The 72,089-nt window shown below is 38.8% G+C and overlaps 3 protein-coding genes across 3 annotated transcripts; 1 reads left to right on the top strand and 2 right to left on the bottom strand.

The window, feature by feature from the left end:
• Positions 1–29,529: 29,529 nt before the first annotated feature.
• On the bottom strand, positions 29,530–30,024 carry LOC104111199 (berberine bridge enzyme-like 22). Its single transcript, XM_018775953.3, has one exon. It carries the CDS (start codon positions 30,022–30,024, stop codon positions 29,530–29,532), a length of 495 nt encoding a protein of 164 aa, XP_018631469.2.
• Positions 30,025–33,892: 3,868 nt separating this feature from the next.
• On the top strand, positions 33,893–35,961 carry LOC138899275 (uncharacterized). The gene is made up of 4 exons (XM_070185421.1): positions 33,893–34,471; positions 34,568–35,142; positions 35,251–35,410; positions 35,659–35,961. Exons 1-4 carry the CDS (start codon positions 33,893–33,895, stop codon positions 35,959–35,961), a joined length of 1,617 nt encoding a protein of 538 aa, XP_070041522.1.
• Positions 35,962–40,446: 4,485 nt separating this feature from the next.
• LOC108942800 (berberine bridge enzyme-like 28) lies at positions 40,447–40,794 on the bottom strand. The gene has a single exon (XM_018775954.3). It carries the CDS (start codon positions 40,792–40,794, stop codon positions 40,447–40,449), a length of 348 nt encoding a protein of 115 aa, XP_018631470.1.
• Between the last annotated feature and the right edge of the window lie 31,295 nt (positions 40,795–72,089).

The raw sequence follows: 72,089 nt of genomic DNA, 5'->3' as shown, positions 1-72,089 counted from the left end.
ATATGCAGATGATGCCAGTATGCAAGAACCAACCTTTGGGGAATGAGAATAAACAAAAGAAAAGAAAAAGAAAAAAGGTAACCAAGTCGGTAAGGGCTATTAAGAGGATATTTGTAGTATTATAAATTCGTGTCCTAATTTTGGGGACCTCATTGTGCTCGAGGTCGGCCTAAGCGACATATAGGTTTGGAGAAAATTGATGCAAATAATTGCCTCATTTCATTAATGTGATAAATGAACCAAATCTCTACTAAAACGACAATAATTATAAAGAGTTACTAATGGCATTTGCCTTATTACAATCAAAGTCTAAAACGAGTCTAGAAAGCAAATAACACATTATTCCTAATCTATTTGGTCCCAGAGGGACCTTCTCCATGCTTGGCCTTCTTAGCTCCATCAATCAGGTTCCCCAGGTCGCGCATGTCCAACAACAGATAAGCCCTTACTAGATGCCCTCATTCGTTGCCCTCTATATTCTGATAGTCTGAGATCCTTTTCCTCATCTTTCCCTCAAGCTCCATCAACCCTTTCTCTAAATATTCCATCCTCTCTGTTGATTTAGTAGCGATTCCTTTCCACTTGTTGATTGCTTCCATGTCCACTTTATGTTGTTCCAAATGCCTGGCTTCAGACTCGAAAATCCTTTAACGCAACATCCTGTATTTGACTTGTGCTTCAGCAGCGTTGTCTATGACCCTATTCTTCAAATTAATCCCTGGCTTGACATCTCCCGCTATATCATCTACCAACTATGATGGATATAAGTACACATGGACGGTGTGATACCGATCTGGCTCGATAGTATCTTTCTCCAAAATGATCGTTTGATGCTACATATGTTGTGCCTCGAACTTGAATGTAATGGTGTTCCCCTTGAAGTCTGCTTTGTACTGGACCATGTTGGAAAACCGAGGTATAACCTGCTTTCTCCTAGCTTGCCTCGTAAACCTTATAGGAGAATAAGGATAGATTCCTCTCAACCCGATTAGCACTAGATGAGGAGTCTCTCTTGACCTGATGATGAACTCGCTGCTAGGGAACCATTCGAACATCCAATGCACTCTTTCATCAGTCAAATTGCTGAAGAAATGTACCCAGCTCACAACATTTCCCAGTTGCGTAAACCTGTTTGGGATAAAAGTCATTCTCTTCGGATGATGATAGGCTATGTGGTCATTCCATGGTCATCGTGGAAGTTCTTGACGGTATTCACCTCTCTGAAAGTGTTCTAACTAACATACCTGCAGCAACAGATTGCAACCCTCAAAGTGCCTATACCCTTTTTTGTAACGGTCTAAAGCTCGGTACATCTCCGCCAAGATCATAGGGACAATGGTGTAAGTTTGCCCCTCAATTTCCTCTATTAAAGTCCTACCGATCATAGCTAGGTGAGTGTGGATCCTTTCTCCCTTCATCGGGAATATCAGCAATCCCAGAAAATAGAAAATGATACGAAAAACCTGCGGTGTGTCCAACCCAAAGAAGTAATGGCAATTTCATCATGGTAAACGCGATATGACCTGTTGTGCCCATAACTCTCATAAAGGAACTCAAATGGTATATAAGACTTCTTCAGACAGAGTAACTCATCATTTTTCTTGAAACCCATCATTTCCAAGAAACCTTGGGAAGTATGGTTTTCCGGTACCAACAAACCAGGGCTATCCCATGGGAGTCCAGCGAAGCCTCCTATTTCCTCTAAAAGAGGAGTCATTTCTATGTCGCCAAAACGGAAGACGACTCTCTTCTCATCCCAAAACATGGTGGCAGCCTCAATTAATGCATTGTTTGGCTGGATGTCTAATATAGATGGTAAATTCCCGAGGACTCTTTTTACATGGTTTTTGTCACTGGGTGAGAGAGTTTTCCACCAATCCAGCAACAAAGGTGGGATATTTTGAACCATGCCGAACATGGGGACTTCATGCCTCATTTCTGCAAAACAAATAAAGTTAGCCCTTTCCCCCTCCGAATTTGACTATTAACACATTAATGATTGGCATACGGGCATGTTTTCTCCAAATAATGCACATATCGTGATGGTATCCATTGGGATTACGGAAATCCCGACGGACTTTGGACAAGTCTTGCCTTAGCGAGTTATCACACGGACAGCGTTCTAACCCATACTAGGTTTGGACATGATGCATGTACAGTTAATATTAGAGTGGGGTTTCTAGAAAAGTTTAGACCGGTACCCTCAAGCGGACAACTTGAGAGGGAAAGACACAGAATCATCGACTGCAGCTCTGATAGACTAGTTTTATCGCAAATAATCCTTTCCAAATTTAAAGGGTGATTTCGGAAGAGCGCGGACACTCATCAAGCTCCGCTATGGTATTAATTGGGCACGATTAAAATATGATTTGTAGCATGCTTTATGCAAAGATGAACAACACGATGTCAAATATTTTGCATGATGAAAACAGCAAATGTGGTATTAAAATAAAATATCAAAGACATGAAAAGAAAGGAAAACAAGAAGAAGTTAGTTCGTGCAATGTGGAAATCGTAAAAAGTAAGCGAGGGAGTAAGGGTGGGGAGAAACATGGTGTAGCAATTTAGAAGTCGACTTGGAGCAAATAAGTACGACTAAAAAAAGAACACGCATGTTAGAGCCAAATAGAGCAAAGAAGGGAAAATAAGAGAAGGTATTTACATATTAATACAAATTCAAATAGAGGGAGAATAAGGAAAAGGGTGTGCATGCAGCAATAAAAAGGGAAACGGGAGCAGGATATTCATGTAGGAGCAAAATAATAAATGAATAAGGAAACACGTTTATCAGAGAAGACAAATTCATATAAACAAAGTTTGCTATGGTAAGAGCCTAAATATCCCCAGTAGAGTCGCCATGCTGTCGTGCCCCGTTTTCTCTCGAAAGAGGGCCTCGACGTATTACAACTCTTTTAAAGGAGGTATTAAAAGAGGACAGTCGCCATCTAACGGTTTTTAAGGTGCGTTAGGGCACTTATTTGCATATGACTCGGGTTTGACTAGTTTACATCACCAATGATCGGGTAAAGGGATCAAATTACCTCGAGGAGAAGGTGTTAGGCACTCTTCGAGGTCCACAACTGTGGGTCCCGACCGAACTTGAATTATATGAATTAGTTAGATAAACAAAGACAGAGAAAACAAGAAGTTTGGGAAGTTTGATTATCAAAGACTTTGAATAAATACAAACACTTGATTTAAAGGTAAGATAGGGGGTCCTATGTTTTTTAGCCTAAAGGATCACCCCGTGCAACATAAATAATACTTCGTAACTCCCTCAAGATGGGGTTTTACTCGTATTATTCAGCGGGCACATACTATCATCTCCTGCTACCCGATTACTATCTTTAAGTTATTACCTAAAGTGCACTTGTTGATTCTAAATCGTGCCTTATGCGTGCACTACCCATCCTATGCCTATGGTCCAGGAGGCATTTGGACCTCTATGTTTGGATGGTTCTAGACTTGACTTAGGATGCTCAAAAATGTTAAAACTAGGTGACAATTTAAAATAAATAGGACTGCAATTAGATCCAATTAAAGGATCACATTAGCCTCCGCAATTAGGAAAACAAATGCACGCAAACAGATTTTACATATTAGGCAGTTTTCAGAATTGAAGGGATTGCAATTGTTAAACTCTATAAGCATGATTTCTAGATGATCTGATTCAGATGTGCTAGCCATTTTTAAACCTAATGATTTCAAAATTACCAATTGGTAAATGCCAGATGCTGCTAAGTGGCTTATTGCAGATTATTAGTGGACACATCTATAGGCATGATTTCTAAGTGATTTATACAATAAGGGACAACAGAACTTATTGGAAATGCTCAAAATTATTACGCTTCCAAATAATCGCATGGATAAACAATAAAACATCATTTGAAAAGCAAGTAGTGATGTCCTATAGGCATGATTTCTAAAGCTTGACGATTGGAACTGATTCTCATACAATTAGCTCCTATAGGTAAGCTTTCTAGATGGACGATGAGATTGCAATAGAGAATTAATTAGTAAAACTCCTATGGCCATGATATCTACTGAGCAGATTAAGGAGTAGTCATTAGCAATTATTTCCTATAGGCATGTTGTCTAGAAACACATAGCAGTAGACAAAAGAATAGATAGAATACTCATGCATTGACAAAATACTAATTATGTGAGTGTGTGATCCCTTAATGACATAATTTCTAATGGTGCCCAAAGAGATTCACATATAACAAGTCGGATCAAATAGATCACATAAATCCTATAAACATGCTTTCTACCCTTTTTCATGCAAATATTAAGAGATACCCATTTCCCAATTTCACTATCACCCCAATTGTTATTATAGAATTATTACATGCCCAATAATGAATAAATTACAAAGTAGTACAAGCAATAATAGTAGGCCCAAGACATGCCCAAAATATACCCAGCACTGATAAGCCTTCAACATAAGCTCTTTCTCCACACAAATCTCAACATAGCCCAAAAACCATAGGAGAACTCGAACCAAACCCAACAGCAATGGTTTGATCATAGGATCCAGGAAACAATCACTTACACAAGTCAATTTGCACATTCAACAGGCAGAAAGAAGGATAGAACTCAGTAGTAAGAAAAATGGCCAAAGAACCTCAGGCCCTGGTGTGTAAGAGTTCACAAGGGTCTCAAAATGTACCCTGAGCAGTGCTCACACTAGGGAGGTTAATAGAGAAAGTTTTAGTGGCCTTGACTTTCAGCCGGCCAAGAGTTATAGGTTCAGAATAGGGTAAACAACCAATGAGAATAAAAACTGTAGTCAAATAGCAGAGTTTGAAGAAGTGCATTTGCATTTTAGGAACATGCATTGCAAGAGTGATCACACAATGAACATATCAACACAGAGGGTAAACAAACTCAAGAGATAGGTTAATATCATAAGTCCACACTTAACACATTGAGGCAAGGAACATTTGTAAGAAAGCAAGGGTGATTATGGCTTACGGGATTATGAAATTAATAAGCAAGTCATTATGCCAAATAGGACAAACAACAGAATATTAACTTAACAGGTTCAAGCCTAAGGGTCAAATTATGCTAAGCACCAGGGGTTGAACAGTGCAACTCACACCAATAGGGCAAACAAAATCAAATGTTATTGGGAACACAAGTTAAGAAGCTATTCTAAAAGGTTCCAACTAGTTGCTAAGGAGTACAGAGTTAGGCAAGGTAAGGACATACTAAGTGAATAAAATGATCATAGGAGCAAATCATAGCTAGAATGAGGGTCTTAGCATGGATTGGGGCATATCACAGATACAAATCAAGCACTATAGAAATCTAGGACAAGGCAAAAAATAAACTGATGTCATATAACCAATGTAAACACTCAAAGTACCAATACATTAAGCTAAACGAACTTCAAACAGCCTAAATTGCTCAAGTTAAATACAAATACATTTTAGAACTGACAATTTAGATATGAGAAAATGCTAGAGAGGTTCATATCATAAGCAGAGTTACACATAGAGATAGTCTAAAAACACATTAGGTTATGCAATTTCATAGGCATGTATATGCTAATAAGGAATATAAGAGAATGGACATTGCAAAGGCTAAAGAACTCCTCAGTTACTAATTAACACGTAGACAAACAATAAAAGAACAGAATCACTTTGAACGTCAACAAAGAAGTATAACCCAAGACCTTAGATGCGTTAAGTTCCCAAGGGCTTCAAGGAACCCAGGGCAATGCTCACACCCAAGGAAGGTCGAGAGAAATAGGAATTCCGGTGGCCTTAGCTTTCAGCCGGCCAAGAGACAAAGTAGAACAAGAGAATAAGTGAACAACAGAGTGAAAATCTTTAGGTTTTTAGTGGAAAAGGTTTGATCCCCCCCCCCCTCCCCGTCCAAAAGGGAATGGGGAAGGGGTTTATATAGCAGTCAAAATCAAGCAAACATATAAGGAAACAGAATAATTTAAGCAACAAACAAGGAAAAGAAACATGCAAATCGATTTGAAATCAATTTAAGAGAGAAAATCTGTAATCCCTAATTTTTTAGGGAAAGTGTAAATCAGCAGAATCCAAACAAAATCGAACTCACACACTATGGTATTGAACGTATATAGACGAAATAGTGCTCAAAATCAAATATTCGAACCACTTTGGTTTGATTTCGGAAGATATTGCTTGCCATGTTTAGGAAAATACCTAGGTAATACCACAAACGGACAACCAGTACCAAAAGGATTCGAATATGTCAAGAGAATGGTAGTCGAATCCCATTATCAGTGGGATTAGGAGAGGGGATTAAGGGGGAGGCGGCTAGGGTTCTCTAGAAGAGGGAATATGAGAGTTGAGCGTTTAGGGGTGGCGGGTTAAGGGGAAATTGGTAAGGTTCTGGGTTAGATTAATTTAAGAGGGGGAGTGGATGATGGCCATTGATCTTGAGAGATCAACAGCTAAGATCAAAAAATTGGACGGGCGGGTCGTTTAGAAGCGGGTCACGACCGGGTATTAGACATGGGCAGTTTTGGCTTTGGGCTGGGGTAAATGGGATAGGTATTTGAGTGTTTGGGCCATTCATTTGGTCCGAAATTGGTTTAAAAATTGGGTTGTTGTTTAAATACCCAAAATTTATCAAAATAATTTATAAAAGTAATTAATAAATAACAAAAAATATTATTTGTGAACTAAAATGATTAAAAATAATAACTTAACATTATAAAAATATAAAAAGCTACTTTGGCACAAATAATGTAATTATACATGAATATAAGCTATTATTGCAAAAATATGCAATAAGACTAAAAATGCAAATGCAATTATAGAAAAAATGAAGTAAAATATTATAAAACATACATGTTGGTGTAAATAATAAGTTTGGATGATTAAGTTATGACAAAATAATTTAATGGATAATTATTATATATTTATATAATAAAACTGTAGAAAGAAATTGATTTAGAGCTTTAACAATTATGGAAAATTATAGAAAATGCTTGTATAGGTTTGTAAACTAAATGATGATGCAAATATGCCATTTTGAAAGTATATATGCATTGTTAGAAAATATGAGGAAAACATTAGGTATCAACAGGGTTGTTACAGCACACGAATACGACCCGCGTAACTCAATCATCCCCCACAACAACCTACTTGGCACCACCGTGCCGCACCGTGTCCTTAAGGACAATCAAATGAGGATCATCATACTGTCGTTCTCTGATGTGCTCATACAAGGAAGACCGAGCGACTACGCAAGCTAGTACCCGACTGGACTCTGGAACATCTAACCTTACGACTTGATTAGCCAAAGTCTAAACATCTGTAGCTAACGGATTCTCACCAACCAGAATATACGCAAGGCTTCACATACTCACAGCCTTTCTACTCAAAGCATCGGCCACCACGTTGACGTTTCTGGGGTGATACAAAATGGTTATATCATAGTCTTTCAACAACTCCAACCATCTTATATGCCTCATATTGAGATCTTTCTGTTTGAACAAATACTGTAGACTATGATGATCAGTGAATACCTCACACGAAACACTGTAAAGGTAGTGCCTCCAAATCTTCAGCGCATGAACAATAACTGTCGATTCTAAGTCATGAATAGGGTAATTCTTCTCATGAACTTTCAATTTCCGCGATGCATAAGCAATCACCCTGCCATTATGCATTAATACTGCACCGAGCCTAATGCGGGATGCATCACAATACACCGTACAAGATCCTGAACCTGTGGGAAATACCAACACTGGCATCGTAGTCAAAGCACCCTTTCTAGGTCAATTTGGTCAATGTGGATGCTATGGATGAAAACTCCTCCACAAACCGGCGATAATAACCTGCCAAACCCAGGAAACTCCGGATCTCAGTAGCTGAAGTAGGTCTAGGCTAATTCTGAACTGCCTCAAGCTTCTTAGGATCCACTTTTATGCCTTTTACCAATACACCATGCCTCTAAAAGGCAACCAAATATAACTAAAATTCACATTTTGAAAATTTGGCATATAACTGATTATTTTTCAAAGTCTGAAGTACAAGCCGAACATGCTGCTCATGCTCCTCCCTACTGTTGGAGTAAATCAAGATATCATCAATGAATACAACCACAACAAAATCCAAATAGGGATTGAACACCCGGTTCATCAAATCCATAAATGTTGTTGGGGCATTTGTCAGCCCAAATGACATCACTAGGAATTCTTAATGCCCATACCGAGTCCGAAAAGCTGTCATAGGGACATTGATGCCCTAATCTTCAATTGATGGTAACCAGACCTCAAATCGATATTTGAAAACACCTTGGCACCCTGAAGCTGATCGAATAAGTCATCAATTCTTCCAAACGAATACTTGTTCTTGAAGTAGACTTGTTCCACTGTCGATAATCTATATACATCTGCATTGAACCATCTTTCTTCTTTACAAATAACACCGGTGCACCCTAGGGTGATACACTAGGTCAAATGAATCCCTAGTCAAGCAAGTCTTGTAACTGCTCCTTCAATTCCTTTAGCTCCGGCGGGGCCATACGGTATGGTGGAATAGAAATGTGCTTGGTTCCCGGAGCCAAATCAATACAGAAGTCAATATCTCTGTCGGGTGGCATCCCCGTCAAATTTGCAGGAAATACATCTAGAAACGCACGGACAATTGGGACTGAATCCATAGAAGGAACACCCCTTCTCGACCATACGTCGAGCTTTCACGTAAGAGATAACCCTGCTGGTGGAATGGCTAGGAGTTCCTTTCCACTCTATTCGAGGTAACCCCGACATGTCTAAGGTCACTATTTTGGCGTGACAATCCAATATAGCATGATAGGGTGACAACCAATCCATAACTAAGATGACATCAAAATCTACCATATCAAAAAGTAGAAGATCCACACTAGTCTCTAGACTCCCAATAGTAACCACACATGAATGATAGACATGATCTACAATGATAAATTCCCCCACCGGTGTGGACACGTGCATCGAAGCACTCAAAGAATCACGAGGCATAACAAAATATGAAGCAAAGTAGGAGGACACATAGGATCCTGGATCAAATAGAACTGAAGCATGTCTATGGCAAACTGGAACAATAACTGTGATCACGACATCGGATGACTCGGCCTCAGGCCTAGCTGGAAAAGCATAAAATCGAGGTTGCGCCCCACTACTCTAAACTACATCTCTGGGACAGGACCTAACTGGCTGGCGTCTACCTCTAACAGTCTGACCTCCACCTCTAGCAACCTAACCCCTGCCCCTAGCTGGCTGGGTGGGAGGTGGAGCAACCGGTGCCGGTATGATGGAACGAGAATCTTGCTGAGATCTGTTACTCGACAACCTAGGGTAATGCCTCCTTAAGTGACAAATGTTCCCAAACTCATAGCACCCATCCTGCTGCCGTAGCTGCTGAAGCTGAAGCTGACCCGGACGGGCCGGATAACCGTTGTAGTGACTCTGGAGTGGTGGTGCACTAATAGGAGCTAAATGTGCTATAAATGCTTGCTGCCCAGAGTAAGGCATACAAGGACCATGACTCCCTGAAGCACGGTGAGATGCCTGGAGTGTTGAATAAAATGGCCTGGGAGGATGACCCCTACCATAAGTAACCCTGCCTACAGATAGGGCACCTCTGAAATTACTTGAATGACGGAGCCTATTATCTGACACTGGCCCTCTCTCATGAGCACGAACTAACTCGATCCGCCTAGCTATATTCATGGTTGACTGGAAGGAAATATCACTCCATGTCTCCTTGGCCATCTGAAGCCTGATAGTATAAGTGAGTCCATCAATGAATATCCTCACTCTCTCCTTTCAGTAGGAAGCAAGACGATGGCATGATGTGCTAAGTCCACAAATCGGGTCTCATACTGGGTAACAGTCATACTACCCTGTTGGAGAATCAGTTGGTCTAGTAAGTACATAATCTCTCCACCACCTCTTGGCGGAACCAATCATCTAAAACACAGCAAAGTCGACCCCGTTGGTTTCAACTATTCCCATGTTCCGCAGCACCTCATGGCATCTATCAAGATAATCATGTGGGTCCTCAGAATGTGTACCACTGAAGTGAACTAGAAAGATCTTAGTAAACTTGTCCAATCTCAATAAGACCTCAAAAGACATGGCGGGCCAATAACTGGCCTGTGCCGCAACAACTGGATGAACTACCCTAACTGGCGGAACTGCTGGAGCGTGATACTAGGGAGCTATCTGCTACGGAGCAGGAGTAGTGGGAGTTTATGCTCCTCCCCCAGCTTGTGAGACGGCTGGTGCCACTAGAAATCTACCATTCTGGGTCACACCCTCTATTAGGCTCACCAAATGGACTAGAGCGTCCTCAAGTACTGGAGTAGCAATGAATCCTTCCAGGACCTGAACTGGTCCAACATGTACTGTCTGAGCTAGAACAACCTCTTCAAAATCTACCTGAGGCTCCACAACAGGTGTTGTTGCTCGAGCTCAAGGCTGGGATGTACCTCATCCTCTAGCGCGGACTCGGCCTCTGGAGCAACCTCGGCCTCGACCTCTGCCCCTAGTCGCAGCTTTCACTAGGGGCTCCGGCTCTTGTCCGACTATAGGCGTAGTGCATCTTCTCACCATCTGCGAGAGAATAAGAATAGAAGAGTTCAATCATCAATGATAGAATAAAAATCGCACGACAGAGAAGAATAGAAGTAAAATTGTTCCTAAACTCCATAGCCTCTAAGAGATAAGTAGAGACGTCTCTGTACCGATCCTTCAGACTCTACTAAGCTTGCTCGTGACTCGTGAGACCTAGGTAACTTAGTTCTCTGATTCCAACTTGTCACGACCCAAAATTCTGACCTTCGGGACCGTGATGGTGCCTAACATTTCACTTGCTAGGCAAGCCAACGTTAGAATAATTTTAACCATTTTTAATAATTCATTTTAATTAAATAGTAAAGAAACCAAATAACTGGAATAATGTCTGAATTAAAGTGAACAAACCAAAATAATAACGATGTTGAAATACCATTCCAGAACTGGTGTCACAAGTGCACGAGCTTCTAGAATAATACAAACAAGGGTCTGAATAAAAATAAAGTTGTCTGAAAGAAAGCACACAACTAAGATAAAGTAGAAGAAGTCTTCAGACCTGCGAACGTTGTGCAGCTATACCTCAAGTCTCCTCTGACAGCTGAATCCGAGCAAATCTACAGTACGCCACTGGGACCAACTCTGGTATCTGCACAAGAAGTGCATAGTTTAGTATGAGTACAACCGACCCATGTACTCTGTAAATGTTGAGCCTAACCTCGACGAAGTAGTGACGAGGCTAAGGCAGGTCACTTACAATAATAATAATAATAATAATAATAATAATAATAATAATAATAATATATAAATAATAATAATAATACTAATGATAATAATAATGATAATAATAATGATAATAATAATGATAATGATAATAATAATAATAATAGTAATAATAATAGTAATAATAATAATAATAATAATAGTAATAATAATAATAATAATAATAATAATAATAATAAATAATAATAATAATAATAATAATAATAATAATAATAATAACAGGAATAGAGGTAAGACAGGTAAATCATATCAATAATTGAAGTCAATTCAGCAGTCACAACTAATTATTTCTTTTATCATTTTGTTGCGGCATGTAACCCGTTCCCACAATATTATCCTTCAATTAAATTTTGTTGCTACGTGCAACCCGCTCCAACAATATAAACTTAAAATAAAATCCGTTGTGGCGTGCAACCCGATCAAACAATATAATCTTTCAAATAAATTCTGTTGTGGCGCACAACTCGATCCAACAATATAAATTAACAACACTTATATGTAAGACTACTTTAATAAATGCCACAATTAATAAGAAATTATTAGGCAACAAGGTATACAACAATTATAAATTATGTAGGAAACAAATAGGGTCAAGTAACAATTAAGTGCAAAATCAGGGAGGAGATATGCAATTTAACATATGATATGATAATTATCAAGTAACAATTATGGCACAAAAATCAAATAAGCAGGTAGCAATTAAGGCATGATATCAAGGCATAATATTTAGAAATAAAAATAAGAGAGTCAATTAATATAATAATTAATTCATGAAATAAGGTAATTAATGGAATACATAAAAACATGGAACAGGAAATTTGACGACGTATAGACACTCGTCACCTCGTCTATACTCTGCTACACATGAAATTCATGTAAAACATAATTCAAGGGTTCTATACCCTCATGTCAAAGTTTAACACGACACTTACCTTATTTTGTAATTCAAGTGATCACTCGACCACGACTACCTTTCGAATTAGTCTCCAAACCAATCAAAGCTAGCAATTTATTTATCAACAATTCAATTGGAGCTTTAGAAATTATTCACAATTCAAAAGAGACTTAATTTAAGTCATTTTCGGAAAAGACAACCGAAAGGCAACGTTTGGCCCACTTTTTGGAACCCGACAAAAATTTACGAAATCCAAACACTCATTCCGATACGAGTTCAACTATACAAAAATTATCGAATTTCGGCATCGGATCGCCTTTCAAATCTTCATTTTTTATTTTTGAAAGATTTAACAAAACCCCCATTTTCTTCAATTAAATTTATGGATTCATGATGCAAATAAATATGAAATCATAAAATATAAATGATTTAGGATAAAGAACACTTACCCAGTTCAAACTTGTAAAAAACCCCTCTGAAATCACCCAAAACCGAGGTCTAAAACTCTAAAAATGAATAAAAATGTCGAACTTCAAACTTATATATTCTGTCCAGGCAAGTCGCATGTGTGAAATGCGACTTGTCTCATTATTTCCAAGCAAACATTTACATTGGCAGCCTTTAGTAAATCGATCATACCTTTCTGTACAAATATCTAAATGATTAATGGTTTACCTTTTTGAAAACTAGATTCAAAGGGCTACAACTTTCATGTTTTTATCATCTCCAAATTCTTTACAGATTACGAGATATATGCTTCCAAAATCAGCTCTGTGCAGTTGAAATTTCTGCGATGCACATTACCAGTCCAAACAACTGCAGTACCAGGTTTCAGTTAGTTGATCATAACTTTAGGTACAAATGTCCAAATGATAAATGGTTTGCATTTCTGGCAATTAGATCAAAGGGCTACAACTTGCATTTTTGGATCATCTCCAATTTCCTTACAGATTACGAGATATAAGCTTCCAAAATCAGCCCTGTAGAGCAGAAATTTCTTCGATGCACATTGCCAGGCTAAACAACTACAGTACCACACTTCAGTTAATCGATCATAACTTTCTGTACAAATGTTCAAATGATGAAGGAATTATATTTGCAGAAACTAGACTCAAAGTGCTATAACTTTCAATCTTAGATCATCTCCAATTTCCTTACAGATTACGAGATATAAGCTTCCAAAATTATCCTTGTGCAGCAGACATTTCTGCGATGCATACTGCCGTAGCCAAAAACCAACAGTTAAAAATGGCCTAGAAATGGTCTGAAACCACTCCAAAACTCACCCGAACCCCTCGGGACCCCTTCCGAATATACCAACAAGTCTTAAAGTATATTACGGACCTACTCGAGGTCTCAAATCACACATAACAACGACGAAACTATAAATCGCTCGTCGATTTGGACTTATGAGTTTATGAAATTTTTAATTCTATAACTCGCACCGAAATATGTCAAATCAGTTCGGAATGAACTCAAATTTTGTGTACAAGTCCCAAATGACATAACGAAACTACTAAAATTTCCAAAACCATAATCCAAATCCGATATCATCAAAGTCAACTATCGGTCAAACTTATAAATTCAAGCTTTATAAAATCAAGCCTTTTATTATTATATTAGTATTGTATGTTGATGATATATTGCTCATAGGGAATGATATACCAGCATTGCAAAATACCAAGATTTGGCTATCTGAACAGTTCTCCATGAAAGACTTGGGAGAAACAGCTTATATATTGGGAATAAAGATCTATAAAGATAGATCGAGGAAGCTGCTTGGACTTTTCCAGTCTTTGTACATTGATACCATTTTGAAAAGGTATAACATGGATAATTCCAAAAGAGGCTATCTACCGATAGGCACTGGAATTACTCTCACTAGGGAGGATTGTCCTAAAACACCTGAAGAGAGAGAACACATAAGTAGGATCCCATACGCTAGTGCAGTGGGAGCTATCATGTATACCATGACATGTACACGTCCTGATGTAGCTTATGCACTTGGAGTGACTGGCCGATATCAGGCAAATCCTAGTGAGGAATATTGGAAGGTGGTGAAGACCATTCTTAAGTACTTAAGAAGGATTAAAGACCAATTCCTCATCTATGGAGATTCTAAGTTGAAACTTGAAGGTTATACTGATGCAAGTTTCTCTTCAGATAAAGATGATAGAAAATCTATTTCTGCTTATGTATTCACCTTAAATCGTGGCGTCGTAAGGTGGAAAAGTTCCAAACAAGCTACAGTAGCCGATTCAGTGACTGAAGCAGAATATATAACAGCTAGTGAAGTTGCTAAGGAAGTTGTATGGATGAAAAATATCTTAACTAAACTTGGTATGGTTCCTTCAATAGAACGTGCAGTTCCATTATTGTGTGACAATACTGGAGCCATTGCTCAAGCAAAAGAACAAAGATCACACCAAAAATCCAAACACGTTTTGCAAAGGTATCACTTGATAAGAGAGATCATTAAACGTGGAGATATCGAGATTCAAAAGGTTGATGGAAAGTAAAATGTCGTAGACTCATTCACTAAAGCTCTTGGCGCAAAGGAGTTTCACAAGCACATGTGAAAATTGGGAATGAAGTACAAGAGCGATTGGCTCTAGTGCAAGTGGGAGATTGTTAGGGATATAGTAGATATGCCCTAGATCAAATCTCATATTTGATAATTTGAACATATTTTTGTGAACGTTATTTGATATAAAAATATATGGCATTTGATATTCTTTTATCATAGTTATTATTAATTGCTTGATTAATTTAATAAGGTCCTTGATTAAATTTTGAGACTTGTCATCGTGATGAATATCATGATAATGAGAGTGAAGTTTCTTATAATTTAATCTAAATTTATTCTTGATCATAACATTATTAGTTTGGACATTAGTAATCTGGTTAGATCAATATTTATGTGATCGTCGTTATTGGATAAAGATTAGTTGATCTCATTAAATAAATCACATAGATAGATAATGCATATAGAGATGTGATCATTGAACCTACTCATTGGATAATTACTAATGGTTAGAATTACCATAAACTGTTAATAGGATATTCTCTTGAAGAATGTGATGTAAGATTTTCCTTTGACCTGAGATCATCATAGTAATTGACAAGTTATTTATTGTGCTTTGATACTAGATACCTATGGCCCTAGGGCGATAGTTGAAAGGATATTGGGTATGATTAAATGCTTTTAGAATTAGTGATTGATCAAGATGGAATCTGTCAACTCTTGGTAATGAGTTTAAGCTACATGTTGTCATGAATTATAAACGACCAAACTAAGACCTTGGCTAGGGCGATTGAATGAAAGAAGAAAAGAGTTTCTTAGGTCATTCAATAATCGATTATATTAGACATGAACGCATAGTTGGTCGCCTATTAGGATTTAACAGTTGAACCATATCCTAGGGTTACTCAGAGCTATAAGGACGAAAGAAAATACTACTTTATTCTTCTACTGGTTCTAGAGAGTAAATTGTATACTTCATTCTATCCGGTCGTTAAGGAGTGTTGCTAGACGCTTTACTGCCGGTTTAGTATTGAACCTATGGGGTCGCACACTAACGAGTGTTCTGATCTTTGCTAAAGGATTAATTACTTTGTTATTTTATAATTAAATTAAAGAATATAATTATTCAAACAAATAAATTCTTAGTCCAAATGGACTATTATTATGCTCTTTGCTAGCACAGGGACTATAATTAATATTGGGAACGAATTGAAATTTTCTATTTGAAATAGAAAATTAATTTATATCTCTTGTTTGAAATATATATGTGATATATATTTAGTATTCATACTTAATATTTATTTATATATAGGTCGTATATAAACATTAATAAAGACTACTTGTTAAGTCCAATTAGAATTGGACTAACGAAGAAAGTCCTAAAGGACGTCGCCAGTTTCTTACCTATATGGAATGGGATTGAAATTTTTCAATTGAAAATTATGGAAAGAAAAGTCCAATTCCATATTTGGTTAAGTCACGTCTTTCTCTTTGCCCAAACCAAATAGGAAAGAGTAGGCAACTGATATATGTATAAATATCACATTAAATAACGTGCTAAGGACTTCTTTTTGGAGAACCACAACGAGAGATATTTTTGACAAAGTAAATTACTTTCTTTGTCACGTAGTTGGATGAAAGTTTTAAGAAAATTTCAGCACTATATATTTCGTTGAATTTGTTCACGTGTTCCATTGATCAAAAAGTTGATAGCAAGGATCGATCTCAGTGTGGATACTGATATTTTATACTTCAATACCACACAACAGGGGGGTGATTTATGTGGTGCCTGATTTTCGCGTGCACTGGATTATCGAAGGACCTGGTTCTTCTATGCATTCCTTATACTACAGTTGCGGAATAAATAACACAGAGAGTAAAGAACACAAGGATTTTTACGTGAAAAACACCAGGCTCAAAAGGTAAAAAAAACAACGACCTACTACCGAGTAGGATTTTCTCCAAACACTTCACTACAATTCCGAGCCAACAACAAAGTTTACAAACTCTTGCAAACTTAAAGATTACCTCTAACCCTTGTAGCAACTAGCCACAGGCTGTTGCGACTGCTTCAAGTTAACTCTAACTTGAACAATACAACTAGAGTTTACAATCTCTTGCAAACCTAAGGATTTACTCTAACCCTTATAGCAACACGCCACAGGCTGTTGCAACTACTTCAAGTTAACTCTAACTTTAAAGATACAACTCAGGTACCTAGTATAATTTGCTTCTTAGAAAGCTGAAAGGTACAACTCAAAATGCCTACTACACTTTGAACTAGAAATAAAGAAAGACACATAAAACTCTTTATGGAGCTGGTTCTTCAATCTGCTTCAAGTTTCCAACAAAATCCGAAATTTAGCTCAAAAATCGGCTGTGTGGCCCATGTCTCAGAACCCGACAAAAGTTAAAAAAATCCGAAAGCCCATTCAACCACGAGTCTGACCATACTAATTTTACCAAAATCCGACCTCAACTCGACCTCCGAATCTTCAAATCTTATTTTCAAATCTCTAAGTTCAAATTCCCGATTTACACCTCAAAAACATGTAATCTAGTCGAATTATTCGATGATAATTCAATATTATGGAGTAGAAATGATCACAAGTGACTTACCTCAAGATTTCTCGTGATGTCTTGCTCAAAAATCGCCTCACCCCCTTTTGGAAATGTCAAAAATGACAAAATTTCTCGGATCCTTCTGTTTTGTACACTGCCCAGTGCTTTCGCACCTGCGGCTCATTAAGCCTCTTATGTGGTACATGCTTCTGCGACCAATCTGCCACTTCTGTGGAGCTTTTTCCGTATCTGCGGACACCCTTTTGCGAAGAAGTTGTCCGCTTATGCGGTCTTGCCCAGCCCCCTCACCTCTGCTTCTGCGACTTTTGAGTCACTTCTGCGGACTCAATTCTGCAAGTTTCCATCCGCTTCTGTGGACCTTGCGCACCTGTGATGCCGATAGCACTTCTGCCAGCTCGCACCTGCAAGCCAAGTTCCGCGGGTGCGATTGTACCAGAAGGTAGAAACTTCAGCTTTCTTCTAAGTTCGAATTTGATTTGTTAACCATCTGAAACTCACCCGAGGCCCCCGGGACCTTAACCATATATACCAACAAGTCCTAAAACATCATACGAACTTATTCGAGTCTTCAAATCATATCAAACAATACTAAAAATATGAATCACACATAGATTCAAGCTTAATGAACTTTGTAACTTCCAATTTCTACAAACGATGCTAGAACCTATCAAATCACATCGGATTGACCTCAAATTTTGCACACAAATCATAAATCATAAAACGGACCTATTCAAATTTTCAGAATCAGATTCCGACCCCGATATCAAAAAGTCAACCCCCCGGTCAAACTTCCCAAAAATTCGACTTTCGTCATTTCAAGCCTAATTCCACTACGGACCTCTAAAATATTTTTCTGACACGCTCCCATGTCAAAATATGAGGTTGTTTACACATAAGACAACATCCGATCATTATTTTAACCTAAGCTTTAAGCCTTGGAACTAAGTGTTCCAATTCATTCCAAAACCTCACCGGACCTGAACCAATCACCCCAGAGAGTCACATAACAACTATAAAGCATAAATGGAGTAGTAAATGGGGAAACGGGGTTGTAATACTCAAAATATTCGTTCGGGTCTTTATAATCGCACTCTTAAATCTCACAGGAATTGCTCACAAAATGCCTTGCTATGTTGCTCTAAAGTCGTGCTTAACTTCAGTATGTGTGCATCACATGTAGAAGAGAATACAACTGATATTTATAGAGTTAGTAGAATAAGGATTAACTAGAGTTCTAATACTTTACTCTTCCTTGGTGGAAGACTTTTAGTGATCTTCAACTTCTAACTCTTTCCTTATCTTAGATAGAGTTCTCTTCAAGTAAAGAGTCTTGCTTCTTATCAAATGTGCAACCTTTTCGTTCAGGGATTATTAGAAATAACCACTTATACTTATCCCTTTCACGTGTATACCTTTTGCTTGATTCTGTCTGTCACCTGTGTACACTGTCCATGGACCTGATTCATGCATGTGTTCCTTTGTCAATCATCAAAACTAAAACCGTTCAGGTCAACAAATTCCCCCTTTTTGTTGATGACAAACTCAGTGCGTTTCATAATCATGGAATCTGTTTCTACTCAACTCAACATCAACACAATGTTAGAACATTTTTCATTTAAAGTCACAAATCATTAAGGACCAGGTTCATTAGGTTATAAACATCACAATCCAAAGCAAAAGCACACCTTATCTTCCCCCTTTTGGCATCATCGAAAAGTTGCACAGTTAAGGTAAGTAATCAGATTTTAACAGATATCACTCATGGCCACTGGGGCTACTTCAAATGCAATCATGGATTCAATTTTCTCTTTTTCAATCTAAGAATATTAGCCATCTAAGAAATATGAACAAATAATTAGTGCAAAAGCAGTGAATTTCATTGATTGATAAGATCCTACCACAAGGCATAAGAAGAAATAAAAACATAGAACCATGAGCAAAAAAATAAAAAAACATCCCATTTGGGTTACTGGTTACAAACTAGGCTTAGGAAGGGTTTAAAACTAGGAAGTACTAGGTTCTTGGTTCTTGGCTTGAAGAAATTTCAACATATCTTGAAGAATACTATCATTATTCTCCTCTTACTTTGCTTACACTTGAGAGAGTTTCTCTCAGCCTCTATTTCAGCCAATCGTTTCTTCAGCCTTTCAATCTCAGCATCCTTAACCATTTTCTTCCACTATTTGAGCCTTCTTACTCCTTTTGGCAAACCTATTCTTTTAGACACAATTGAGCCTTCAGCTTCCGTTTCTCGAGAATTCTTTTGAGAACTCTTTATCTTTTTGGCACTAGGTGTGGGTACTTACACATCCTCATATTCATCTTCAAGAACCAGGTTCATCTCCTTAATTTGGATTACTCCACTTGGCTTACCGATTTTTTTTCTTTTTTCAAGCGACTTTCTTGGCAAGGCCCTTTTTATATTGGCCTCACTCTGCTTCTTCTGGGTCCTTGTAGTTATTCCTCTTGTGGGAGGAGTTTATACAGGGATAGAAGGAGCACTTTTTCTCTTAGTGCCACCCATGCCCTTTCCTGCAGTCTTTCCAAATTTGTTCTTTTTCTTTTGATTATAACTATTTGACACCTTTTGTAATAGATCGAGACTTTTGTCTATTTTAGGAAGAGAAGGAACTGGTTCATGAAACTGTTTCCTTAACCTAACCAGCCCATATGCTGCACTTCTATCACCAAAACCATCACCTATCTTCTGTGATTCTATACCCATACTTTCATTCATAATCTCCTCATTATCACTAATCTCATCACTTAATGCAATCATTGCTCCAGCTTCTTCAGTCAAACTAACAAGAGTGGGTGAAGGGGATCTAGCTACTCTTTATTCTCCCTTTCCCCTCACATCTACTTCAACACCCTCACTCTTTTTTTCTTTTTTATTTTTACCACCAATATTTTCAGACCCACCAGTTTCTACACCAGCAATCGAACCAACCAACATAAACCTATTTTCGAGACTCTCAGCAATTTCAGAAGCAACATCAGAAGCTTTTAACCTAGAGGTTACCAGTTCAATTTTAGATGAAACTGGTTCTTCCCCCTCAATCACAAACATGAAGGACTCATCAGATTTTTAGGGTTCTTCTACTTGACTGGCTTGTAGCACCTCACTCAATTTCTTAGCTTGTTCTCTACTGGTCACTATGTTGCGTACAATCATTTTGATATGCTTTTTCTTGGGGGTTTGGGTGGTTGAAAGTGTGGGTGAAGGTTCTTTGGATTGTGAGGAAGGTATTTCACAGTTTTTGGGATTCTCATGGGTGTTTTCCATTTGATCGGTTCAGAAACTTGAGAGAAATAGAGAGAATTTTGAGGTTTTGGATATTTTTAATCTTTCAAAAACAATTTTGAGATAAAAGGGTAAGGTCAGATCAATTTAAAGAGGGAAAGTTTGAGTGTATAACGGCACCTTTTGGAAGTCTAAAAGTCTAATCACATTGGAAGTTTCAGTTTGAAAAGACGTTCGACTCTTCCCCAAATATTTCGACAATTATGGTGCGTGGGACTCTTGGTGAAACTGGTTCATTTGTAACTAATTAGTTCAAAAGTATTTTGGGATAAAGTGGGACTCTTTTCAGTTCCTGATCCATATGCAGTTATTTTAAATTATGCGGAGTGTAGAATACATAACTTATAAGCTCGATGAATCAGGTTCTTCACTGAAAGTTCTCTTGTGTAAGACTGATTGTTTTCCAAGAAAATAAGGATAATATCATTAGACATCAGTGAGACATTTTAGCACATGGCACAAGACTATACCATTAAAAGCATGAGATAGAGTAATATCTAATCTAATTATTCATAAAATTCACAAATTATCTAACCAATCATTAAGTTAGAACCGATTTCTTTTAGGTGATCTTAATCATCCCTAATTCTAACATGTTCCTTTCAAAGTGATTCCTACTCAAAGCTTTTGTGAAGATGTCAGCAATTTCCTTATTAGTAGCACACATTCCACAGTGATCAACATCTCTCAAAAGTATCCCTTTGAAAACGATGCCCAACATCTATGTGCTTAGTTCTTTTGTGATGTACTGGGTTCTGGTCATACTAATTGCACTAGTGTTATCACAAATGATGGAGATACAACTCAGCTTCAGCAGTAGATAAAGCCACAGAGTTTTTGTTTTTTGGTGGCCCAAGACACAAGACATGAGCCAAGAAAGTGTGCCATACCCGAGGTGCTCTTTCTATCCACAAGAAAACCTACATAATTAGCATCAGCATATCCCACTAAGTTGAAATTACTACCTTTTGGATACCGTAGGCAAAGATCAGTGATGCATTTTAGATATCTCAAGATTCTCTTGACCACCTTCAAGTGAGACTCCTTTAGATTTTCCTGAAATCTAGCACGAAGGCCTACACTGGAAACAATGTCAGGTCTACTAGCAGTGAGATATAACAAAGAGCCAATCATTACTCTATACATCTACTGATCAACAGATGGACCATGTTCATCTAAATCGAATTTCGTGGATGTTGCAATATGAGTATTAATTTCTTTAGATGCTCCTTCCTTGTTTTGTTACTGAGGAATAGGTTCATGGACATGTTCCCTCGAGGTTTGAGGATAAGTTCCTCTCTAGTCAGTTCCCCCTGTCAAGTTGCCCTGGGTGGAATGACCTGTTCCATTACTTGTTCCTTCCTATGATACAGCTTCAGGCTGGAATGTTATTTCATTATTTGAATTTCTTATCAGCCCAATCTCTTCACCATCTTGTTCCTGCCTCTCAGAAAGAATGTTAGTTTCATCAAAAATAACATTTACACTTTCTTCTACACACATAGTTCTTTTATTATATATCTTATAAGCTTTACTATGTGAAGAATATCCCAAGAATACTCCCTCATCACTTCTGGGATAAAACGTACCTAGGGAGTCTTTTCCGTTATTTTACACAAAGCACTTGCATCCAAATTCCCTAAGGTGGGATGTATTTGGTTTTCTCCTTTTAAGTAACTCATAGGGAGTCTTCTCAACAAGAGGTCGAGTCATGCACCTATTTATAAAGTAGCATGCAGCGTTCACAGCTTCTACCTAGAAGCTATGGGGAAATTTACTAGCAAGTAGCATAGTCCTAGCCATTTTCTCAAATGTCCTATTCTTTTTTTCAACTACTCCATTTTGTTGTGGAGTTCTAGGAGCAGAAAAATTATGATCTATGCCATGCTCATCACAAAATGTAGCAAAATTAGCATTCTCAAATTTAGTACCATGATCAGACCCTATTGATGCAAGCCGATTACCTAGTTGTTTTTGAGTTTTTCTAACAAATGAAGTAAACATGTCAAATGCTTCATCTTTAGATGTTAAAAACAGTGTCCAAGTAAACCTAGAGTAATCATCAACAAGTACCATAACGTATTTCTTACCATCTCTGCTCATTTTCCTCATTGGTCCATACATATCCATTTGGACCAGTTCCATCGACCTGGTAGTACTCACCATTTTCTTACTTTTGAAAGAAGATCTTACCCCCTTCCCCCTTGCACAAGCCTCACAAACTATATCTTCCTTGGACTTAATGTTAGGCAGTCCTATCACCAAGTCCTTGGAGACTAGTTTATTGAGTTGACTTAGACTAGCATGTCCAAGTCTCTTACTGTCACGACCCAGAATTTCCACCTTCGGGACCGTGATGGTGCCTAACATTTCACTTGGTAGGCAAGCCAATGTTAGAGGATTCTTTAGACCAATTTTTAGTCAATTTCAATAACAGAATTAATTAAGCTAAACAGATGCTAAAACTAAAATGTGGAATAACATAAAGCCCATCATATTTGATACAATACAGATCTGGAGTCACAACTCACGATTTTCTAAAATTTACTACAAACAGAGTCAGAAAGAAAATACAATTGTCCTGAATGAAAAGAAACGGTAAAATAAGGAAACTAGGAAGGGACTCCAAGGTCTGCAGATGCCAGCAGATCTACCTTGAGTCTCCGATAAGCAAGTCCGGACTACCGAGTCTCACAATCAGCTAGGGCCGGTACCAAATTCTGCACAAGAAGTGCAGAGTATAGTATGAGTACAACCGACCCCATGTACTCGTAAGTGTCGAGCCTAACCTCGACAAAGTAGTGACGAGGCTATGACAAGACACCCACATAATAAATAAGTGCAGATACAAATATATGTACAAGAAAACAACTGTAACATCTAAACATGTACTACTGGGAGGGGGACATGCTAAAGGGGCACAAAATATAAGAGATACAACGGAAATGTTAACCAGAACAATCAACATGCTTTTAACCAATGAAAATAACTGAACGCAATGAAGAAAATTATACGGGATCATCCTTCGTTCTTTTACTCTCAACCTCACAATGAAACAATAATACTGCACGACATCACCCTTCGTGCCTTTAATCTCAGCCTCACAATATCAATCAATAGATACAGCACGGCATCACCCTTCGTGCATTAACCCTCATAACATGGCACATCATCACCCTTCGTGCATTAACACTCACAATATGGCACGGCATCACCCTTTGTGCATTAACACTCACATACGGTACGGCATCACCCTTCGTGCATTAACACCTTCCCTTACCCATAACAATGAACAAATAATAACAGGGAGATAGGATCAACAAGAACAAATTTGACTTCAACAATAGTTCCACAATACCAACCTCAACATTGGAATCAATACTCAATTATCACAAAGCCCATAAACACGGGAAGAATGATAAGTTTAATGAATAACTAGTCTAGGCATGGATAACATGATCAAAGTAAGCAATAATTGCAAGGAACAAGTCCCACTCGCATGCTTTAACCCGACAACAATGCATAAGTACTTGTCACCTCACACATACATTATACCCAACATCTAAACATGTAGCATATATACAAACAAGTCCTAATCCCTCAAGTCAAGGTTAACCACGATACTTACCTCGCTCCCAAGGTCCACTTCAAAGCTCAATCACAGTTTTGACTTCCAAACAAGCCTTCGAACCAATAGAATCTAGCAAATTACCAACCAAACAATTCAAATTAAGCCTTAGGAACTACCCACGATTGCAAAAGATTCAATTTAGGTCATTATTGAAAAGGTCAACAAAAGTCAACTCCCAGGCCCGCTTGGTCCAAACCCGAAATTCGGACCAAAACCTTATTACCCATTCACTCCCGAGCCCGGTTATACAATTTGTTTTGGAATCCGCCCTCAATTTGAGGTCAAAATCCGCATTTTACAAAAATCCCTAATTCTACCCAAAACCCCCAATTTCCACCATGAAAACACAAGATTTTTGGTTGAAATCTTAGGAAATATAGTGAAAGATTGAAAGAAACTAGTTTAGAATTGCTTATCAATGATTTGGGGAAGAAGGTTATTTGAAAAATTGCCTCTAGGGTTTCTTGTTTTGAAAATTTCAGAGAATGAACAATCCCATCTAAGTCCCATTTTGAACAGTTGTAGATGTCGCATTTGCGACCTGGGGTTCGCCTGCAAATGTGAAGAATCAATCGCAAAAGTGAAGTCCTCCCATCTCTGTTTTCATCGCATTTGCGATGACATGTTCGCAAATGCGAACATTGATCTTGCGCATTTGCGACCAAATTGATCGCAAATGCGACCAAGCCTGCCCCAGCCCCACTTTGCAAATGCGAAGTATTGTTCACAAATGCAAATTTGGCCTCCCCGAAATTGTGACCTCTTGATCGCAAATGCAAACTCATCTTGACCCAGGTACTCTTCGCAAATGCGAGCCTGTCAGCATTGGGGAATGTTCGCAAATGCGAACACTGATCTTGCAATTGCGAGATCAGACACCAGTTACCAGAAATTGTAGAACCAGCTGAGTTTTCTAAGTCCAAACCACTCTGTACCCTATCCGAAACTCACCCGAGCCCTCGGGGCTCTAAACCAACTATACACACAAGTCTAAAAACATCATACGAACTTGCTCGCGCGATCAAATCCCCAAAATAATACCTAGAACTACAAATTGAGCATCAAATCAAAGGAAACTTTCAAAAAAACTCATGAACTTCTAATCTCTCAACCAGACGTCCGAATCACGTCAAACCAACTATGTTTCTCACCAAATGTGACAGACAAGTCATAAATATAGTATTGGATCTATACCGGATTTCGGAACCAAAATACAAACCCGATATACAAAAAGTCAAATATTGGTCAAACATTTCAAAGTCATTAAGCCTTTAAGTTTCAAATTTCAACAAAAAGTGATAACGCGATCTAGGGACTTCCGAATTCGATTCCGGGCATAGCCCAAGTCCCAAATCATGATACGGACCCACCAAGACTGTCAAAACATGAATCCGGGTCCGTTTGCTCAAAACGTTGACCGAAGTCAACTCAAATGGATTTTAAGGCAAACATTTCATATATTTTTAGTTTTTAACATAAAAGCTTTCTGGGAAAAATACCCGGACTGCACATGCAAATCGAGGAAGGCTAAAATAAGGTATTTAAGGCTTCATAGCGCAGAACTAGGTTCTAAAACATAAGATGACCTATCACGTCATCACACTTATGCCAAATGAGGGGATCACTGTTTATGACACTCTAGCAAGTGAGTTCATTATCTGGGAGTGTGGACAGATCCACCATATATGTCTTTCACTCTTATTCCCTGCAAGACTTTCTTTTCATTTTGAAAGGAGACATTACCTCCTTTAAAGTCCACAAGTAAAAGGAACCTTTTCTTATTTCCTATCATGTGTTTTGAGAAACCTCTTTACATATATCATTTTTTGGATGCTCTCTCTCACTTGGACCTGCAAGGGAAAATTAGAGGTTAGTGTTAGGAACCCATGTTAGTTTGGGTCCCTTTCTATGGGCAATTGGATAAATTAAATTTTTCTTTGCCCAACCTGGCAGCCTATTCTTCCCTGGAAAAAAACTTTGTTCCTTAGACTTGCCTTTTCTTATGCTACACATTCACTCCTATAGTGTCCAGTATTACCACAGTGACTGCAAATCTTATTCTCAGAAAGTGTTAGGTACTTGCTTTTGGAATCCCATTTAGGTGCAGAGTTCCCAAAGCCATGTCCCTTTCTATTGCTACTACGGTGTTCTTGTAGACATGAAAGTGCATCGGAGGACCAATTCCATTTACATGTTCTATCAAGTTCATGCTTAACCTTAGTCAAGTCCTCATTCAAAGCTATTACTTGTTCATCCCTTTTGTATAGCTCATCTTTTACCTTTCCTAGATCTTCTTCTAGTGTGAGTTGTGTGACACTAGCTATTTCTTTACCTGATCCTAACTTCAATTTCAGATTTTTAGATCTAAGATCTAAGATCTAAGACAGCTATGTCAAATGCATGAACCTGGTTCTTCAAGGCATTATTTTCTTTTTCAGTTTCACAAGCCCTAATTTCCAGGTTTTTGCATTTTGCTTTTAAAAGGTTACACTCTTTTGACATTTGTTCTTTTTCAGAACTTATATTCTTAGATTCATCAATTAAAGTTAGCAACAATTATGATAGTCTATCTTTAGAAAGGAATTTAAATTTTTCTCTAAGGTCTAGAAAACTTATCTCAGATTCTTCATTAGGTTCATCTATAGATTCTCTAATTGCCATAAGAGCTCGTTCAACATTACCATCATCGTTGTCCTCATCTGAACTCTCTTTCCAAGTAGCAACCATTGCTTTGGATGGCCTTTTGTTGTAGTTCTTCTTATCATGAACCTGTTCCTTCTTCCGGATCCTTCTTTCAGATCTCTCCTCTTTCCCCTCGACTTCCCATATAGAACAATTCTTAATCATTTGGTCTTGTTTACAACATTTGAAGCATCCATCAATCATCTCCAAGTGATATTGATCATTGGATAGTGGTGGCCAAGTGAATTGCTTTTTATAGTTTCCAGGTAGTGCACTCACTTTGATCTTTTCCTAAGGTGTTAGCCTCTTCAAGGATAGCCCGCTCTGATACCAATTGTTGTTTTATACTTCAATACCATATAAGAGGGGGGAGGGTGATTTGTGTGGTGCTTGATTTTCGCGTGCACTGGATTATCGAAGGACCTGGTTCTTTTATGTGTTCCTTACACTACAGTACGCAGAAAGTAAAGAACACAAGGATTTTTACGTGAAAAACACCTGGCTCAAAAGGTGAAAAATACCACGACCTACTACCCAGTAGGATTTTCTCCAAACACTTCACTACAATTCTGAGCCAACAACAAAGTTTACAAACTCTTGCAAACCTAAGGATTACCTCTAACCCTTGTAGCAACCAACCTCTGGTTGTTGCGACTGCTTCAAGTTAACTCTAACTTGAACAATACAACTAGAGTTTACAACCTCTTGCAAACCTAAGGATTAACTCTAACCTTTATAGCAACACGCCACAGACTGTTGTAACTACTTCAAATTAACTCTAACTTGAAAGATACAACTCAGGTACCTAGTAAAATTTGCTTCTTAGAAAGCTGAAAGGTACAACTCAAAACGCCTACTACACTTTGAACTAGAAATAAAGAAAGACACATAAAACTCTTTATGGAGTTGGTTCTTCAATCTGGTTCGTGTAGCTTCAGGATCGCACTCTTAAATCTCACAGGAATTGCTCACAAAATGCCTTGCTATTTTGCTCTCAATTCATGCTTAACTTCAGTATATGTGCATCACATGTAGAAGAGAATACAACTGATATTTATAGAGTTAGTAGAAAAAGGATTAACTAGAGTTCTAATGCTTTACTCTTCCTTGGTGGAAGAGTTCTAGTTATCTTCAACTTTTAACTTTTTTCTTATCTTGGATAGAGTTCTCTTCAAGTAAGGAGTCATGCTCCGTATCAAATATGCAATATTTTCGTTCAAGGATTATTAAAAATAACCACTTATACTTATTCCTTTCACGTGCATGCCTTTTACTTGATTCTGCCCGTCACCTGTGTACACTGTCCATGGACCTGGTTCATGCATGTATTTCTTTGTCAATCATCAAAACCAAAACTGCTCAGGTCAATAGATACGTATAGAGTCTTCGCACTATCGAAGAAATTTTGAAACGAGACTATCTTCACCAAGTACGTCTTAGATTCGATCTTTGACATGTAAATAAATTTTCAACACGAATTGGTCTGTCTAGGATTGTTATGTCTTATATTGCGTGTTACGAACATCTATATGTAATCTTGCATGTTATTGTTATAAACAATGTTCGTCTTGGTAAATTTTCTTTGCCTCTTCCTCTGTAAGCGTCAATTAGTTACTCACTCATTCAACCACACCCTAGTTTGTCATCTCCTTTTTCTAAATATCATGTACAGGCTCTCTGATTGTTAGAGCTCCAATTATTGTTATTTTTGTTTGAGTGGTTATAAAACTAATTGTAACACTTGTCTCCACCGATATATATTCTCTAAATAAGACATGAGTAGAAGGGAACCTTTGGATATCTTCCTTTTGGGTCAAAAGGCATTCAAAAACATAAGTGGATCATACTATCTCAATCAAGAATTGTGCACCTTTGTTTGGATATACTTCTTTTGGAACAAAAGATTCCAACTATATTTGAACCTCATTTCCAACGTTTCTATTTAATTATCTACTAGCACACTAATTCTATTTGGCAAGGAATTATTTCAAGATTTTGAACGAAAGTTATAAGGAAATGATATCCTTGCCACTTATAGTTTAAATCGTAAAAATGATCCTACAAGTATTTCTTACGTTTAATTTACATATCTCCTATAAAAAAAGTCATATAACTACAATAGTATTTGTAAATGGACTACACAAACAAATCTCCCTATTTGTTTTTGCCTTTCTGCAACAAAACATCTTTAAATTGATGGTTTACGCTACGTAAATTAGGTTAGGGAGGGAAAGAAATAGTAGAAAGAGAGAGAGAAGTAACAACATCAATAAGTAGAGTAGAGAAGTGTGAGGAAATGAACTCATATAACCAGTTACAATTTGAATAGAAGAAAATGACCCTACAAAGATCTCTCGTGTAATATTTGTCGACCACTTGTGTCTTATTTTGTTGATCTCCTACGAAAAGAGCATAATGAAAAAGAACATCTGTAATGGTCGATATAATCGATCTCCCAAGAAGTGTAGTTACGTGGAAAGCTTGAAGTGATTTGTACTTCATTTACCTATCTTTTAAATTGATACTCTAAAAGGTGGAATACTCTGTTTGTATCTAAAAATATTGCCAGGATCCACTTTGCTCTTCACCTTAGCAAACCTCTCAAAGTTTTGAAATACTTTGCACCCCAAACTTTAGCCTTTGAATAGCTATATACTCCATCATTAGGCCCAAAACCAAGATCCCTATAATTGAGATAAGCAGTTCTAGGACAATGTGACAAAAATGGCTTTATTTTCTCATAAAGCTCCCTTAACCATTTAATCTTCTTGATAGATATACTTTCACTATTATCACCCCAATTCACCATATACTGAATATTGAACAAATTTCCCTTCGTATGAGGGAATGAATGTTCAAACTCTGAAATTTCTTCCAATTTTCCACCCAATGGATCCAATATTATCATAGGTCTTTCTTCTTCCAAAAACATGTCTTTTATCATTTCCCATACTTCTTCTTGCATTGGAGTTTTCACAACATCAGACGTCGCCTTTTGGTAATTCTTGGTTTGTGACACAGTATTATTCACTAAAAATTCAATTGAATCGTTCGTTCTCTTAGATGCAAAATGCAACATTGATCGAATCCAGGGTACAAGCATTCTTTCTTTATGCAGGGCAATTCACTGCAGTTCCCCACTGGATCTTGAAAGCAATCTTTGGGTCTAACCCGAATTCAGGGAACGTTTGATTCAATAAAGGGGTTAACTCACTCGCTCTCCCAATAAATAAGCCTTGAAAAGAAACTTGGACTATTTTTCCATTTCCAAATCCCATATCTTGAATCAAAACCCTCATAAACAAATCTTTAGAAAATTTATGTGACACATTTTGCCATTGATATTTGGCTGTAATTATATATTATTAGTGCATTACTTACCTTACATTTTGGGGCTTTAATGCTAAACTATACTATATTTGTGCTAAATTAAGTTTGTTTTATGTGTAGGTACGTTGAAGACGAAATTGAGAGCAAAGTAGAGATTTTATATTTATTTTATACACTACAAGAATGGAGTTATGATTATTTAATTAGTTGATATATAAGGATTAAAGTTTAACATTATTTAATCGAAGCAGCATCAGGCGTAGCGAGCTACTTTGCTCGCGTTAGAGCAAGCGAGGCGAGGATTAAAGCGTGCGACAGAGCTTGCGTCGCACAGGCTACAGCGAGATGAAGGTCGTATTTTGCCTCGCGCCGCGAGGCCTGTAGCGAGGGTGTTCCGGGTTTTAAAGCCTATTTTATCTCCTTTTTGATTTTGGACTTGGTTATTTCGTTTTGTTCTTTTTCCTACACATATAAATAATTATTAAATACCATTTTTCGGGATTTTGTTTTGCGACCGGAGGCAAGAACATCACGTAGAACAACTTTTGGAGAAAAAAATCATCGAGTTCTTCATTCCTTTATCTTTTCTTTATAATTTATTTTTTGCAAAATACTTGGAAAATTGTTACTACGAATATGAGTGGCTAAGCACTCTAGTTCTAGGGTTGTGGTTGACATGATTATTAACGTTTATTAATTATATCTTCGTTAATTAGGATTATCATCTTGTGGTTGTTTCTTTAATTCTAGTTTTAACTTGTGAATTGCTGTAGCTACCAATTCACCCTGCTATCTATGCTATGCGTGTAAAAGCCGTATTTATATTAGAGTAGTATTAGAGAGAGCTTGTTTCTGAACCCGTGGCTCGGAGGAAGATTTCGCGGTTAGGATAGGAATATACCTAACATTTTTGCTTAACTGAATATCGTATATATTCGTTCATGATAGACTCAATACCATAGGAATATGAGGTTGATATATTGTGGGCAGGCGAGTAGTATTGTGGGAACATGCTATTCATATAAATGATCTGGTTAATTAGCAACCATAGATAATCAGGATTAATGAGTGTGATTATTGAACTTAATAGGATTGATAAACCAACCACAACCCTGGAATTTTCACCTCCTCTGAATTAAAATCTCATCATACACATTTGCATTCTTAATATATTAGCTGTTACTTGTTTAATTTCCGCAATAGTAGATTAATAGAAAAATATCACTCTTAAATATCTTGGACAATTAATTGAGTTTAGTTTGCTTAGTTTACAATTGATCTAAGTCTCTGTGGGTTCGACATCCGACTTTCGAGCCACTTTATTACTTGACGGCCAAGTATACTTGCGTGTACATGGGAAACCAAAACATTTTTTGCGTCATTGCCGGGGACTTAGTTATTGATTGTTTAGTTAAGTTAAGCTTTTATTGGTTCAAGTTTTAATTTTTAGTTTGCTTTATTTATTATAACGCATGCTCTTCTCTTGAATGCGGAGGAGTAGAAGCGTAAACAATCTCCTTCCTCTTGATCCTGAAATCGAACGAACACTTCATAGAGTGAGGAGGGAAGTCGAAGCTAGAACTAGAATTGAAAGAGAATTGAACATCGTAGTTCAACCACAGCCAATAGAGATGGTGGGTAATGAAGAGCGTCCGGTGATAGAGGCTGCAAGGCCCAATCTGGCTCTTATGACTCAGGCGATTGTGAAGCATGATATCACGGGTCACTTTGAACTCAAATAGTACATGGTACAACTGATTCAATCCATAGGGCAATATGTGGGTCTATCTCATGAAGACCCGCAGAGGCACATTAAAAACTTCCTGGAAATTACAGACACTTACAATTATCCGAACGTTTTCAAGGACTATATCAGACTAACATTGTTTCCCTTTTCACTGATGGGGGAAGCTAAGGAATGGTTACAAAAGGAGCCCACGAACTCACTCCACAATTGGGATGATCTAGCAAGTAAATTCTTAATCATGTATTTTCCACGAAGACGACAAAGTCGCTGAGGAGCCAGATTCTTGGGTTTTAACAACGAGATGGTGAGACTCTTCGACAAGCTTGGGAAAGAAATAAGAAGCTACTCAGAGTCTGCCCACACCATTGTCAGGCTGATGGGGTGTTGGGTCACACTTTCGTTGATGGGTTGGACGAGGCATCAAAGATGAATCTTGACTCAGCATGTGGGGGTAGTTGCATGGCAAGACCGTATAGTGAGATCTAGATCCTTCTAAACAATTTCACTGCTAATGATAATAATTGGCAAGGAGATGGGGAGCCACGAAGAGCACTTAAACAAAAGTCAACATGTGTGATCGAGCTTGATGATTTCTCTGCAATGAGGGAAGATATAGCGAGATTAGTGAATCAGATGAATAAAATGACAATGCACCACGCACAACAGATGCAACATGTGTAACAAATGTCTACTTGCTGCGAGTTATGTGGTGAAGGTCAGACAAGTGACATATGTCCCGTGAATCCTGAATCAATCTACTACATGGGCAACAAGCTAGAGGGCCGATAAATCAACATGCTCAATATGGTAACACATAAAATCCGAACTGTAGGAATCATCCTAACTTCTCTTGGGGTGGAAATTAGAATATTAGACCTCAAGTGAATTACAATCATCCACCTCAACCTCCACAACAAGCAGAGGAGAGTTTGACTGACATGATGAAAAAGCTCTTGATAGACAATCAGAAAGTTATGGCTGAGAATCAACAAGTCAGGGCTGAGAATCAACAATTGCACACATAATTCAGAAATCTAGAGAGGCAGTTTGGGCAAATGGCTAACAATCAGGATACTAGACCTACTGGAGCTCTTCCAAGAAATACAGAGAAAAATCCTCAAGTCAATGCAGTGACACTGAGAAATGTGAGAGAGGGAGTTGGAAGAAGTTCCTAAGAAAAAAAGGAGCAATCTGGGCTCGAAAAAGAAAGAGTGCCAAAACCTGTAGAGGTGGATGAGAGAAACAAAACATAGCCTGGGCAAATATCAGAGAGGGTGCCACCACCATTTCCTCAAATATTGAGAAAGAAGAATGAAGACCACATGTTTCATAAATTCTAGATATGCTGACGCAGATACACTTGAACATCCGTTTGGTGGACATGCTCTGTGAGGTCCCAAAATATGCAAAATATATTAAGGACATAGTGGCAAATAAAAGAAGGTTAAGTGAGTTTGAGACCATAGAACTTACTGAGGAGTGCACTTCCAGGATTCAACATAAGCTTCCACAAAAACTTAAGGATCTCGGTAGTTTTACCATAACCGTAAGGATTGGTGAATTTGACGTGGGTAGAGCCTTGTGTGATTTGGGTGCAAGTATCAATCTGATGACATTGTCAGTATTCAAATAATTGGGCTTAGGAGTCCCGTCACCCACCACGGTGATGCTACAGTTAGCTGATATATCTTATATTTATCCTGAGGGGGTAATTGAGGACGTCTTGCTGGACATTGGGAAGTTTATTTTTCCTGCAGATTTTATCATCCTAGATTACGTGGTTGATGAGTTAGTTCTTATCATCTTGGGATGACCTCTTTTGGCCACTGGAGATGCAATTATCAAAGTCCGAGAAGGTAATATGATCCTCATGGTGGACAATGAAGAAGCAGTCTTCAATGTATATCGAGCCATTCAGTTGCCTCGTCATTACGAGGACCTAGCCATGATTTCGGTGGTGGAGATAAATGAACTAGCCGTAGAGCCAAGTGCGTTTAAAGAAGATGCACTAGAAAAGGCATTTATGTTGTTCAATCACTTAGAACTTGAAGAAGAGATTGAAAAGATGTTGCAAATTCTGGATGCATCGTGCGAATACATACGAGAAAGAACCCAATTTGAGCCTCTGGATAGGCCAATCTGCCCGCCTCCTAAACCCTCAGTTGAGGAGGCCCCAAAATTAGAACTTAAACCCTTACCATCTCATCTTCATTATGCATATTTGGGAAATTCTAACACTTTACCTGTGATTGTTTCTTCTCATTTGTCTGAATTGCAGGAAGAAAAGCTCTTAAGGGTGCTGAGGGAGCACAAACATGCCGTTGGTTGGAAAATGTCTGACATAAAAGGTATTAGCCCTGCATTCTGCATGCACAAAATACTCATGAAGGAAGGACACAAGCCTAGTGTGGAGCATCAACGCTGCCTAAATCCAATCATGAAAGAGGTGGTAAGAAAAGAAGTAATTAAGTGGCTCGACGCAGGTATAGTATTTCCTATGTCCGATAGCAAGTAGGTAAGCCTTGTTCAATGTGTACCTAAAAAGGAGGGTATGACTGTTGTAGTAAATGAACAAAATGAATTAATCCCAAGTAGGACTGTGACTGGTTGGCGAATATGCATAGACTATAGGAAGTTGAATAATGCTACACGAAAAGATCACTTCCCTAGCCCCTTCATTGATCAAATGCTTGACAAGTTAGCCAGACAGGAATACTATTGTTTCCTTGACAGCTATTCGGGGTATAATCAGATTGTTATTTCCCTAGAAGATCAAGAAAAGACCACTTTTACATGCCCTTATGGCACTTATGCATTTAAGAGAATGCCATTCGGGTTGCGTAATGCACCTGCGACCTTTCAAAGGTGTATGATGGCTATTTTCACCGATATGGTGGAACGGTTTGTGGAGGAATTTATGGATGATTTTTTTGTGTTTAGTCCTTCTTTGGATGAATGCTTGACCAATCTTGCTAAAGTGCTTGCAAGGTGTGAGGAGACTAATCTGGTACTGAATTGGGAAAAGTGCTATTTTATGGTACGTGAAGGTATAGTGCTGGGACACAAGGTGTCCAAAGATGGACTGGAAGTTGACAAGGCTATGGTGGAAGCATTTGAAAAGTTGCCACCACCGATTTCAATGAAAGGAGTTTGGAGTTTTCTGGGACATGCAGATTTTTATCGTTGATTTATAAAGGACTTCTAAAAATTTTCATCTCCTTTGTGCAGGTTGTTAGAGAAGGATGTGCTGTTCAACTTTGACGATGCTTGTCTGAAAGCATTCGAGGAGCTGAAAAAGAAGTTAGTGAGTGCACCAATCATAGTGGCTCCTAACTGGAATGAGCCATTTGAGCTGATGTGTGACGCTAGTGATGGTGCAATTAGGGCCGTATTGGGCCAGAGGAGGAGAAAAATATTTCACTCCATTTACTATGCAAGCAAGACTCTCACTCCCACTCAAATAAATTATACTGACAGAAAAAGAGATGCTTGATGTAGTGTGGGCGTTCGATAAATTTTGGGCCTATTTTGGTTGTCACCAAAGTCATCGTCTACACATACTAGGTAACCATCAGGTATTTGTTTGAAAAGAAAGATGCCAAACCAAGGCTAATCTGTTGGGTTTTACTTTTGCAGGAATTTGATTTGGAGATCCGAGACCGTAAAGGAATAGAGAATCAAGTGGTTGATCACTTACCCAGGTTAAATACTCGCAATCATGTAGCTGAGGGAGATGTCATCAAGGAAACATCTCCGGATGAGCAATTGTTGGCCATTACTGCTGGGGAGGTGCCATGGTATGCAAATTTTGTGAACTATCTGGCAAGTGGAAAGATGCCGCCTGATCTTGAACCTTATGCTAAAAAGAATTTCTTGCCATATGTGAGGTCATATGTGTGGGATGAGCCATTTCTGTTCAAATCTAGTATTGATCAGTAAATGAGAAGATGTGTTCCTGAATCTGAAATAAATGCTATCTTACATGAATGCCATGCATCGCCTTATGGTGGTCATCGTGCGGGTGACAAAACAGTAGCTAAGGTGTTAAAATCGGGTTTCTATTGGCCTAGGGTGTTTAAATACGCCCATGAGTTCATGAGGAGGTGTGATAGGTTCCAAAGAATAGGAACAATCACGAAAAGGCATGAGATGCCATTGCACGGTATTATGGAGGTTGAAATTTTTGAAATGTGGGGAATTGATTTTATAGGTCTATTTCCCTCATCCGGTGGGTGTAACTAAATTTTGGTGGCCGTTGACTATGTGTCGAAGTGGGTGGAGGCCATAGCTCTTCCTACCAATGATGCCAAGGTTGTGGTCAAGTTTGTGAAAACGCATATCTTTACAAAGTTTAGCACTCCTAGAGTGATGATAAGTGATTGGGGCACCCATTTTTGTAACAAGCTCTTGGACAATGTCTTAGCGCAATATGGGGTCAAACATAAGGTTTCAACCACTTACCATCCTCAGACTAGTGGGAAAGTCGAAGTCTCAAATAGAGAGATAAAGTAGATCCTGGAGAAGACGGTTAGTGCAAGTAGGAAAGATTGGGCTGCAAACCTTGATGATACTCTATGGGCATACCGGACCGCCTACAAACCTCCAATCGGAACCTCCCCTTACAAGCTAGTTTATGGGAAAGCATGCCATTCACCGGTGGAACTTGAGCACAAGGCCTATTGGGCAATAAAGAAGCTGAACTTTGATGCAGACTTAGCGGGTAGAAAGTGGGTGATGCGATTGAATGAGCTTGATGAGTTTTGCTTGCATGCGTATGAGAATGCCAAGTTATATAAAGAAAAGACCAAGTGCTGGCATGATAAGCATATCCACCATCGTGAGTTCGAACCAGGCCAATTGGTTCTCTTGTTCAATTTGAGGTTAAGACTCTTTCAGGGGAAGCTCAAATCGAGATGGTCGGGCCCATTTGAGGTAATGAGAGTCACTCCACATTGTGAAATTGAGCTGCGCATCTTAGGTGACGAGAAAACGTTCTTAGTGAACAGACAAAGAGTAAAGCACTATTATGGGGGTGACTTTGATCGTCAGAAGTCAGAGGTGTTACTTGCCAACTATTAGACGCGATTCTGTGCCGTGCCACGACGTTAACTCAGGCGCTTGTTGGGATGCAACCCAAATTTACTGCTTTTTTTTTTAATCTTATTATTGATGTATTGTTTGTTTTTGTTTTGCAGGATTATAAGCATAGGAAGCAAAGCCATTAGAAGTGTGCAAAAATGAGTTAGATGGTGAGAACTAAGTGTGGGGTACTCACACAAAGGACCATGCCTGGGGGAAGTCTGAGTACCCCGTGAGCCGCTATTGCTTCGGCCTTTGACCTTTCTAGGAGTTTCTTGTCCACCCTTGTTATTGTTTTGCCTTATTTGTGCATTGGGGACACAACACTCTTTTAAGTGTGGGGTGGGAGAATTCTCTAGCTAATTACTAGTAGGATGTTAGAAAAATATTAATTTCTTATTTTTATTTTTGTAGTGTTGTAGTATTTTAGTAGCTTAATTTTTTTTTTTTAAATCGAAAAAAAAGGTAGAAAAATTGGACTATTCTCGACGATGTATCTCCTAGACAGTTTTCTTGAGGGAGTTAAGTCTAAAGAAAAAGGATAAAAAGATTTTCTTTGTATGTAGTGTAGTAATTCCCCCTTGGTTTTTCTTTGTGCCGCGGTTCTTTTCCAAGGGTTTTGTTTAAACCGGGTGTAGTTAGTTTTATTTTTTTAGGAGTAGGAGCCATTGTGAGATGAATTGAATTGAAGCAATATCTCTTGACTTTGTTATGCCTTGAGAATAGTGAGTACTTTGGTTGTGACACTTAGGCTCAGTTTTTGACTCTTGTATAAGTACCTTAAATTGTATGATCTTAAATTTTCTTAACTACTTTGACTAGAGTGTCTTGATGAGTCCGATACTGAGTGAGTTATGTGCCATGTGTGTGTGAGGTTTGTGTGTTATTCTGTGCATTGCATTTGATGTCTAGAACTTTTTCAGTGTGTTTGCAAAGTGAAATAGTAGTGTTGTTCAGTCTTGGAAGTGATATAGGCATTTCTTTGTTGAGCCAGATATATATAGTTTACCCGTCTAATTGTTATGTAACGTAGTTAACCCCTTTGAGCCTGTAATCATATTTCTTTGGCAATCACATTTAAGACTTACCCATTTGTTTGAATTAACCATCTATTTGTACCTTTTAACCTCTCATGAGCACTTGAATTGTTATGAACTTTGTAAAAGTTAAAGTGTGGGGTGGTTAGTTTGGCTTTTGAGTGGAACTAATGAACTAAGGAGAAAGGTGCACTATTTTAAAAAAGTAAGAGCCACTTGAATTGAAAAAGAAAAGAAAAATATAATTGTATTACTGTGAAAAATATTCCCTAATAGTGGTGACTCTTGATGTAATTGTGCTTAAAGAAGTATGGAGTTAATATACATTGATGTGAAGGTAGAGTTATGGTTTGACACAAGTATGGGGTTAAATGTTAAAGTGTATGTATTAAAGTGCTTAGGGAGGTGTAGTCACTCTTATATCCAAATGTATCCTACCCGACCCGCAGCCTACATTACAACCAATTAAAGTCATACTTGATCCTAGACTGAATGAGCTCGATTAGTAGTGTAGTACGATACGGGCAAGCCTATGGTGCATCTTTTGTGGCATATGAATGTTATTTCTGAGAGTGAGTGAATTCTTTCTATCTTGAGTTCCTAATTGTTCTTAAATTTTATTGTGTGTGGAACTAATCTCTTTTGTTGTGTGAGGGCACTTGATTCATGAAGGAAAGGTAATGCCATTGACCTCTATTTTAGCATAAGTGAGTGAGTTGTGAATAATGCATGGTACTTGCGAGTCAAATCTTGAGGTGAAGATGTTACACCCTTGTGCTTAGTCTATTTTAAAGATTCTTGGTGTGATGAGTTAGGAGAAATGTTTAAAAGGTTGTGCCTATATAAAGTGTAGTTTGATTGCTCGAGGACGAGCAGCGTTTAAGTGTGGGATAGTGATATTTGGCTATAATTATATATTTTTAGTGGATTACTTAACTTATATTTTGGGGCTTTAATGCTAAACTATACTATATTTGTGCTTAATTGAGTTTATTTTATGTGTAGGTACGTCGAAGACGAAATTGGGAGAAAAGTAGAGATTTTATGTGTATTTTATATACTACAAGAATGGAGTTATGATTATTTAATTAGTAGATATATAAGGATTAAAGTTTAACATTACAAAGGAAGATAAAAGAGACAAATCAAAAGAAGACAAAAAGAACAATTGAAAAAAGAAACAAAAACGTGAATTGGAAATGTTAGGCAACAAAATTGAATCGAAGCAGCAGCAGGCGTAGCGAGCTACCTTGCTCGCGTTAGAGCAGGCGAGGCGAGGATTAAAGCACACGATAGAGCTTGCGTCGCACGGGCTAGAGCGAGATGAAGCTCGCGATTTGCCTCGCTCCGCGAGGCCTATAGCGAGGGTGTTCCGGGTTTTAAAGCCTATTTTGTCTCCTTTTTTAGTTTTGGACTTGGTTATTTCGTTTGGGTCTTTTCCCTACACATATAAATAGTCATTAAACATCATTTTTTGGGAGTTATTTTTGCGACCGAAGGCAAGAACATCACGTGGAACAACTTTTGGAGAAGAAAATCATCGAGTTCTTCATTCCTTTATCTTTTCTTTGTAATTTGTTTATGCAAAATACTTGGAAAATTGTTACTACGAACATGAGTGGCTAAGCACTCTAGTTCTAGGGTTGTGGTTGACATGATTATTAACGTTTAATAGTTACATCTTCGTTAATTTGGATTCTCATCTTGTGGTTGTTTCTTTAATTCTAGTTTTAACTTATGAATTGTTGTAGCTACCAATTCACCCTACTATCTATGTTATGCTTGGGAAAGTCGTGTTTAGATTAGAGTAGAATTAGAGAGAGCTTGTTTCTGAACCCGTGGCTCGGGGGAAGATTTCGCGGTTAGGATAGGAATATACCTAACAATCTTGCTTAATTGAATATAGTATTAAATCCATTCATGATAGACTCAATACCATAAGAGTATAGGATTGATATATTGTGGGTAGGCGAGTAGTATTGTGGGAACATGCTATTCATATAAACGGTCTGGTTAATTAGCAACCATAGATAATCTGGATTAACGAGTGTGATTATTGAACTTACTAGGATTGATAAACCAACCACAATCCTGGAATTATCACCTCCTCTGAATTAAAATCTCATCATACACATTTGCATTCTTGATAAATTAGTTGTTACTTGTTTAATTTCCGCAATAGTAGATTAATAAAAAAAACATCACTCTTAAATATCTTGTTTTGGAGTAAATTTATAGTGTTACCTTCCAATTTTCTACGAACCGTAAAAGCAGTAACCTTAGGTGGAATACGTACCAATTTTATTTTTCAAGCTAAAATAACACCAAAACTTGATCCTCTTCCTCCTCTTATAGCCCAAAACAAGTCTTCTCCCATTGATGTTTTGTCAAGAATTCTTCCATTGACATCCATAACACGAGCATCGATAATATTATCCGCTGATAGGCCAAATTTCCTCATTAAAGTTCCAATTCCACCACCACTACTAAGCCCACCACTACCAACACTAGGATATAATCCTCCTGGAAATGCAAGAATTTCACTTTTCTTGGCAATTTCATAATAAAGTTGCCCTAATGTCGCACCTGTTTGAATCCAGGACGTTTCTTCGTTTTTGTCAATTTTGATATCATCAAGATTGATTAAATCAAGCATAACGAATTGGGTATTGGTAAAAGAGCGAAAAGAGAGACCTTCATAGTCATGTGCACCACTTTTGACTCTAATTTGTAGGCCAAATTTCAGGCTATAAAGAATAATAAATTGGATTTCTGACTCGTTTTTAGGGGCGATAATGAAAATTGGATGTGCAGATAAGGAATTTAGCCACCTGTGATTTTTCTGGGCATATTCTAGAAGAGATGAATGTTATGAATAATAATGTTGACAAGGATGCCACAAGGGATGAGAACATGGTGCCACGTAAGGGCTCTAGAAAGATCATTCCTCCAAAAAGACTTGAGGACTACGTGTAACGACTCAACCGGTCGTTTTGAGCTCCAGCACGTCATTCGGCGGTTTGAGGCCTTGAGTAGCTTCACTTCTGGTATTATGACTTGTGCGCGTGGTTGGAATTGAATTTCGGGAAGTTCGGAGTTGATTTGGAAAGAAAATTCTAATTTCGGAAGCCTTAAGTTGGAAGAATTGACTAAGGTTTGATTTTTAAGTAAACGACCTCGGAATCGGGATTGGAAGGTTCCAACTGGTTCGTATGATGATTTTGAACTTGGGTATATATCCGGATCGGATTTTGGATGATCTGGGAGCATTTCTGCGCCTATTGTGGAAGTTGGCATTTTGGAAGGACTTCGTAAATTTAGGTTGGAGTGCATTTCAATGCTATCGATGTCCGTTTGGGATTCTGAGTCTGGGAATAGCTCTGTATGGTGATTCTGGTACTGGAAGCGCATCGGGAAGTGGATTTGGAGGTCCGTAGGTCATTTCGGGGTCATTTGGTGAAAGTTACAAATTTGAAAGTTTTTGGAGAGTTTGACCTGGAGTGGACTTTTTGATATTGGGGTCGGATTCCGATTCCGAAAGTTGGAGTAGGTCCGTAATGTCAATTATGACTTGTGTGAAAATTTGAGGTCAATCGGACGTGATTTGATAGGTTTCGGCATCGAAGGTAGAAGTTTGAAGCTTCAAAGTTTATTAGGTTTGAATTGGAGGGTGATTCGTAGTTTCGATGTTATTTGATATGATTTGAAGGCTCGCCTGAGTTCGTAATGTGTTTTGGGACGTGTTGGTATACTTGGTTGAGGTCCCGAGGGCCTCGGGTGAATTTCGGAGGGTTAACAAATTGAATTTGGCCTTATGAAGGTGCTGAGGCTGCTGTCTTCTGGTGTAAGCGCACTTGCGAGGTTAGGGCCGTAGGTGCGGAGCCGCAGAAGCGTCCATGAGGGTCGCATAAGAGGCTTAAGCTGGGGAAGGCTGGGACCGCAGATGCGGTCGAGTTTCGCAGAAGCTGGACCGCACCTGCGCACATGGAGCCGCAGGAGCGAAGGTGCAGAAGCGGATGGGGGCCGTGGATGCGGAGTTGAGGGGTATGAAGAAGGACCGCAGAAGCGATAATGTGGCCGGATCTACGGAACCGCAGAAGCGGTCAAGGGACCGCAGGTGCGAGAGGTCGCTGGGCAGATTGTTTTAAAGAGTGAGATTTGGCTCTTCTTCTCTCATTTTTCACTTGGTTGAGGCGATTTTGGAGAGCTTCAAGGAGGGATTTTCATCAAGCATCATAAGGTAAGTGATCTCCATCTATTTCAAGTTAAATACATGATTTGTATAAGGATTTAAGCATGAAAATTGGTAGAAATTGTGGAATTTTTGGTAGAAAATCTAGAAATTATATTTTTGGATTTTGACCATAAAATTGGACGTGGAACTTGGAATAAATTATTTATTTGAGCTTATGGTGATATGGGTAAGGTTTATCTTCGAAAAGTTTCGGAATCCGGGTACGTGGGCCCGAGGGTGGTTTTTATCGACTTTTCAAACGAAATTGGGAATTGTTATAAATAGATTTATAATGAGTATTTGAGTATATATTTATGGAATTTCCTAATTGTTTACTAGTTTCGGAGTGTTGGGCGTCGGTTTTAGTTGTCGGAAGGCCTTGGGATATTGAATTCCGAAGTGAGGTAAGTCTCTTTTCTAACCTTGTAAGAGGGAAATAACCCCATAGGTAAAATAATACGATATGTGCTTCTATTTATGGGGGCTACGTACGCACAAGGTAACGAGAGTCCATGTGTAGCTACTATTATGCTAAGTCTGGGTAGTCTAGGACAAAATCATGCTATACTTGCGATATATGCAACCTTATTGTTAATTTAAATTGCTTAAATCATATTGAACTTGGTAAATGAATTTTTAAAAGGCTAAACTTCATTTTTCTTGACCGTTAAATGAGAATTGACATTTTCTTTGATAATTACTCCTTAAAGAATTTTTGATTGACTGTTGAATGTGTTTATCTTTTGTGGAGCGGGCGGAATGCCTCGGCAGATTAAATAGATGCATCTATGGTTTGCTCCGTTCGACCCTCGACAGTGCATAGTTTAAATATTTATGTTGGAGCGGACCATACGACCTCGGCATGATTTGCGCATGATTGAATTGATTGCTTTGAAATTTACAATAAATGATATTGCCTCCTTGGCCTGAGATAAATTGTTAAATAATGGGAAATAAATTTGGAGATTTCTTAATTATAAAAGAACTACTTACCTACTTCAAAATATTGAGCTTACAACCGTTTTATATAATCCATACTTAATTATATCATTGATATCCTATGTATAGCCAATAGTAAGTGTCGAAGTCGACCCCTCGTCACTACTTGTTCGAGGTTAGGCGGGATACTTACTGAGTACGCATTGATTTACGTACTCATACTACACGTGCTGTACATTTTTGTGCAGGTACATATATGTTTAGTGGCCTTGTTGGCGCAGAGGCGCGGTTATGGCGGGGACTTAGGTGAGCTGCATTCTATACTACGATCCGCAGCCAGCAGAGTCTCCTTCAGAGTACTTACATTTTTTCTGTCCAATTTGTATTCCGGACAGCTGTTGTATTTTATTTTATACTCCTAGTTAATGCTCATGCACTTGTGACACCGGGTTTTTGGATGATTATGGATAGTTCTGTATTGAATTTGTTAAAAATATTATTATTTACTATGTAAATCCCAATTCTTTACTATTTAAATTGAAGGAAAATATGATTTCAAAAGTAACAAAATGAGAACCCAACTAAGTATTTATTGTTGGCTTGACTTACAGTGGTGTCTTATGGATTTTGGGTCGTGATGGCAAGGAGGAAGATCACGTAATTAATAGGCAGAGTTAGTTAGCAAAAACAGTATAAAGAAGAGCGTCGTGGGCAGAGCAAAGGTAGGAAAAGGTTGTTATGAGTATTGTCAATGTTCTCTTCTCCTTCTTCTAGTTCCTCACCCCTTCTGTTAGCCTATCCTATTTTAGTTTCCTGTTTTCTGTATTTCCATTGCTAGCTGCAACTTGAGAGTTGTTCCTACAATTTGGTGATTGTAATTGAGTTCAAGTTCTATTAATACTATTGAGATTTCGATACTGTTGCATTGGTGCTTTCATCCAGACGTCTTCCATGGATGACCAAAAACTCAAGTCTCTAGTGGATGAATCTGTTAAGGTGGCAACATGCTCTTTTGCTAAAGATCTGGAAGACATACGTTCGTTGTTAATGGAGGTGATGGAACGGTGAGCTGACCTCTCTAATGACCATGGTGCAGTTGCTCCTACCCTTCGTCATAAGCCGGCGTCGGTGGAGATAGGTCGTTTCCATGATGAGAATCCTGAGGCTTGAATATTTCAGGCAGAGAGGTATTTCGATTTTTACAAAATAGCAGAAAATCAACGATTATCAATTACATCGTTCTACCTTGATGGTGATGCCTTGGAGTGGTACCGGTGGTTATTTCACAACAAGCAACTCGTGGATGCTGAGCACTTTGCTGGGAAGGTGTGAACCTGCTACTATCGGAAGGGATTAGAGTCTGCAGAGGGTCGCCTTGCTAAGCTCCATCATCGCTGATTTTAAAGCGAGGTTTGAAACACTTGCTAATGAGAGCGATGACATGACTGATAGCAGAATTGTACGTCTCTTTATTTATGGGCTTCATGAGGATATTAAGAAGAGGAATTAACGAAGACTACCTATAAAAACTAAAATAATTACTTGTTTTTACCTACATTGAATCTATTTACATGTTATACCCATGCGATCTAACTTAATTACCCGACTACCTATTTCCCCTTGACCCATATGTTTTTCATCAGTCTCATCGTGTTGAATTTGTCCTCTTCTAATTAAAGTCCTCTTCTTAGTTTGTTTTTGGGTATTTTTGAGTTGAAACCGTAGAGCAAACTTTTGAGAAGTAATAATTAAAATGATCAAACTCAATATTCCTTTAACTTGCAAATATACAATCACTTTTACTATGTGGAGACATGATGAGGAACATTTTATCTAGTCACGATAAATCCTCTAAAAAAAATTATTATTATTTTGAACTTTCAAATTTAAAATTTAATTGAAATAGCGTATAAGTGATATGAATTGCAAAAGGATTGTCCTAAATTTTTGTCCAATTGTTGTCCACATTTTTAATAAATAAATAATAGTATTTATTAATTAATAATATTTAATAACATTAATGGAATTCCATGGAGGTATTATTCAATGCATAAGCTCTCTTTGAGTTAATTAGATTACGTGACAACTGATATTATTTCAGTTTAATAATTGAATTTAAAATAAAAAATTAAACTCTTTGCGTACAATTGTATACCCTGTTGGTATAGCTATATGCTATACTGGTATCATATGTTACTTGGAACATTTTTGGTTGTATTAGCTACATTTAATTGATACACTATTTAATTTTTCTTTAGTAATAGTAGGATAGTACAGTATCTTTAATTGTTTTAATTTTCCTTTATGCATGTGTATTATGTAATCATTTTGATTTTTTCTTTATGTGTTTGTTTTATATAATAGTATTATAGTACAATATCTTGAAATACATTCTTGTATTAATATGTGGTACACTATTTTTTGATTTTTCTCTGTATGCATGTGTATTATGTAATAGTAGTATAGTCATATATAGTTGCCTGGATTAATTAGTAGAACTGTATAACCTATTGGTATAATTATATGTCATATTGGTATAATATGGTAGTTGGAATATATTTTGGTTATTTTAGCTGCATTTTTAAGTGAATTCTATTCTGAAATGATTTATATGATCATGTTTTGCTGTGTTGGATTTTCTTGTACATATGGACATAGATTTTGTGTATTATGTAATAGTTTTTATAGTTATATACAGTTGTTGGAACGACCCCATACAACTATATACCTTATTAGTATAGTTATATACTATATTTGTATCATATGCTAGTTGAATCATGTTTTGGTTATATTAACTATATTTAATTGGTACACTATTTGATTTTCTTTTAATAATAGTAATATAGTATAATATATTAAAATACTTTATTATATTAATATGTGGTACACTATTTTTTATTTTTTTCTTTATGCATGTATGTTAGGTAATAAGTCATACAATTTTCGGAAATTAACCAATAAAGTTGTATACCATGTTGGTATAGTTATATGCCATATTGGTATCATATGGTAGTTTGAACATTATTTTGTTTGTTTTAGCTGCATTTTTAAGTGATTACTATTCTGAAATTATTTATATGAACATGATTTGCAGTGCTGGAATTTTTTTGTGCTGATGAACATAGATTATATGTATTATGTAATAGTTTTTATAGTTATAGGTAATTGTTCGAACGACCCCATACAACTATATGCCCTATTAGTATATGGAATGAGCAAGTTGCTTTGCGAATATTTAGCTTGCAATGCGAGCATATAATTTTCTCATACTTTTATTGTATTCTTTAATATTTTGGTACAATAGTATAGTCGCAGATAGCTGTAGCAATATTCTAGGGCAATCATATACTCTGTTGGTATACATGTATACCATATTGGTATCATACGGTACTAGAAGTCTTTTTTGCTACTTATACTTTTATTGCATTTTCTAATATTTTATTATATTTCTATTCTAACTAGTATATAAGGAGATTTGGTGGCCATAGATTATGTTTTCTTGCTCCATAACTGGTTCTGATACTGCTAATGGTCGAGTGTGTACTGATATTTATAGGGAAGGAGATCAAGGTTTGCATGGCAATCACGTGTTGATTCTTAAATTCTGATTATATAATTTATGGTGCTCAGCACCAGTCAATGTGATATTCAGTAAATTAGATCAAGTGACAACTGATATTATTTTAGTTTAATAATTGAATTTTAAAAATGAGAAAAAAAGATAAAAGGTATATTATACTAGTTATATTAAAAAAAAAGTGAACAAATATTTACTATATCAGTTTTTTTTCTTATTGTATAAAAAAAATAGTGAAAACAGTAAATGAAATTAGATTATGAAGAGAAAAAAAATATAACAAATTAAGTTAAATGAAATTAGAAAAGGAAAAAATAAAAAATTAAGAAGAAAACGGGAAAAAAGAAAAGGTGTAAAGAAAGAAAAAAAGGAAGAAAAAAAAAGAAGCATAGAAATAAAAAAGTATTGGAGAAAAAAGAGAAAATTCCCCACAAAAATAACTATGGGTAGGAAATGTAATTAGTTCGATGAATAAAAAAACAAATGGGTATGCAAGGGTAAATAGTTTTATTTTTGTAGGTAAATGTGTCATTCTCCCATCAAATTTAGTTTTGGTCCATAAGCCCAAAAGTTATGAAGAAACTGTTGACTTGGCCCATATCCACGAACGGCGGATCCAGGCTGAAAAGGGACCGATTCGACCCGCTTTTGCTAAAATCCCACCCTTGTTGCCAACACCTAATTCAGCTCCTCTGCAGCAGAATCCATCTTCATCGACAAATCCTAACACCACCTCTCATCATACCTCGACTCGTCCTCCTCTCAAACGATTGACCAATGTAGAGATCCAAAGTCGCCGAGAGCGTGGTTTGTGTTTTTACTGTGATGAAACGTTTACCCCAGGACATAAATGTTAACCCCCCCCCCCCCCCCACACACACACACAACTTCTCTTGCTCACTTGATGATTCCGATATTGAACCTCATATGTCGGAACCCTTCGTTTCTGACGAATTCCTAGCTGAGAAGATGTAGTGCCTAGAATTGGAGGAGCATTCCACGATTTCGTATCATGCATTGGCCCGCAGAATTTCTCCATCCACTCTGAGATTTACTGGCCAGCTCAGTGGAGCTCCAATACAAATTGTGGTTGACAGGGGAAGTACACATAATTTTGTCCAACCAAGAGCTGCTAAGCATCTTTAACTAGTTATTGAGTCGGTCCCCAAATTTGCAGTTATGGTAGGGAGTGGCCAGAAACTACCATGTGAAGCAGTATCTCGACAAGTCACTTTGCTAATTCAAGGAAGTACCCTGGTGGAGGATTTATACATTTTGCCATTTCAAGGGGCAGATATCATTCTCGGGGTAGTGTGGTTGGCTACTCTAGGGCCCGTACTCACTGATTATGCGACCCGAGTGTTTGAATTTACATTGAACGGGTCTCGGGTATCGTGGCAAGGGGATTGTCCCACTGATGCTCAACCAATTCAATTGTACAGTTGTAACGACCCGGCCGGTCATTTTGAGAGTTATAGCCCTGTTTCCCCCATTTCTACTTCTTTTGTGCTTTACAACTATATTATGTCTTACCGGGTTAGTTGGTTTAAGTCCGGAGTGGTTTTGGAGTTAATTGAGATACTTAGTCTCTTAATTGGAAGCTTAATTGGAAAAGTCGACCCAATGTCGAATTGTGGGAAAATGACTTTGGATTTGAATTTTTATGGTTCTGTTAGCTCCGTTAGGTGATTTTGGACTTAGGAGCGTGTCCGAAATGTGATTTGGAGGTTCGTAGTAGAATTAGGCTTGAATTGCCAAAAGTTAGAATTTTGCGAGTTTGGACCGCAGGTGCGATGTAGTTCCCGCACTTCGAGCTTTTTCACCATTTTCATCATTTTTAGCTCGGAGTTTGGGGATTTTGAGAGAGATTTCGGAGTAATCACTAAGGTAAGTTTGTTGTGCCTATTTATCTTCAATAATGGTGTTTTCCCACTGATTTTACACCTAGTTGTTGAGTGTTTGAGGTGTGATTTTGGGCGATTAGGGCTTGGGAATTAGAGAGTGAATTTTGGGGTTTTGGAGGGGCAATTGAGGTCGGATTTTGATAAATTTAGTATAGTTAGACTCGTAAGTGAATGAGCTTTCAGTTTTTGCGACTTTCATTGGGTTTCATGACGTGGGCCCAGGGGGCCGGGTTGAGCCGATTTCGGATTTTGGACTATATTTTATTAGCTTTCTTGTGGAATTAATCCTTTTAGCCAATATTGATTATCTCGTATTGTTTATGGCTAGATTCGGGGCATTTGGAGGCCGATTCGTGAGGCAAAGGCATTTCGGAGTAGGATTCTGCGCGGTTGAGGTAAGTAACAGTCTTAAATCTGGTTTAGAGGGTATGAAACCCCGAGAATTGGTATGATGTGAATATTTGGAGGTAACGCACATGCTAGGTGACGGGCGTGCGAGCGTGTACCATGAGGGATTGTGATATGGTCCGTCCCGTGAGACTATAAAGTCGAATAGCCATTGGTATTACTTGTTTTTCCTTGTATTTGAGTAATTGACTGCCTTTCATGTTGGAAACCATGCTTAGGCCATGTGATATCACTGTTGGGACCCGCAGCGGTTGTATACTTGTTGAATTGACGGCTAATTGATTTCTTGTACTCAGTCACAGTCTTACTTGTGTGTTATATCTCCGTTCCCTCTCATTTCTTGTTGATATTTGTTGTATTATCTGTTGGGCTAATTATTATGATATTCTGAGAGCCCGAGGGACTGGAGAGGTTAGTGACTGAGATAGGGCCTGAGTGTCGAGCTACGATCTGTGAGGTATATGGATCACATTACACGCCGCAACAAGCCTTCGGGCTATATATATATATATATATATATATATATATATATTATTGGATCGGGTTACACGCCACAATAATATTGGATCGGGTTGCACGCCGCAACAATATTGGATCGGGCTGCGCGCCGAAGCAATATAGCGCTTGGGCTGAAGGAGCCCCTTCAGAGTTTGTACACCTCCAGTGAGCGCAGGTACCTATTGAGAGTGTGTATTGAGGGCTGAGAGCCCAGAGTATGAGCTGTTGAGATGAGTTGAGTGACTGCTGCCTTGAGAGGTTGTACTTGCTTTTATTTCTTGTTGCATTTAGTTGTTATCTGTTGTTGTTGTGAAATTTTTGGAAGATTCATATCTGTTTTACTTGAGCTCGAACTGATTTGACTTATACCACCGGATTTGAAAGCATGTTCACTCTTTACTGAAAACTTTGGAAATGATCTGTATTTTTATAGTTCGCCACAGCTTCTCAATTCCTTATTTAATTATGTTACTTGCTGAGTTGGTTGTACTCATGCTACACCCTACACTTCATATGCAGATCTAGGTGTGTACGATTCTGGCGATCGCTGAGTTCGTGCGCGGGCTGATTATCGGAGACTTACGAGGTAGCTGCCGGCGTCCGCAGTCCTTGTTTCTCCTTTCTTATTATCTTTTCTCTCTTGTATTGGCATTTGGCACAGACTGTAGTAGACTCTATTTCTTCTAGATTGGTTGTTAGATGCTCATGACTTAGTGACACCCCGATGTCGGACTATCATTTCGCACTTGTGTTTTGGGTTTTTACCCCGTTATTATGTAAACCTTCAGTTAGTTTAATTGCTTTAGCTCACTTCTGTTGTATATTGAAAGTATATTGAGAATTTCGGCTTGCCTAGTTCCATGATAGACGCCATCACGACTGGTTAGATATATGGGTCATGACAACAACTTAAGGCGATTGGCCGCTAATGATGCCATTGCCTCTTTCTTTTGTTTGGAAATGGTTACTGATAAACATGGAGGAACCGGGAACACATCTGCAGATTCGGCGGCAGAGCTTTTGAAGTCTTATGAGGATGTATTCCAAAAACCAGCTGGCTTACCTCCTTCCCATGCTCAGGATCATGCAATTTACCTCAATCCTGGAGCCCAACCAGTGAATATAAATCCCTACAGGTATCCTTATTTTCAGAAACAAATTATGGAGCAACTTGTGACTGATATGCTTAAGGAGGGAGTGATCAGACCTAGCACCAGTTCCTTATCCTTACCGGTGTTATTAGTGCGTAAGAAGGACGGCACGTGGAGATTTTGTGTTGAATACTGTGCACTCAATGCCATCACTATTAGGGATCGTTTTCCGATTCTACTATTGATGAATTGTTTGATGAACTCCATGGTGCGCATTATTTTTTAAAAAATTGGACTTGCTTTCCGAGTATCATCAGATTCGAGTAAGACCTGAGTTTGTGGCCAAGACTGCGTTCCGAACTCATGATGGACATTACGAGTTTCTCGTAATGCCGTTTGGCTTGACTAACGCTCCTTCAACCTTTCAGGCCACAAAGAATAAAGTTTGCATGCCACTCTTACGTCGCTTTGTATTGGTTTTCTTCGATGATATACTAGTGTATAGTCCAACTTGGAGCGAGCACTTGAAACACTTGGTTGCAGTTTTGCAATTGTTGCGCCATCACAAATTAGTTGCTAAGCAGTCCAAATGTTTATATGGGCAGCTTTCGGTTGATTACCTGGGACATATAATTTCAGCACAAGGCCTTGCGGTGGACCCTAACAAGATTATCACCATCCAACAATGGCCTCCACCCCGTTCAGTGAAGGAAGTTCGGAGTTTTCCTGTGTTAGCTGGCTACTACCGGTGCTTCATACATCACTATGCTACTATAGCTAGTCCTCTCTCTAATTTGTTGCGTAAGGATTCCTTTAAATGGTTAGAGGTTGAACAGTGTGCCTTTGACGCTTTGAAGGCGAAGTTGGGATGCACCCCACTCTTAGCATTGCCAAAATTTAGCCAAGAATTTCAAGTATAAACTGATGCATCGGGGTTGGGCATTGGCGCAATACTCTCACAACAGGGCCATCCCATTACTTATTCCAGCCAGAAATTAAGCCCACGGATGCAAAGCGCTTCGACTTACCATAGGGAAATGTTTGCCATCACTTAAGTTGTGAGTCGATGGCGGCAATATTTGTTGGGGAGGCAATTCATGATATTCACTGACCAACAGTCATTGAGAAATTTAACCACGTAGAATATTCAAACCCCAGAGCAACAAAAATGGCTCACAAAGTTAGTGGGCTATGACTTCCGCATTGTTTACAGGCCTGGTAGGCATAATCGTGCAGCAGACGCACTCTCGCATACTCCAGAGGCAGTTCTTATGGAAATTTCAGCCCATTCTTTTGCTCTGGAACATGAGTTGAAGCACTTGAACCTTTCCCACCCAGAACTCTTAAAAGTGCAGCAAGGGTTGAGTGAAGGGGATGGAGCTTATGATGATTATCAGTTCAAGGAAGGTCTTTTGTTTTATAAGGGAAAGTTGGTGATACCCTCAGATTCTCCTCTACGCCAAAAGCTGATGTACGAACTTCATGACATGGCCATAGGGGGCCATGCTGGAATCGCACAGACTTACCATCGTTTGACTTCCAATTTTTTTTGGAAACAGATGCGTAAGGATATTCAAACTTCTATTGCTGCATGCCAAACGTGCCAACAAATGAAGGACTCTAATTTACACACTGCTGGGTTATTACTACCCATACCCATTCCAGACCAAGTGTTTGAAGATATTGCTATGGACTTTATCACCTGCCTACCTAGTTCCAAGGGAAAGACTATGATTATGACAGTTGTCGATCGTCTCACCAAATACGGTCACTTTATAGCTTTGCCTTCCACTTTCTCCTCATACACAGTAGCCGAAGCTTTTGTGGTTGGAATAATCAGACTTCATGGTCCTCCGCGAACCATTGTAACTGATAGAGATCCGAGATTCATTCATTCTTTTTGGCAGGAAATTAATCGCTTGCAAGGATCCACTTTGGCGATGAGCACTGCCTATCATCCCCAAAGTGACAGGCAATTAGAGGCTCTCAACAAATGTGTGGAGCAATATTTACGGTGCTTTGTGGCTGAAGTACCATCTAACTGGGTAGCTATGTTGCCTTGGGCAGAGTACTAGTATAACACCTCCTACCAATCTTCTGCGGGCATGACACCTTTTCAGGCCTTATATAGAAGAGCATCTTCTACCATAGCTCGCTATATCTTGGGAAGTAACTGCCAGAAACATAGTCGAGTGACATTGCATTCGAGGTGGGGGATTGGGTGATTGTTAAGTTAAAGCCTTACAGGCAGTCTTATATCCATCTCCAACGTGATCACAAGCTAGGGAGGAGATACTTTGGACCTTATAGAGTGCTAAAATGTATTGGGGAAGTTGCCTATCGATTGGAGTTACCTGAAGCTGCCAAAATGCATTTTGTCTTTCACGTTTCGATGTTGAAGCACTGAGTGGGTAATCCTGAACATCAAGTGATGCATTTGTACCTAACTGATGCACCAGCTCTTGAAGTGCCGAATTCCTCCAACCTTGAGGACAGGATTGTTTTTCAGGAAGGGGTATTTTTATGAATAATAATGCTGACAAGGATGCCACAAGGGATGAGCACATGGTGCCACGTAAGGGCTCTAGAAGGATCATTCCTCCAAAAAGACTTGAGGACTACGTATGGCAAGGAGGAAGCTCACGTGATTAATAGGAAGAGTTAGTTAGCCAAAAGGGTATAAAGCAAAGCGTCGTGGTCAGAGCAAAGGGAGGAAAAAGTTGTTATGAGTATTGTCAATGTTCTCTTCTCTTTCTTCTAGTTCCTCACCCCTTCTGTTAGCCTATCCTATTTTAGTTTCCTGTTTTCTGTATTTCCATTGCTAGCTGCAAATTGAGAGTGGTTCCTATAATTTGTTATTGTAATTGAGTTCAAGTTCTATTAATACTATTGAGATTTCGCTATTGTTGCAATGAATATGTAGGTGAATTTGGAAAGTGTATATGTTTCTTTATGTTGTCTGACCATAAATACTTGGATTGCAAAAACGTTAGTGGATATTCTTAGGGAAGACCCTGATATGACTAATGGCAATTATGAAGACCTACGGATTAACACCTCACAGGATGCAACTTCGGAGAGCAAAGTGCAAAGCATTAGAAGAGATCGAAGGAATCCACAAGTAGTTATATGGAAAGCTTGCCAAATATGCTGAAATGTTCAGAGAATCAAACCCAGGAAGCATTTTTAAGGTGCATTATGATAGGCCTAACTTTACTGTTAGTCCTAAATTTCAGAGATGTTTCTTTTTATTTTCTGCTTTAAGGAATGGATTACTGGCCGGGAAGATGTAGACCCTTTGTTGGTTTTGATGGTTGTCATCTTAAAGGACCCTATGGTGGAGCTTTGCTATCGGCAGTTGCATTAGATGCAAATAATGGCCTATTTTCAGTTGCATTCACTATTGTTGAGAGTGAACAAAATGAAACCTGGAGATGGTTTTTCTATTGGTTAAATGATTTTGTTGGTGCATGGCCTCATGACAAGCCATGGACATTTATGAGTGATAGGCAAAAGGTGAGTAAATTGTGTTGTATCTGTTTTACATTATATATATATATATATATATATATATATATATATATATATAGATTTGGAAAATGGAGTACAATATTAGAATGTGAACGGTGAACCAATATGGTTTTATCAGTAATATTTAAAGTCCATTTTGATTTTGGCCTAAAAAGCCTTTGACTTTTATTAATTGTATGTATTAGCTTTATAGAATTTAGCACCTATTTTTGGTTGTTGCTTGGTTGGCCATGATGGATTTAAGTAGGGGTGTCAAATGAGGTTGTGCCGATTTTAGGGAGGTCAAAATGGGCTGAGTCAATAAATGGGCGAATCATTAACCCGTCCAAAAGTTACTTGGGCTGAGATGAAATGGCTCAAGATGGACTAAAATTTGGGTCAAAGTCCAACCTACCCAACTTTTACCAAACTTTAATTAATATGTATTATTTATTAATGAATTGTATAATTACTAAATAAGATTTTTTTTTGTTTTGTTATGGTCATATATAATATGTCAAAAAAAAATATTCTAAGATATTTTGACAAAGTTACTCATTGATCAATTTGGGCTAAAAATCAACCCAACTTTAAGTGGATTGGGTCAAGATGGATTGAGTTCAATAAAGAAGAATTTTTCAGAAACCAGTATTGTTTAGTGACTACGCAACTAAAAGTTATTTCGTTGTTAACAAAATTAGTTTTAGTACAATTTATTTTAAAATCTTATATTTTTAATTAAATTATGTACAACTTTTCATATCCTAAAATCTCTCCCTTGAGATTCTCTCTCACTTAAAAGATATCTCTTTCTGATTCTCTCTCACCTAACGTATCTATCACTATCAATTTCCCCTCAATTTCTCCAGTAAAGGATATTCCAGTATATCACAAGCGTCTATTCCCCTTTTTTTTGTCCCATATATTCTGTGTAGGTCAAAATGCATAAAAAATACATTGCTCAGAAAATCATGGACAGTGGTAGTAGAGACAATATTTGGATTGAAGAAATTTCAGAATCATCCGTTGAAAGAACTAATTTTTTGTCAATATCCCATAGTTCTGATGCACCAACATCGCATACCAGCCATCACCCTCATTATAATAATCAACAAGGTACATCTGGAAAAAAAGGAAGATAAAAAAGGATTTCTGGAAAAAAACACGGCAGAGATGAATCTGTGAAGAAGATTTGCAAGGGTAAATGTAACGACTTGACTTATGGTTTTAAATATTTATACTCCTTTCAACTATTTGAAGTTTTGAATAGCTTCATATGATGTATTATGACGTGTGTGAATCGTCGATTTTGATTTTTAGGTGTTTCGAGATTAGTTCGGATGAATGAAATTCATGTTGGAAGCTTAAATGAAAAGGGTTAATCGAAGTTTGGATTTTTGTGCAAATGACTCCAAAATTAAGTTTTGATGATTCCAATAGCTTCGTATGGCGATTTTGGACTTAGATGTGTGCCCGAAAAATTATTGGAAAGTCCGTAGTTAAATTAGACTTGAAATGGTGAAAATAGGAAATTGAAAGTTTGGGAGTTTGACCGGGAGTTGACTTTTTGATATCATGGTTGGAATCCGATTCTTAAAATTGGTATAGGTCTGTTATGTCATTTATGATCTGTGTGCAAAATTTGAGGTCAATCGGATTTGATTTGATAGGTTTCGGCATCGAATGTAGAAGTTGAAATTTTTTAGTTTCATTAAACTTGAATTGGGGTATGATTCATGGTTTTAGTATTGTTTGATGTGATTTGAGATATCAACTAAGTTTGTATGATATTTTAGGACTTGTTGGTATATTTGGTTGAGGTCCCGAGGGCCTCGGGTGGATTTCGGATGGTTAATGAAATTTAATTTGGATATTTCTAGAATGTTTTGACGTCGATTCTTCAAGAATACGTGGTATCATATTAAGCAAATGAGCTCCAAATTAGGTTCTGATTGAAGCATTAGATCCGTATTAAAATTATGGAGCCATAGCAAAAAGAATCATCGAATTCAGACATTGTATGAGAGAGTTATGCCCATTTCTGTTTCGGAAAAAAGAAAATCCCGTCACCAGCGCCCAAGGTAGCGTGGGGCGCTAGCCCTGGCGCTGGGATGTTTAGAGGTTCTGGAAACAGCGCCACAAACAGCGTCCCATGACACATGTGGTGCTCGAACATTAAAAATCCTTATAAACGGGAGGCTTTGCCATTTTTGACAAAAACAGAGTTGGGGAGCTCGGTTCGGGCGATTTTCAGAGGCAAATTTCACCACACAACTTGGGGTAAGTGTTCTTGACTCCCTTGTGATTATATTCTATGAGTTAATCTTCTTTTTTGGCATTAGATTATTGATTTTTCAAGAGAAATTGTAGGAATTTTTTACAATTTTATAAAATAAATTTTCGAGATTTGAACATCGATTCGAAGTCGGATTTGAGTAAAATTAGTATGGTTGGACTCGTAATTGAATGGGTTGTCAGATTTTATTAGTTTCGTCAGATTCTAAGACGTGGACTCCACTATCGACTTGTCAAGTGGAGTTGAAAATTTTTGTAAATTGTTAAAGCATTAGAATAAATTGTGATTAATTTCACGTTGTTTGAATAGATACGAATCGTTTCACTTGAATGGAGGAGATAGGAAGGCGTATGGAGGTTGATACATGTGGAATGGAATTTTTGGAGTATTGTTTATCTTGCTCGGCAATGGATTCGTCTTGATCGAGGTAAGTAATACTTCTAAACATGGTGCTGAGCATATGAACCCTGAATATACGTGTTATGTATTTGGTATTGAGGTGACGCACGTGCTAGGTGACAGGCGTATGGGTGTGCACCGTATGAATTGTAACTCTATTACTTATGTGGTACTGTGTAATCATATGATCTTATCTGTGACCATGAAATCTCTATGTAGTAGAGCTATTGAGTTGTGATCCATGTTAGAAACCATGTCTAGGCTACATGCTTATTCTGTTGAGACCCACTGAGGTCATTTTTGCTGTTGAGTTATCTTCTTACATTGCATTTACATACTCAGTCATACGCATTCATATGCATATCGTATCTCAGTCTCTTTTACCATTTATTGATACATCATATCATTATTTTTGGGTTGATTTTCTTCATGACACTGAGAGCCCGAGCGACTAGAGAGATTGATGACTGAATGAGGCCGAGGGCCTAATAATGAGGATGTTTATGGGATCGGGCTGCACGCCGCAGCAGGTCATATTAGCTTTATATATATTTATTTATGATGGGATCGCGCTGCACACCGCATCATATTTTATTAATTTATGCCATGATTGGCTTGATATAGTGCTTGTATGTAAGGAACCCCTTCGGAGTCTGTACACACCCCCAGTGAGCGTAGGTATCTACTGTATGCCTGTGGCGAGTGCCGAGTGTGAGTGCCGAGCGATTGGGAGGATTGAGTGACTGTGAGGACTGAGTGACTGAGAGGACTAAGTGACTAGGAGGATTGAGTGAAATGATACTCTAAGAGTATGCATATGGTTTTATCACTGAGTTGTATCACATTGACATGTACACTTGACATACAGGGATAGAGATGCATTTTTTTTCATGCCATTTAAAAATGAAACATTTACCTGTTGATAGTTTTTTTGGGAAAAATCACAGTTTTCAAACTTACTCATAAATTGGTAATTTCGGTAAAGGATTTGGGTTTTCACTGATATATTTGAAAAGCAGGACTATTTTTTTGGAACTGTGAACGAGCTGAGCATTTTATCTTTGAGCTACTTCTTTTATTACTTCCATTATGTTGTTATGAACTGTTGTTGGATATTGGTATTGGATCCTGACATGTGTTCCAGCTCGTCACTACTTTGAACCTAAGGTTAGGTTTGTTACTTATTGAGTACATGGGGTCGGTTGTACTCATACTATACTTTTACACCTTGCGTGCAGATATTGGATGATGTTGCTGTTGTGATCGATGGGAGCTGAATTTGGAGACGTACCTGCATTTCGGTCGTAGCTGCCTCTTGTTCATGGTAGCCTTAGATTTATAAAGAAAATCTATTTATGTACATTTCGAACAGATGATGTATTTATTTCATACCAGCTTTGTAAATTCTAATCTTAGAAGCTCATGATTTGTACTACCAGTCCTTAGGAAATGTATAAGATTCACATATTTTCTCTTATTTATTTGTCTCATTAGGTTTCATTGGAATTGGATAGTTTTTAATTGGCTTACCTAGCGGATTGGGTTAGGTGCCATCACGACTAGTTAGATTTGGAGTCGTGACAGTAAATCTGTAGTGTTTGACAATGATGATGATTTCTGTTTGGATTCGATACAGAAACATGCATTTCAATTTATATTATTTTTGACTATATTATTATTTCAAACAGCCATCCCCAAGTTGTTTTGACAATGTATTATTTTATATTATATATACTATAAATTGTGGTATTGTATATTTTAATCATATATATACATTTTATTATATACATTTAACAATATATACATTATATTTGCTTTCCCAAGTTTGTTTTTTCTTTATTACTCCATCAGCAAAATGTATTTATATCCCCCAAGTTTTTATACAATGTATTATTGTATATTATATATACTATATATATGTTATTATATCTATTTTAATTATATATATATATATATATATATATATATATATATATATATATATATATATATATATATATATATATACGGAAGAAACCGAGATCGTCGGATACCTCAGTTCTCGGTGAAGCAAATGGAGCGGAGATGCGACCATAAGGAATCGGAATCAGGGCAAGGGACCCCTCGTGTCGAGATTCGAGCAAAAAGCGTGCCCTCGGAAGAATCGGGGCCACGTCCCTCATATCCGATTTGAATCCTGAAACTTCGGAGATCTTTACCAGACAATCACACACGACTAGCAGAGGGTCGTAATATCCGCATCTAATTGGATAATATGGGGTAATTCTCGGCTCGTATCAGTAATGGATCAGTGATGTGGTGCCCAGCAACGAGGTGCCCCCTGTTGACCCCAACGGAGTTCCAGTCACGGACCCGATCGATGCTAACTCACATGTGGCTATAGATGCAAACTTGCCTACTAATCCCGAAAACAACATTCACGGGGGAGCCCGATCAATAGCCCGAAGTACAGACGCGGCGAAGGCGATGAGATCAATTTGTGGGTGATCTTTGGAATGTTGCAGGCTCAACAGGCAGCAATAGCCTAACTGCAGAACCAAAGCCGCTCCCCCAGCAGAGTTGAGCCCGAACCATCCCGGAAAAAAACTCACAGAAATGTACCGGCCATAGAAAGGCCGAGTGAAACCGAATTCGGAACTAAACCCCGAGATAATAAAGATGCTTGAGGAACTGACAAAACGGGTCGAATCAGGAGAAAAGAAAATCGAAGAAAACGACAAAAAACGTGGAGACATATAACTCCAGGGTTGATCAAATCCTAGGAGCGCCACCAATATGAAGGGCCTAGATTCCAAGAAATGTCCAAAAACCTTTCCCTCCGAGCGCAGCTTCTAATCCGATCCCGAAAAAGTTCTGCATGCCTGAAATCCCAATGTATAACGGAACTACTGATCCAAATGAACATGTGAACTTCTACACGTGCGCCATCAAGGGAACCGACTTGGAAGATGATGCAATCGAGTCCGTCCTGCTGAAATATTCTGAGAGACCCTGTCAAAGGGGGCTATGATATGGTATTACAACTTATCCCCTAATTCTATTGAATCGTTTGCTATACTTGCAGATGCCTTTGTAAAGGCGCACATCAGGTCCATCAAGGCCGAGACCAGGAAGTAAAACCTCTCCAAAGTAAAGCAAAGAGATAACAAGATGCTTAGGGAATTCGTGTTGAGGTTTCAAATGGAACGCATGGATCTGCCCCCGGTCGCAGACGATTGGTCCATTCAGGCATTCACCCAAGGGCTTAACCCCCAAAGCTCATTGGCTTCGTAGCAGTTAAAATAAAATTTGATAGAATACCCGGCGGTAACTTGGGCCTACGTCCATAACATGTACTAATCAAAAATCAGGGTCGAAGATAATCACCTTGGGGCCCCTTCCAGATCCGTTTATCCCATCAGAACCAGTGACAGGTCCAAAAGAGTAATTGATCACGAAACAAGGTCGAAGAGAGATCGTTATCAACCATACAGCGGAGATCGAAGAGGTAATAGGAAAAAAGGAACGATAGAGGCCACTATAGTCGGAGACTCATGAGTAAGAATGGTTTTCACAGGCCACTTAGGTCATGAGGCACCAAGATTATAGGAATACAACTTTAGTGACGATGTTGCCAGTATCGTGTCCGCCATCGGACACATAAAAGATACCAAATAGCCTCGACCATTGCAATCTGATCCTGCCCAAAGGGACCCCAACCTAATGTGTAAGTATCATGGTACTCACGGCCACAGAACCGAAGACTGCCGATAACTAAGAGAAGAAGTAGCTTGATTATTCAATAACAGGCACCTCCGAGAATTTCTGAATGATCGAGCCAAAACTCACTTTAGGAATAGGGACTCTGACAAGCAGATCGAGCAAGAAGAACCTCAGCACGTCATTAACATGATCACTGGTGGGGTTGACGTCCCCCAGCGGCCTATGTTAAAGTGCACTAAAGTGTCCATTACAAGGGAAAAATGGACTCGCGATTATGTACGGGAGGGAACCATATCTTTCAGTGACGAGGACGTTGAAGGCATCATGCAACCACACAATGATGCACTGGTAATATCTGTACTCATAAATACATCTCGAGTTAAGAGTTTGTTGATTGATCTAGGTAGCTCGTCCAATATCATCAGATCGAGGGTCGTGGAGCAGCTGGGTCTAGAAGACCAAATCGTGCCTGCAGTCCGAGTTTTAAACAGATTTAACATGGCATGTGAGACCACTAAAGGGGAGATAAACCTACGAGTAAACACCTCCGAAACCGTTCAGGAAACAAAGTTCTACATGATCGAAGGAGATATGATACACAATGCTCTTTTCGGGAGGCCATGGATTCACAACATGAGGGCAATACCCTCAACACTACATCAGGCATTGAAATTCCCAGCACCGGAGGGATCAAAATAGTTTACAGGGAGCAACCGACCGCAAAAGAAATATTTGCGGTCGATAAAGTAGTCCCGATATCCACACTCGCGACATTAAAGAACCCGCGTTCAGTCACCAAGGAAGAAACCAAATAGCAATCACCAACACTGGCCCCAACCGAACCGGAAAAGCCGGAGGCAGGCGATGATGGCAATTACGAAGTCCCTAGGTCTTTTATAACCCCTGATGATTCCGATGCCACCAAGTAAACGGTTGATGAGTTAGAGCAAGTCATATTGATCGAGCACCTACCTGATCGGAAGGTATACCTGGGCACGAGGCTAACTCCCGAACTGAGGAAAAAACTCGTTGAATTCCTTATAGCTAACATAGATTGCTTCGCTTGGTCCCATCTTGATTTGACAGGGATCCCGCCAGAAATAATCACTCACAAGCTAAGCTTAGACCCAAAGTTCCACCTGGTTAAACAGAAGAGGAGACCTTAGTCCGAGATCAAGCACGCATTCATCAAAGACGATGTATCCAAACTTCTTAAGATAGGTTCCATTCGGGAGGTTAATTACCTAGATTGGTTAGCAAACGTAGTAGTAGTACCTAAAAAGAGGAATATATTAAGAATGTGTGTAGACTACAAAGACTAGAATAAGACATGCCCTAAGGACTCTCTTCCTTTGAATAACATCGATCGCATGATAGATGCGACGGCCGACCACGAGACACTTAGCTTTCTGGATGCCTATTCTGGTACAACCAGATCCGGATGGACCCGGGCAACCAGGAAAAGACTTCCCTCATTACTAAGTACGTCACCTATTGTTATAACATAATGTCGTTCGAACTAAAAAACATTGGTGCCACCTACAAATGCCTAGTAAATCGGATGTTCGAAGAACAAATAGGAAAATCAATGAAGGTTCACAATGAAGACATGTTAGTTAAGTCCCTGCGGGCAGACGATCATTTGGAACATCAGGAAACCTTCAACATACTGAAAAAATACAACATGAAGTTGAACCCGAAGAAATGCGCATTCAAAGTTGGGTCCGGAAAATTCCTTGGATTCATGGTATCCAACTGAGAGATCGATATAAATCCCGACAAGATAAATGCTATACAGGACATCACCATGGTGGATAAAGTCAAGGTCGTTTTAAGGCTTACCGGGCGTATAGCTGTCATGGGTCGGTTCATTTCAAGGTCCTCTGATAAAAGCCACCGGTTCTTCTCGTTATTGAAGAAGAAGAATAACTTCTCGTGGACCCCGGAGTGCTAGCACGCTTTGGAAGAACTCAAATAGTACCTTTTGAGCCCACCTCTGCTTCATACTCTGAAGGCAGACGAGATATTGTACCAGTACTTAGCGGTATCCGAGATAGCAGTAAGTGGAGTATTAGTCCGAGAGAAAGAAGGTATGCAATTTCCTATATATTATGTTAGGAGGACTCTAGGCGAGGCCAAAACGAGGTATCCTCACCTGGAGAAATTGGCGCTCGTTTGCTAAGCGCCTCCAGGAAGTTAAGGCCATATTTTCAATGCCATCCCATATGTGGCGTGACTACTTACACATTGAGGAACATAATGCATAAACCCGAGCTCTCGGGACAATTGGACAAATGGGCCGTGGAAATTAGTCGGTACGATATTGAATATCGATCCCAAACTGCCTTCAAGTCTCAAATTTTGGCAGACTTTGTGGCCGACTTTACACCGGCCTTAATACCTGAAGTTGAAAAGGAATTGTTTTTAACCTCGAGAACCTCCTCAGGGATCTGGACCCTCTTTACGGACGGTGCCTCGAACGCAAAGGGGTCCGGACTCAGCATCGTGTTGAAGCCGCCAACGGGTAACATAGTTAGGCAATCTATTAGAATTGTGAAATTAATTAACAACGAGCCCGAGTATGAGGCCATGATTGCAGGCCTCGAATTGGCTAAACACCTGGGGGCCGAAGTGATCGAAGCTAAATGTGATTCCCTCTTTGTGGTGAATCAAGTTAATGGGATATTCGAAGTGAAAGAGGAACGAATGCGAAGATACTTGGATAAACTATAGGTAACGTTGCATCGGCTCAAGGAATGGACCATTCAACTCGTGCCCTGAGATCAAAATAGCAAAGCCGATGCTCTGGCTAACTTAGGGTCGTTGGTTGATGATGATGAATTCAGCTCAGGAATAGTTGTACAACTCATGAAAGCAGTAGTAGAAGAACGCCACTCCGAGATAAACTTGACAAGCTTAACCTGGGACTGGAGAAACAAGTATATAGATTACCTAAAGACTAGGAAGTTGCCTCAGATCCTAAAGAATCGAGGGCTATGCGCACAAAGGCGGACATGTTTAGCCTTTTCAAATATAACACCATGTTTAGAAGAACGTTCAATGGCCCACTCGCCATATGTCTAGGACCAGGAGACATCGAATATGTTTTGAGGAAATTTCACGAAGGTACCTGCGGGAACCATTCGGGGGCCGAATCGTTGGTTTGTAAGATAATCAGAGCGGGCTATTACTGGATCGACATGGATAAAGATGCGAAAGAGTTCGTGTGAAAATGCAACAACTGTCAGAGGCACGCACTAATAATGCATCAGCCCAGGGAGCTACTACATTCGGTCTAGTCACGTTAGCCCTCCATGAAATGGGGAATGGACATTGTCGGTCCCCTACCATGGGCACTCGGTAAGGCTCCATTTATATTATTTATGACTGACTATTTTTCTAAATGGGTTGAAGCTCAAACATTCGAGAAAATCAGAGAAAAGAAAGTTATTGATTTTATTTGGGACCACATAATATGTCAGTTGGGGATGCCTGTCGAGATGGTATGCGACAGCGGGAAGTAGTTCATCGGCATCAAGGTAAGAAAATTTCTCGAGGACAATAAGATCAAAAGGATTTTGTCAACACCCTATTATCCTAGTGGGAACGAGTAGGCAGAGTCTACAAACAAGACTATACTCCAAAACCTTAAGAAAAGGTTGACCAATGCCAAAGGAAAATGGAAGGAAATTTTTCCTGAAGTCTTGTGGGCATACCGTACGACCTCAAAGTCTAGTACTGGGGCCACCCCATTTTCGTTGGTCTATGGTGACGAAGTAATAATACCGGTCGAGGTAGGGGAACTGAGTCTTAGGTTCGAAAATATGACCGAAAAGTAAAATGGTGAGGCCATGAGCATGAGCCTAGAACTATTGGATGATAGGCGCGAGGCCGCCTTCGTCCGGTTGGACACCCAGAAACAGTAGATCGAAAGGTATTACAACCAGAGAGCCAACCTTCGACACTTCAATATCGGGGACTTGGTATTAATAAAAGTGACACTTAAAACCTAGAACCCGAACGAAGGGAAGCTGGGACCGAATCGAGAAGGTCCATATCGAATTATTGAGATTACCGGTAAAGGTTCGTACAAATTCAAACCAGAGAACAGTGCGAAGCTACCCAACAACTAGAACGTGACCCACTTGAAACGGTACTACTGCTAAGGTACAACCTCATTCATTCTTTCTTTTTTATATATTACGAATTGGACTAACACTTGCGGGAAACAGTCAAAGGATGATGTAGTTGTTAGGCCTGAAAGCACCCGTTGTACTCTTTTTCCCTTGAACCGATTTTGTCCCTAATGGATTTTCCGGCAATGTTTTTAACGAGGCAACAGTGAATCGTGCTAACTTAGAACCGAAGACCGGTTTTTAAATCGGAGTCGATGGTCACATCAACAGTATCCGAGCCATCTTAAAGATCGACCTCGAATACTGGGGGCCATTACCCTCAGGTCATGATTTTAGCAAGGAAGGAAACTTTGTGCTCGATCAGTCTAGGCTCAGTAGTTAGGATTCATTATAAGGGCCAAACGGTCAAATGAACCGTGCACGCGTAGGTCAAACCGGCCATAATACGAGCTTTTATACAATCTTGTACATTAGGCACAAAAATGAAAGAAGGTTTTTACCTTGCTAACAAACATTTTTTGCTTCTTAAAATCGAGTCTAAGGGCTATTCCTACCCGAGAACCATCAAGCCCAAGGGTCGCCCCTATCCGAGCCAAAAGGGCTACCCCACCCGGGGACTATCGTCCTTGATATGTTTAGACAGCTCAAGTTATCGAAACTCGGAGGCACAAAACCTATTAGACAGTGCCCAAACAAAAAAGGCTATGACTACCCTAAAAATAGCTCGGAGACGTCCGAAGCCCGTAATAAAAAAAAAACATAAGGCCTTCAAAATTCCAAACCTAAAAACATTTAAACAAGCACTTTGGGGAAAGCTTTCGGTCATTCCGAGCCCCCACATGTTCCAAACAAAACTTGCATCGAGAACAAGTCTTGTTCAGGACCTCCGAAAAAAACACTTATTCCTACGTTTTATTTCGTGCTAAGGCTTGAAAAGTGCCAAAAGGGAAAAAAACCTTATATATACATTCTAGAATGTCTTTACAAAGGCCAATGAAAATGGCCTCAACAAAATAAATGTATAAAATGCAAAAATAAAGACAAATTCCTAAGGCACGTATGCCTGATCTTCACCAGAACCTGCCTCGTCACCAGAGCAATCGGGGTCTTCTCCAACTTCGGGTTCGTTAGAGCCCTTAGAGTCTTCTTTACCCTCGAGTTCAGCCAGCTTCTTGGCCTCGACCTCGAGCCTTTTCGCCTCTTCGATCTCGACCGACAGGTCAAAACCTCGGGCAGGGATCTCTTTGAGGGTCTCCCTTCGAGACAACCGCTTCACATACGCAGCAGTAGTCTTCAAGCAGGCCTCGGCTGCTTCGACATAGGCCTTGTACTGTGCCACCATCTCGTCAGCATCAGTAAATGTCATTTCTAACTTGGACCTTGTTATTTCAAGATCCTTGCCAAGAGCATCCCGTTCAGCAATAGCCGAACCCAGTTGAGCTTGAAGATCCTCATTTCGTCGGGCCTGTATACCGACCTTCTCTTTTGCCACTCGAAGTTGAACTTCCACTGAAGGCAGCTTGGCCTGGGCAGTCTCTTTCTATGAGGCCAACATGTCTATTTTGTTTTCCACCCGTCGGCTGCCGCCTAGATCTCATCCATCTCCTTACGGAGTTGGTCGATTTTCTGCAGGAATGGAGAAGTGTTGTTGTTAGCCTCTGCGATCAGATTTTCATTTCTAACTTCGAAAATATTTACCTTTTCCACTAAGTCGGCATGCTCCCTTGATGGCCCCTTCGTGTTTCTTGTTAAGGAGCTTATACATATCTCTCTTCTCGGCGAGCTCCCTGACCTCAGCCTCAGGCTGTTCAACCTCGGTTCGGTATTAAAGAAAGCTTTCGTGATGAAGAACGGAGGCCTGAAAAATAGTAAGAGAAAGAAGACGTGATAAATATCGAGAAATAAGTCAAAGTTCGGGAGAACCTAATGGTGCCTTACCCGATTCAGCGCCCGTTGCGCCTCATTGAATAGACACGTCACATTCACTTCATTCATTTTCGTCTGGTCTTCATCGGAAACCAGGCACCAGAGGAAGTTCGCTACTCCCATAGGAGCAGTAAGAACCAGGGCATCCTCTACGACAGTCATAATTATCAACCTCTTATGGCCGGGATCCACACTTGGGGCGAGAAACTGGTTGATTAGCTTTAGGCTCGAGTTTAGCCTGCCAACTTCTAAAGATGGGTCTTTTCTCGGCACCTCCAGGTCACCCAACCTGGAGAAGTCTTCTAAAGCAGTCGAGTCCACACCTTCAAAAAATGAACGAAAGGGATCGTCCACACCATGGGCCCCTTCGTTGGACCGCTCCTTCATCGCTCGGGCCTCCTCGAGCATTGACTCGGTGTATGAAGGCGACCCTAAAATCTCTATTACGTCCGGCGGAGCGGAGCCGGCTTCTCGGGGGGGACTCAGCCCTCATCTCTATATAGGTTTCCCGAACGGGAAGGGAATCAACCTCCATCGTCTCCCCATCATTTGCCACCCGCTCTTCAGGGCAGGTCGTCCCACGGGCCAAAAAAATATCATCTTCTTCGGGCTTGTCCCTGAGCCTAAGAAGTAAGTCTGAGCCCGATACTCGGGAACCGGAACCTTTCTTTGGCCTACGGGCCAGTCTCCTTTTTGGCTTCACTGCGGAGCTCGAAGAGACCGAAACCATCCTTTTCTCCTTCTTTCGGGCATGTCCTCGTTTCCTTCAAAGGGCCTAAGTTCAGTGGTCTTAGGCAAACCTGCAAAAAGAAAAGATAGGAAGTTAGAATATGATGCGGGAAAAGGGATCCTAATATTACTTATTCGGAAGGAGGATTTCCCCATGAGAATGGGCCTCTTATCGGCCCTTTTAGAGTTTGCGCCATGTGCGCTCGGAATAAGGCATCTGCAAGCAAATGCCCTCGATCCATTCCTTGAACCAAGGAATAGCGTTTGGGACTCGAGCAACAACTGCACCACCACTAATACTAGTGAGGAAAAGGGGAATGAACGTAAAACTAATGTTTAGAGGGAAGCTGTACTTACGAGTTGCATTCCACTTCTCGGGGAATGGCATGAACTTGGGGGGATCAAGTCTTCGGTCTTCACCCGAACGAAGAGTCCCTGCTAGCCCTGGTGCTGGTGTTTATCGATACTCGAGAATGGGGCTTTTCTTGCCCGGTGTATGACCTTTATCAGCCCCCATCGAAAGATTCGGGGACTGTATAGGTAGAGTAGGTGATCGATGGTGAACCGACGGGATTCGGTCTTGTCAACGAAATATTGAAGGAGGATCACGATCCTCCACAGCGACGGATGGATCCGACCGATGCACACTTTGTACCTCTTATAGAAGTCCAGGATAATCGGGTCCACCAGGCCAAGTGTGAAGGGATAAGGGTAAACACTTAGATACCCCTTCATTTGGGTATTAATAGCGTCCTCAGACCCAGGGACTACTACGTCCTTACCTACCTAGTTGTAGTCCTTTTGGACCTCGAAAAGGACGTCTTCGGTGATGGAGCATATGTACCTCGATGCCACCTCACCTGGGCCCTACACCGACAAGGGATTTTCAACCTTAAAGTCATCAGCAATCGAACAACCACCGAGGACGAACATTTTCAAGAGAGGTTCGGGAGTCGGTCTATTGGTAGCCATGTCGGGAGCGGATATCTAGAGGGCAACTACATCGGGAGCGACCTCCTCGACCTCAGCGGTCTGTTGTGAAGAAGAAGAAGAAACAACTTGGTGGGGAACATATTAGGAAGTTTTAGCCATTGTTATTTGGAAAAAGCTTGAAAAATATGAGAAAATATTGAAAGATGAAGAGTCAAGTGCACTTATTTGGGTGAAAACTAGGTAAAAACTTGTAACTTACTGAGAAGCCCTGGAGAATGAAGGCAAGAATATGAGAGTATGAAGAAGGGTAGTGATGGCCTAAAAACTCGAAGGTAGAATCTTAGTCAAAATGTGAAAAATGAACGAAGAATGAAAGTATTTATAGTGAGTTCGCGTCGCTTCACCTTCAGGGATGACCTGCCGATGGCTGATATGTGTTCGAAGTCATAACGACATAACTGACGAAACGTTTCGGATTTTTGTCTTTTCTGCCATGGCGTATTGAAGAAGGAATCGAAGTGAATATGCCGTTCTCAGCGTTTCAGTAAACCTACCCTCCAAGAAACAAGGGAGCTATCTATATACGGATAAAACCGAGCTCGTCGGATAGCTCGGTTCTCTGTGAAGCAAACAAAGCGGAGATGCGACGATAAAGAATCGGAATCAGGGCAAGGTACACCTCGTGTCGATATTTGAGAAAAACACCTGCCCTTGGAAGAATCGGGGCTACATCCCAGACAATCACACACGATTAGAAAAGGGCCGTAATATCCGCATCTAACCGGATAATACGGCGTAATTCTCGGCTCGTATTAGCAATGGATCAGTGATTAGCAGGAGGAATGATTTTTACCCTTTTTAGAATTGTACTTAGGGTAAAACTCCTCTACTATATAAAGGGGAGTCTAACTATTCATTAGTTACATTGGTAGCACGCATATCAAGGCAATATACTCTTATGTTCTTTGTTATTCAAAGTTCTTACTATTGTTCATCAGTATTATGAGCCCGGGATCGAAGACATGCATTTGATTAAAGCTGTTACTGAGTCTGGGATCACTCCCCCTTAATTGCTTTGACAATTTATTACGTCCTTTATCTGTTAAATCTAACGCAATTTATCACCAGTATTGAATTAATCCACATATCTTTAAAACCACATATAAATTTAATTGTTATTCATTTTTTAGGGTGAACACACACACACACACACAAGGATATATATATATATATATAGTATACACAGTGTAATATATACATATACTATATATTACTGTATATTTTCTTTGAGATTTTCATACCTAAAACATATCCTTATATCTCTCTCTTGAGATTCTCTCTCACCTAAAACGTATCTATCCGTATTAAGTTTTTCCCAATTTCTTCATTAAAGGATTCGGGTATCTCCCCATGTCCCAAGCCTCTTCCCCATTATTAAAAAATATATTTCATGTATACTAATAATAAATATACTATATAATATATTTTATAGTATAAACTTATATGAAAATGTATATAAGTATACAATACAACATTCTGTTGTTGTATAGTATCACTTTAGTTCATCTGATGTATACATTGAGAAAGAAAATCTGATGTATACTACTAATAAATATCGTATACAATATATGATATAATATAAACTTATATGATATTGGTATAAGTATACAACCAACATACCTTTTATTGTATAATACAACTTTAATTTATCGGATGTATACTACTAATAAATATAGTATACAATACAATATAATATACAATATATCATATCTTTTTTATATAATGGCACGTTAGATCACACTGAATTATTTTGATATTAAAGTTTACATGCTATATATTGATTATGATGTATTTTGTTCCGTCTTTTTGTGTAATGTTTATTTAAAGATTATTTCTCCTACTACTAGAGAAGGAGAATTTGATAAAGAATGGATTGTTTGTTTAGTATGTGGAGGAGAAAGGAGAATTTGATAAAGAATTGGTTGTTTGTTGAGAATGTGGTGGAGAAGGAGAATACAAATAAAAAGGCAATGGAGAATTTTTAGTATTTAGTTTCCTTATTTATAGGAATTGCGATGGAGTATTTTTAGGGAACATTTGATTTTATTAAATATGTTTGATATTCAGTTTCCTCATTTATAGGAAGCTACCGTATCTAAGAGCTATTTCCTTTATCTTTTCACCGTGTTAAATAGTAGAATATGTTAATTACTTTATAATTGTAGATTATAAAATATTTTATGATTCTACATGTATTTATGTAAACTTCCCCTAGATTTAAGCAATTCATATCTATTAGAATATCTAGCTCAAGTGGACTGTATTCCACTCTTTACTTTTGTAACGATCCGACTTGTCGTTTTGAGAATTAGCGTCCCGTTCAGCGGCTTAAGATCTCGAGCAGCTTCGTAATGCGTATTATGACTTGCATGTGTGGTCGAGTTTGGTTTTCGGATGATTCGGGATCAAATTGGAAGAACAATTCTTGTTTAAGAAGTTTAAAAGAAAAGAGTTGACCTGAGAGTTGACTTTTGTGTAAACGACTCCGGAATAGAGTTTTGATGATGTCAATAACTTTATATGGTGATTTCGGACTTAGGCGTATCCGCGGATTTGAATTTGAAAGCCCGTAGGACAATTCGGCACATATTGGCAAAAATTGAAAAGTTGAAGTTCTTGGAAACATTCATAAATTTGACTGTAAGACGATTGATTGATATCGAGGTCAGATTTTGATTCCGAAAATTAGAACAACTCCATTATGTCATTCGATTCATAAACTCATAATTCGATTGGAGGCGCAATTCGTAATTTCGACATTATTTGATGTAATTTGAGACTTCAAGTAGGTCTGTGTTATGTTATGGGACTTATTGAAATATTCGGACGAGGTCCCGGGTGGCTCGGATGAGTTTCGGATGGGGTTTAGATCGTTTGAACCTTGGTTGGAGCTGCTGGAAATTTGATTGCTGGTGCAATCGCTTCTGTGATATCTTGGTCGCAGAAGCGAGGTTGAGCTCTCAGAAGCGAGGTTGAGCTCTCAGAAGCAACTGGAAGGGGGACTGGACAGAGGTCGAAAGTTCGAAGCATTTCCCCCACCTATGTGATCGCAGAAGCAGGTGAAGAAGGCGCAAAAGCGAACAGCAACGCATAAGCGCAACTCTAGTTGCACCTGCGGTTGCGCATAAGCGGAGCTATTGACTGCATGTGCGAGGTTTCAACTGGCAGTGGTTTTTTGCAGAAGCAAGATTGGTCTCACAAAAACGTGTCTTGCAAGCGCGACAAATTTGTCCGCAGAAGCGGAACTGGGTAGATGCATAAGGACCAAAAATCGTCATTTCATCATTTTCGATTGGAATTTCTGGAGCTCGGTTCTTGGGCGATTTTGAGGATTTCTGTAACGACCCGACTTATCGTTTTGAATATTTACGCTCCTTTCAACTATTTGAAGTATTGAATAGCTTCATATGATGTATTATGACTTGTATGAATCATCGGTTTTGGTTTCAGGTTATTCGGAATTGATTTGGAAGGATAAATTTCATGATTGAAGCTTTAAGTTGGAAGAGTTGACCAAGTTTGACTTTTTAGTATTTGACCTTGGATTGGTGTTTTGATAATTCTGTTAGGTCTGGATGGTGATTTTGGTCTAGGGAGTATGCCCAGATT

Source organism: Nicotiana tomentosiformis, chromosome 9 (genome assembly GCF_000390325.3).
Source record: "Nicotiana tomentosiformis chromosome 9, ASM39032v3, whole genome shotgun sequence".
Classification (NCBI taxonomy): Eukaryota; Viridiplantae; Streptophyta; class Magnoliopsida; order Solanales; family Solanaceae; genus Nicotiana; species Nicotiana tomentosiformis.
Note: the sequence above shows the minus strand (reverse complement) of the source record. Positions and strands in the feature narration are given on the sequence as shown.

Coding starts and splice junctions, on each gene's coding strand:
- LOC104111199 (XM_018775953.3), bottom strand. CDS start 30,024: ATGTTGCATTTTGCATCTAAGAGAACGAACGATTCAATTGAATTTTTA.
- LOC138899275 (XM_070185421.1), top strand. CDS start 33,893: ATGGTGGACAATGAAGAAGCAGTCTTCAATGTATATCGAGCCATTCAG. Junction 34,472..34,567: donor ATCCAATCATGAAAGAGGTG/GTAAGAAAAGAA, acceptor GTACCTAAAAAG/GAGGGTATGACTGTTGTAGT. Junction 35,143..35,250: donor ATGGTGGAAGCATTTGAAAA/GTTGCCACCACC, acceptor TCCTTTGTGCAG/GTTGTTAGAGAAGGATGTGC.
- LOC108942800 (XM_018775954.3), bottom strand. CDS start 40,794: ATGCTTGATTTAATCAATCTTGATGATATCAAAATTGACAAAAACGAA.